This window comes from Elephas maximus, chromosome 11, assembly GCF_024166365.1.
Source record: "Elephas maximus indicus isolate mEleMax1 chromosome 11, mEleMax1 primary haplotype, whole genome shotgun sequence".
Classification (NCBI taxonomy): Eukaryota; Metazoa; Chordata; class Mammalia; order Proboscidea; family Elephantidae; genus Elephas; species Elephas maximus.
The window spans coordinates 69,274,840-69,346,928 of NC_064829.1; positions in this window are offsets into that span (position 1 = coordinate 69,274,840).

Here is a 72,089-nt window from a genome sequence, read left to right on the forward strand (position 1 = left end):
AAGCTCCTAGTCTGGGGGAAGATTGATGAGAAAGCCAACAGAAAGAGAAAGCCATCCCTTGGACCTGACACCCTGAATTTGTACTTATAACCTACTAGATTGTAAGAGAATAAATTTTTCTTTGTTAAAGCCATCTACTTGTGGTATTTCTGCTATAGCAGCACTAGATAGCTAAGACAACTACATAATTAAGAATAACATATTGCTAAATACAAAATGCACACTTTGAGATATGATAGGTGAACATTTTAGAATAATTAAAGTTTATAGTAATGTGCAAAATGTTTTAGAATGTCACATAATGTATTATTCCCTTATTGGTAGAGTGTTTTGTTTTTCTGTTGGGCTTTGTTACCCCCTTCAGCTATTCCACAATTTAAATATTTCCATGAAGTTTACTACCCCGCCAAAAGGAGAGAATGGAAACAACCAAAACAGTGAAGTTAGTCCAACCCTAACCAAGTTTTTTAGAAATCCATAATGACTTTTACTCCCAGTCTTTTAATACACAAACTCTTTATTTGCATATTAAGAACACATCTTGGAGGGTTACCTAATGAATCAATCCTGAAACAGAAAAAAAAAAAAAAGGACAGGATATTTTCTTTGTTATTTTAGAGAAGGTCTTAGCCCACAAGAAGGAAACCCTCTGGAGCTGGGGATAAAGGGTGAGGTAGTCAAAATGGAGTGGACAAAAAGTACAAGAACATTTCAGATGGAAGGATCATGACCATAACTAAGAATTGGATGGAATCTTTTTGCGGATGGAATAAAACCATCCAGATAAGTTTGGGTGAATCTGAGGACATCAGACTGTTGTCCCTTTCCACAGGCATACTCTAGGAAGGTTGTAAGCCTTTCAGGCCACTGTAGACACTCAGCTCTGCTTCGGGTGTCTTACGTCCTCTAGTATATTAACCCTCGCAGAAGCACAAGAGAGAGGGCAAGTCCAGTCTCTCAAGTGTCCATCACATTTGCTAACATCACATAGGCCAAAGCAACCACATAATCAATCCCAGAATCAAAACGTGGAAGTAGTACAAAGTTACATGGCAAAGGATGAGTGAAGCATTGGAGCCATTTTTACAATCTACTACAGGGTGATAATTAAAAAACTTCAAAGTGTTAAAATATATTACCTAAGAACAAATTCTGTTAGGAAAGTGAAGTGCAAATATGAGCTCAGGATAAAAAGGACCAAGATAGAATTTATGACTTTTAAATAAGAGCTTGTTCAATGATTTTAATATGGATGATGGTGGGTGTCAAATCCTGATGAATTCAGATTCCATTAGATACATTTTTAAAAGTGATACAGCAGTTCTATTTCGAAATGTCAATATTTACAACATGCTAAAATTATATCCTTTGCAACTATTTAAACTTATGATCAAACTAAGCTAAAAATGTAGTCAATGGCCAGGAACTACCAAGAATAGCATCTCGACCAAAGGAATGGCTTATCATAATTATTTTAGGAAGCATGCAAGCAAAATAATTTGAATTCTACTGATATTGAATCTCCAGAACACAAGAAGAAGTGGAATTTCTGAAAGAACCAGTGGACTAGACGTGGCCGAGTCAGGTCAAAACCCATCATGTGTGGGAACCTCACAACAAGAAACAATGATAACAGCATGATCAATATGACACTTGTGATAGGGCATAGCCAGATCTGTTTCTGGCAATGCTTCGGGTATAAAAAAATCTGTATCCTATGGAGAGTATATTTCACTTTATTAAGTGAAAAAGTCCTAGTCTTTTTGGCATAGTTAGAAATCTAACACCAGAAATCCTTATTTAGGCCATTCATCTGGGTTCTGAATTTATACAATTATTACAGGATTGTAGGGATTGAGAAAGGAGGTACTTGACATGACCTCATAGGTTAGTAGCAGAGAAAAAACTAAATATAAAGAAGGCTCACCAGGGAGTCACTCACTTCAGCAATAACGGGGCAGGACATGGATGGAGAAACAAGCCAAGCCACATGGCAGTAGATACAATGAGGACAGAGGCCAATGGCCAGAAACCTGTGGGAATAGAATCTCAACCAGTGGACTGCATCAGGACCAGATACACAGCCACCTCCTCCTGATGTCGTGAGGCTGATTGGCTTCTCCATGCACCCAGGCAGCATCTTGGGAAGGAGAAAGGTGGAGGGAGATTCCCTGCGAAGTAGATTACTTTGAATTATTACCCAAAAAAAGGCTATTAAAGGAGAAGAGACCAGCCTGAGACCAATCTTTAAATGAAAGATTAAATGGTTTCTGACTACCATGTAAATGTGCAGTTGAGAGCAAAATGTAATCCATTATAGGAATATTTGTGCTTTACATTTTGTACATCTAAGTTGTGGTGTCCTTACGTTGACTCTGCTACAAATAACCATAACGCTGATAAATAAAAAAAACCTGTATGAATTATAAAATGCTAAGCAAAATTTAAATAGTCCGCTTTAAATAATAGCTAACCAATTTTAAGGTTTCTATAGTTTTTTCTTTCTTATATTTTAAACATTTGAGTATTTCATACGAACAAAAGAATGTGTTATTAGCTCAAGGAAATAATATCAACATCAAGATAACATCAAGATAATTTAGGGAAAACATAAATAGGCAAAATTTATCCATCCAGATGAGAAATTTCTTATCAAGCCGTTATCTATAATGTCTAGATTGTGGAATTCTTTCATCTACTCATTTTATGAATGTCTAGCTTTAATGGGAAAACTAAATTACACAAGTATCAAGATTTAGTCCTGCCTGAAGCAAACAAATTAACTAAATGATTTCTCAATTTTCTAAGTCATATGATTTAATGAGGTTGCGCAAAAGATGACTAAACACAAAATGCTTGGAAATGCTGTCAACGTTGAGTGTTTTCCTTTAGAAATAGGGCTCCAGAGCCTAAATAGTAAGGGGAGTGTGACCTTTTCTACTGAGGGACTGAGACTCATTACATGTATTCACAAGGCTTTTTTTTTTTTTTTTTACCAAAACCCATTAGCACGGTTGCCCAGGCCTTTTTGTTTTGAGGTCAGAAAAACAGGATGGAAAAGAGTCTGGGATATTTTCTAGGGCTGGCTTGAAGAAAGGACCCAGGCTTGGATGTGCCAGGATAAATGAGTAATGGCTCTTTATCAGTCACTGTCCAGTCAGGAGGCAGAAACTGCAATAGTTACTTTGACAGGATTTAACATGCAGGATTAAGTCGGAATAAAGAATTGTTAACTACACTAACTGGGAACACAAAACAAAAACACTAAGACAGGTTGGAAGTAGCACCTGTAGGAAGATTTGAGGAGATATCTTGGAGGGAGTCCATGAAGCTAAAACACAGATCCTTCAAGAGAGGGCACTGGCTGGCTGGTGCTGGTGTCTCTCAGGGATTCAGTAAAGGCTGGTTCTCCAAGTGTCATATACATTCCAAACTGGAATTAATTGCTGCTTCTCGAAAGAACTGCTGCTGTTGGGTGAAGAAGTAAGACTGTGGTGGCACTGATGAGAACAAGAGGCAAACAGGAAGGAACGTGTCTCTTCTTCCTTTTTTAGCCTTGAAGTCTTTCTCCAGCACCCCCTATTGGCAGACCCTCACAGGAGGCCAACTGCAAAGAAGAAATGTGGTTTGCAGAGTCCCAGCCCCAGCAACAAAAAGCATAGTATAGAAGGTTAAGTTTGCAGCTAAAACACAACAACTTAATGATCAGAATAGGTCAAACAACTTAAGGAGAGCAGTTTGTCAGTCTATAGAAGGCATGAACTACTTATGGTGTGTATCCAAAAGACAAGTACAAAAATGATTAGAAAAGGCCATGATAAGTCCCTAACATTTCCACGAAATTATATTTGCAAAGAATACATAAGTCTAGCCTATAAAAAGGTAGAAACTGTAGCTGACCAATATAATATGTCTTCTATTCAATCAGAAAAAGATGCTGATATTGAGGGGTTAAACTTTAGCGGTTTGGGTTCAAAATACAGTTGGGACTCAGACTCGCTCTTTTGGTGGGGAAAAGTAGGAGTGATGATGAACACTGCACTTCAGCACTGGCTCCCTGGGACTGCCCAGCTCAGAAGACACGTGTTTGGCAATAAATGGCAACAGGAACCCAGAATCATTCCGATTCTTCCCCTAGGGCCTAATGAATGAAGCCACCACCACTGAGCCTTTCAGAAGTTGACCACCCAGCTCAAAAACCTAGTCCAAGTGTTACTCACGACTCCTGGAGAGGAGTACTGTGAGCACACCCGTGATTACTACCTTTAGAAATAATCCATTACCCATCTGGAAAGCAGGAGCAGACCTGCACAATGGATTTTGTGTGTGTGTGTTTTCTTTTTCCATTCAGCTGATAATTCTCTTTCAGTTTTCTCTATTATTTGTACCACAAGCCACAAGTCCAAATAAGGTTATAATAAGAAGAATTAATTATTATTAATTGTATAATATAAATATTTATATATACTAAAAAATGCAAAGACATTCTTTCCAGACTTCTGAGAACTGTGAGAGTGAAAAAGTCATTGTGGGACCTGAATATCTATACAACATAACTCCTATTTTTATGGTGCTCCATTAATCCCCAAGTCATATTAATCCCCAAATCAAAGACCTTAAGTATAACAATTGTAGGTACCCAATCCACTGACCATTCATCCATAGTACTTTTCACTACACAATGTTGCCTCCCTAATATCAATATAAACATTTTTAGTGGCACCATGTGGCATGAGAGATATAAATCAGAATTTTTCCTTAAGACACAAGCTACATTCGATATTACCATGACATGGACCATTTCCATTTGGTCCCATATCTGCGGGCCAAAGAAGACCTGTCAAGTAGGAGGCCACGTCAGATTTCGCCTTCTCCAGAATCACGTGCTTCACTCATATTCAATTAATAAAAGTGACTTAAAGAAGGCACATGATCAAGTACCATTTGTGTGGAATATTATGCATTATATAAAGGAATTGGGAGAGCTTATAATTTATTTAACAAAATGACCACCAGGTTCTAGAGTAACAAACACATGGTAGGTGCTTAATTAATAAGATGAAAAAGATATGGTGCTTATCACCAAGGAATTCACATTCTAATTGAGTCAGCATCACATTGGATAAAGATAACCTGAAAGGATCAAAATTTTACATTAAGGGGGACACAAAGGCCATGAAATGAAGAACACAACAGATTTGTGTCATTCTTATTCAGAGACCAACTTATCTTATCGTTTTTCCAGCTGTAATATGTATCAAAATGAATAACTATACCCATGTTGTTGTTGTTAGTGTCATCTAGTCAGTTCTGAACCATAGCGACCCTATAGGAGTGAGTAGAACTGCCCCGTAGGGTTTCCAAGGAGTGGCTGTTGGATAGGAGACTCATAAAACAACTCCCCAAATTATCAGGAACATTTTTCCTTTAGCTTGGTAACAGGGAATGTGACTTCCAAGACAAGCAACAACAGATTTCATAGATAGACTAAGGCTCACACACAAATCCTAGAATTGGTCTATGGTGAATTGTGTACAATTAAGGTGCCCACCCTCCACAAGCCCTTCCCCAATGTGCTTGGTGGCACAAAATATACTCCAGCCAGGTCAGTCCATGTTTTGTGAGAGGAGATTCAACGTGGGCTTCTAAAGCCCTGGCAAAATGCAGTGACATGTAAGGTTATAGGCGAAAGAGGCTCAGGCAAAGAAAATAAGGTAGAAAATGGGAACAAGCGACCTGTCAGGAAAGCCTATTTTATCTCATGTAATACTGTTTTCTTTGGTACTCCAGAGACCTAGGAGGCATGCCAAAAAGGAAATGTATGTTGGAAAAAAACATATGTATGTTATCACAGAAATTAATGATCGTTATGTATATTGGGTAAATCTCTAAGTGATATCAAATAGATATTGGCAGTATACCATCAAGATCAAAATAATCCTCATTGCTTCTAGCTCTCTCTTCTTTCTTTCTCTCTCTTTCTCAATAGTTCAGTGTTTTACTCAAAGTACACAGCAGCCTCGAGGCAAAAATTCTGCGTTTCAAGATGCCAGATCACATCAGAAATAAACTCATGTCCATTTCATGCCTGCAAATTTGACCCGAGCCTCTGTTTTCCAAGAAACAGAAACGGGGAGACAATTTCAGCAGGGTTACATCTGAGCCAGAAGGACATCAGCAGATTCTATCTAAAAAGAGACAAACCTGCCAACAACTTAAGATGTGGCAGCAAGTCGGCACACACAGACCCTTTATCACATGTCCATATCTGTCTCCAGCAAGAGGCCCTCGAGACCACTGCTAACCTAGGGGTATTCACAAACACACCAGGTTTAATCCATGGCAATTGCCTTCCTGCTTCCTGCTTTCAATAAGCTCTTAAATAATTTGTGTATCACTCGGCCCCCTAGGTGATAAATGGAGTTCATTCAGTGTGTCCTCTAACTAATTAGTTTGCTTTCTGTGCTGTTAATGGAGGCAGAGGTATACGCATTAGTCCTTTCAGAGTTCTGTTGCATGTAGCCTTTGAAAAGGGCTGTAAGGTGCTGGCTCCTGGTAATGCTGTTTGGGCTTCAATAGAAAGTGAAAGATTCTGCAAACGATAGGTTTTCCTCTAGGCCAAAAGGGAAAATAACTATCCACAGGATTGTGCTTCCTTTGAAGTGGCAATAGCTTCACTGCAATGTCCAACCAACGCACCACACATTTTGTCAGGCTGTGGTTCGGCCGCTAGGTTGCTAATTAAGTTAACAAGTGCCAGTGCAGCTTAATTTGGCAACAAGCTATCCTACAGACTGTTCGATAAGAAAAGCGCATTTCCGTAATGATTCTGTTTTTAAGCTTGGCATTAAGTTAAAAACCATAATGAACCCTACGAAGAGATGTCTGATGCATGCGTTTGAAAGAAGGAAGAGAATATGCCGTTCTGCAGGCTGGATCCTCACAGCTTTTTAGTTACAGATTTACTGCACAGCGTAGAAGAAATAGGGGTGATTACCTGTGTACATTTTTAATTCATCATAATTCAAATAAGTGTATTTCTCTGCCCAACTGTCTTCTTGCAGCTGTCATTCTGCCCAACTGAAGACTGACTTTTAGTAATGAATTCCCAGTGCAGTTGGCTAATTGTGGGTGTGACTGATTCTGTTATTATCCTCAGTTGATGTGCCTCTTCCCCAGCTTCTAGTGACTGAAAAGAAGTTCATTGGTTCATTTATTCACTAAATAGTTATTGAGCACCTACTGTGTGCCACACACTGCCCCAGACAGGAGGGACTCAAAGGAAATAATAATGCAGAGAGTGGACTCATGGTACTCAAACCAAACCCACTGCCGTGGAGTCAATTCTGACTGATAGTAACTCGGTAGGAGAGTAGAACTGCCCCATAGGGTTTCCAAGGCTATAATCTTCAGGAAAGCAGACTGCCACATCTTTCTACTGCAGAGCAGCTCATTTGAATAGCCTAACTTTTCATTAGCAGCCAGGCACTTTAATCCTGAGCCACCAGGACTCCTTGAGATCATGACAGAGATGTCAAAAAAAAAAAAATTGTGTGGAATATGCCTGGACTAAGATCCTGGAAAGGAGAGTTTAGCTGTATGATGTATAAATATACTTAAACTCTGTCATTAACCAAGGAAAGAAAATAAGAAATTTATCTAATCTCTCTGGGCCTCATTAGTTCATTGGTAAAGTGGAAGGCTTGGCCTATTTGTTAAAGTCTCTTTTAGCAGATTTCCTGAATAATCAAAATTCCCTCATCACCTATGCTCAGCCAAACGGTATTTCCTCAACCTGGAGTTCTTTTCTCCCTTTCTCTCCCATTTCTGCATATTAAAGACTACATAAAGTCTGTAGTCAAGTTAAAATTGTACCAATGTAAATTTCTTAACTTTTATAATATAGTCATGTAAGATGGTGCCATTGGAAGAATGTGGATGGTAAGTGCATGGGACTTCTCCAAAACTATTTTTGCAACTTTTTCTGAGTCTATGTTGTTGTTATAGGGTCACTATGAGTCAGAATTGACTCGGCGGCACTGGGTTTGGGTTTTTTTTTTTATGTTGTTAGGTGCCATTGAATTTTTTTCCACTCATAGCAACCCCATGTACAACACAATGAAACACTGCCCAGTCCTGTGCCATCCTCACAACTGTTGCTATGCTTGAACCCATTGTTGTAGCCACTGTGTCAACCCATCTTGTTGAGGGTCTTCTTCTCTTTTACTGACCCTCTACTTTACCAAGCACGATGTACTTCAGAGATTGGTCCCTCCTGATAACACATCCGCAGTACATGAAAGGAAGTCTCACCATCCTCACCTCTAAGGAGCATTCTGGCTGTAGTTCTTCCATGACAGATTTGTTCGTTCTTCTGGCAGTCCATGGTATATTCAATATTCTTCGCCAACACCTCTATGCAAAGGCATCAATTCTTCTCTGGTCTTCCTTATTCATTGTCCAGCTTTTTCTTGCATATGAAGTGGTCGCTAAGAGTCAGAATTGAGTCAATGGCAACAGGTTTGGTTTGGTTTTTGGTTGGGTCAAGTTTCATCTTAGTCCTTAAAGTGACATACTTGCTTTTTAACACTTTACAGAGGTCTTTTGCAGCAGATTTGCCCAAGGAATATGTCGTTTGATTTCCTGACTGTTGCTTCCACGGGTGTTGATTGTTGATCCAAGTAAAATGAAATCCTTGACAACTTCAACCTTTTCTTCATTTAACATGATGTTGCCTATTGGTCCAGTTGTGAGGAGTTTTGTCTTCTTTATGTAATCCATACTGAACACTGTAGTCTTTGATCTTCATCAGAAAGTGCTTCAAGTCCTCTTTACTTTCAGCAAGCAAGGTTGCGTCACCTGCATAACGCAGGTTGTTAATGAGTTTCCTCCAATCCTGATGACCCGCTTTTCTTCATATAGTCCAGCTTCTCAGATTATTTGCTCAGCATACAGACTCAATAAGTATGGTGAAAGGATACAACCCTGATGTACAACTTTCCTGACTTTAAACCATGCTATATCCCCTTATCCTGTTTGAATGACTGCCTCTTGGACCATATAAGTTCCACATGAGTACAAATGAAGTCTTCTGAAATTCCCTTTCTTGGCAATGTTATCCATAATTTGTTATGACCCACACAGTTGAATGCCTTTGCATAGTAAAAAAAAAAAAAAAAACACAGGTAAACATCTTTCTGGTATTCTCTGCTTTTAGCCAAGATCCATCAGACATCAGCAATGATATGCCTTGTCCCACATCCTCTTCTAAAACTGTCTTGAATTTCTGGCAGTTCCCCATCAAGGTACTGCTGCAATCATTTTTGAGTTATCTCCAGCAAAATTATAGTTATTTCAAAATGAAAAGTTAAAAAACTAGCTACGCAAAATTCACAACCAACATCAGAATGGACTCCGTGCTTAGGAGACACTGAGCTTCTGTTAAGCGTGATGGTATGATTTGTGAATGGATAAGAGTGTTAGTTGAACAACATGCTGAACATAATTAACATCACCAAATTGTACACAAAAACACTGAAGTGTTTTGTTACATATATATTTACCACAATAAAAAGAATAAATCTGAACTGAAATCAATCTCCTCTTCCCTTCCCTCTATTGTAACATCCTGACTGCATTATAAAAAAAAAAAAAAATTTTTTTTTTTTTTTTTTACAAACCCACCTATCTCTTTTGAATTTAAACTCAGAGACAAAACTGCCTCATATTTATCTCTATATCCTCCACAGACCTTAGACTATTTGCTTTGCTAACCTAGATTCCTTCAATTAAGTTCAACAAACTAGGTTCAAATCACTGGTTAAACATTTCCTTACATCCCTTATCTCTTCAGGGACGCTCTATCTTCCACCCCGTTTCCCTTCAGTAGCATTCAACAGAATCTGTATGCAGTGTGTGCGGAGGCATACAGTTCACATATTCATTTTCTCGAGATACCCACAAGTAAAATGTGACTGGTAGTAACACTCACCTGGTTACCAAGGACAAAGAAAGTTAATTAACCAGCGATGGCAGTATAGAGTACATAAATAATGGAGCATGATAGAAATAGGGGTTATGTGTTGTATAAATATTCAGGTCCTGCAATATCTTGTTCTGGATTTGGTTTTCAAATGGAAGACAATTAAAATAAAGTACACTTCTATTTGGTTCTGAAGATGCTTTCCCTAAAGCTTTTTGAGACCTTGAGCCTCCAACACAAAATCATACATACATAATGTAGACACATGGGGATTAACAAGACAAGGAGGGTCCCCAAAAGTCATTTCTACCCACTACGACTTATATTTGTAAAAGTTGGTAGCAGCTGGGATCAGCCATCTGCAGCTGCTAAGATTGCTATGTCTGTATATTTTACTACTTGTTAAATATAGGTCATTGCAAATGATTAAAATGTAATTTAATAAAGTCTACCAAAACACCAAACAAATTTTAAGTCAAGGGCTACTATTATATGAGAACGTAGGTAAGCTATTGAAAGATAATAATAATAATACCCAGGACAGAAAATTGCAAAGGCTAGTAAAAAAACATTTATATGATTTAAAATACTTGTACTTGAATTTTGTATTTAGGAATAATTAATATCTTGCAATATTCCAGTCATGTATAGATAGAAGGAATGCAATTTCTAATGGTTATTTCCCCCAAGGCCTTTATGAATATAAATATAAACTCTAACAAAAATTTAAATAAAAACTACAAAAAATATTTTACTATTTATCCACTTTTCTCAAATGCCAGTTGTATTTTATACTTGTTTTTGTATTAGCAATCTTTCCTCCATTTCCCTTTGATCTGAGCATGTTAGTGAAGCTTCAGCATGTATATAAAAGCTGCTTATCTGACCAATAGGATTGATGTGACAAATGTGGCCAAAAGAGTGAATATAGCTAAATCCACCAATTTCTTTAGTATTTTCGGCTATTTTTGGAGTCCTTGAAGAAGTTAAGGTGCTACCTGCCTGGATGTATTAAAACACAAATATGAATTTGGCTTTGTAAATTAAGATTGATGAACTCCTATCAGAAAGTTAGAGAATTAAAATGGAATGGTATCTTTATGTCAGTGCTAGTAGATAACAAAAGATATAGTGATCTCGGGCATTGAAGCAGCTGTTTATATAGGAGTCATTAGCTGTCTGAAAAGCTGTTTTAAATGTCACAAACTATGTGATTCTTGTGGTAGGCAGAATAATGGACCCCTCCAAAGATGTCCATGTCCTAATCCCCAAAACCTGTGAATAGGTTGTTAACGTGGCAAAGCGGAATTAAAGTTGCTGATGGAATTAAACTTGCTAATCAGTTGACCAGGAGTCTCAGTGGAGCAATGTTAAGGTCAAAGTTGCTAACCAAAAGGTAGGCACTTGGAACCCACCAGCAGTTTTGTGGAAGAAAGATGTCACAGTCTGCTTCTGTCAAGATTTACAGCCTTGGAAACTCTATGGGGCAGTCTTACTCTGTCCTATTGTGTTGCTATGACTCTGGATTGACTCAATGGCAATGGGTAATCAGTTGACCTTAAAATATGGAGATTGTTCTCGATTATCTGGGTGGGTCCAGTGTAATCACAAGGTCCTTAAAAGTGAAAGAGGGAGGCAGAAGAGTAAGTGTCATAATGATGTTATGTGAGAAAGACTCAAATGGGCATTTCAAATTTTAAAGATGAAGGAAGGAGCCACAAGCCAAAAATGTAGATAGCCTCTAGAAACTGGAAAAGACCAAAAAAAAAAAAACCCCTTAAATTCTCCCCTAGAGCCTTCAGAAGAAACACAGTTTTGCTGACACCTGGATCTTAGTTTCATTTGACTCTGACCTCCAGAGCTCTAAGATAATAAATTTGTGTTGTTTTAAGCCGCTAAGTTTGTGGCAATTTATTACAGCGACAATAGGAAACTACATAGGGTTATGAAAAATAAACTTGTTACTATAGCCAGGAAAATCACGAAAACAAACAGTAACGAAGAGAAGGTCGTTTTAATAATAAAATGTATTATGAACCTACAATAACTGAAATAGTTTTGTACTGGAGAAAATAAGGTCAATAAAACAGGGTGAAGGGTCCAAAACCCGTCCAAAATGCAGGTAGAAATTTAGCATATGCGAGAGGCAGCATTTGAAACAAGTAGGGGAAGGAAGTATGATTCTGTGAATGATATTTGGTCAATTGACTAAATATCCAGGGGCAAGGGAACTGTTAGTGTCAGCTCCCTCCTTATACTAACAATACTAAAAGTCAAATTTAAACATATAAGTGAAAACTTATAAATGCTAAACAACAACAAGAACAAAAAACAGGTTTATTTATTATACTTTCAAGGTTTTATGGTCTTTAAAGAATAAGACCAATAAAATTGTCTATATAAAAAAATTTCAATTACTTTTTAACTTAAAGTAAACATACTATAAAAACATAGTCAAAACAAATTCCAAACTTGGAAAATATATTTAAAACATTCACAGAAGACAAAAGGATATTTATTTTGATATAAAATTAGCTCAATCAAGGTCTTAAATAAAACCAAAAAACCCTTTGCCTTCGAGATGATTCTGACTCATAGTAACCATATAGGACAAGAGTAGAACTGCCCCAGAGGGTTAATCACACTGATAATCACACTGATAGATGATATAAATAGGTAGTTCACAGGTAAAGAAGCATTGGGAAGATTTAACCTCACACATATTTAAGAAATGTAAATCAAAAAAAATTTTTTTGTTTTCCTTTTATTTTTTTAATTGATAAGTAGCAGTGAAGGTAAAGTAACATAGGCACAACTTATGCCTTCTCACCTCATTAGATACAGAGACAGGCAGACAGATAGATACAGACGGACGGATGGATGGACGGATGGATGGGTGGACGGGTGGACGGGTGGACGGGTGGACGGGTGGGTGGGTGGACGGGTGGGTGGATGGGTGGATGGGTGGGTGGGTGGATGGGTGGTTGGATGGATGGGTGGGTGGTTGGGTGGGTGGGTGGGTGGATGGATGGGTGGGTAGGTAGATGGATAGATGTAGTGATGTTTGATAATGCATTTTCTGCAATGTTAAAAAGTAAAGACAATATACTAATCATTTACTCAAAAATAACAAAAGTGTGGGGCTGCAAGTGATACACAGCGCAACTTGTAAAATTTCTTTCTTAAATTAGATCTCAAGTAGGTACAGATAATTACACCCATAAATTATTGGTTCATGAAACATTCATCATCTGGACCATACATGGTCCAACTTTATTCAGTTAATTAGCTATATAATTGATTACTTTTGTAATAACTAATAAACACCCTTGTAAATATCACCCAAAACAAAGACAGGACTTCGACAATAACCTACATGTAACCACAGAGTTCCCCTTTCCATTCCTGTCCCTGACAACTCCAAACTGAACATAACTGACATCCAGAGTTCTATTTTCACTATTCCCTTGACTTTTTAAATAGTTTTTACCCTAAAAATTATATATATAAATACAAATTATTTTCTAAATATTGTATGCATATGTTAATTTTAGATTTTTTAATCTTTTAGGGAGGGTATTATACTCTAAGGATTCTATTTTTTTCATTCTCTTGCCCTTTTAACAGTTTTCTCATATTTTTTCTAAATATATTTTGTATCTACATGTATTGTTTTTTAAAAATATATAAAGTACATTACGTTGTAAGATACCTTTCAGGACTTACTTTTTCTCTTAACGTTAGATTGCATAGGTCCATCCATACTATTGTGTGTCCTGACCCCTAATTCATTAGTTTTGATTGCTGTATAATGTTTTGTTATGTGACTAGACTACACTATATCTAAAAGAGTCACGTGGAGCTTCTACTAAGACTTTTAATGTTTTGTTTTTGACATTTAAGCCTTTAATCCTTCTGAAGTTTCTTGAATATGGCATATGGTAGAGATCCAATTTCACATTTTTCCATATGGATAAGCTTTATTTCCCAGCTCCATTTATTGGAAAATCCTTCATGTCTTCGTTGATCTGAAAAGCTTCCTCTATAATATTCCAAAATTCCATACATGTGGATGTCTGTTCCTGGGTTCCCTGTACCACTGGTCAATAGGTCTATCCCTGCTTCCATAATATACTGATTGACTTATATAGCCTTTTAATAAATCCTGGTATTTGATAGGTTAAGCTCCTACTCCCTCTCCTTCAGCAACAGTCTAGCTAGCTTTGGCCCTTCACTCTTTCATGTAAATTTTAACATAATCTTATCAATTGTATAAATTATTTAGGTTTTTATTAGAAATGCATTGTCTCTATAGATCAATTTGGTGAGAACATCTTTACCTATTAAGTGTTCCTATGCATGATCATGATATCTCTGTATTTATTTAAAAATACTTTTGTATAATAAAGTTTTTTTTACGATTTCCCTATACACGTTTGTTATATTTGTTCCTAATGCCTGTCTTAGTCTCTTAGTGCTGCTATAACACAAGTGGGTGGCTTTAACAAACAAACTTACTTTCTTACAGTTAAGGAGGCTAGAAGCTTTCTCTGTCCTCTCTGGGGGAAAATCCTTGCCTTTCTTGGTTCCTTGGTGATCTCCATAAGGCATCAATCTTTCTCCATTTGTCTTTCCTTTTTTCTGTGCCTAATCATCTCCTTTTATATCTCAAAAGTGATTGGTTTAAGATACTCTCTACACTGATAGGGTCTCCTTAACATAACAGGGAAAACCCTATTCCCAGATGGAATTACAACCACAAGTATAAGGGTTAGAATTTATAACACATATTTTGGGGGAACATAATTCAATTCATGACAGTACTTGATATTCTGTGATACCATATTAAATGTTATCTTCTCTCTAACTGGGTTTTCTAAGTTCTTTGTTGCTGGTGTATAGAAATTCAAATGACTTTTCAATTTATTTGTATATATAATCCTCTTGGTAAAAATCTTTCTATAAATTCTAATGATTTGTTTGTAGAATCTTTTAGATCTTCATGGAAACAATTATAACATCTGTAAATAATGATATTTTAATTGCCTCTATTTCAGTCTTTATTCCTCTAAATCCTTTTTCTTGTTTCATTGCACTGTCTAGGATTGCCAGTAAAAGTGGTGATGGAGTGCCTTTTTCATTTTTCTGACTTTAAAGGAAATGCTTCTAACATTTCTCCACTTAGAATGATGCTTCCTCTTGTTTATTATACATCGTATTTATCAGGCTAGGGCAATTCTCTTCTATTTCTAATTTACAAAAAGTTTTGTGTAGGATAGGTGTTTAGTTTTATCAGCTGCCTTTTCCATCTAATGAAATTATAATTTTATCTTTCTCTTTTAATTTGTTAATGTGATAGTAACAGTCACGAATTTTCTGATTTCCTAATAGAAATGACTCTTGCATGCCTGGGATGAACCCGATTATTCATAGTATATTATCTTTTTTTATACATATTTGCATTCAATTTATAATTTTGTTTAAGATTTTTGGCGCTGATATATTAATAACTGAAATGAGCCCGAGCTTTTCCTTTTCTGTAGTCTCTTTTATCTGTTTTGGCATGAGGATTATACTAGCCTGCTGGAATGAATTGGGAGGTTCTTTCATCTTTTACTATTATGGAAATTTAAAAATAAAAAGACAGATGCCAGTGTATTGGCGTATGCATTTTTTATTTTTGAAATGACACAGAAAAAAATTATTATAATTTTTACCTTGGGGAAGAGGGATAAAAATTTTGGAGACAGGAAGTGATGATGAGGGAGAGGGAGATCTTGACTTTTCATTATAATCTCCTGGGGCTCTTTGATTATTCATCATTTCACATATTATATTTTTCTTAAGGAAAAAATGTTAAACAATGGAACTCCTCTTCTATTTACTACAAATAAAAAGTGAACTCATTCCACTAATACCTTTAAGAACATTAAAGGTAGCCTCCAGGGTATACACACAGAATGTAAGTGAAACCACTGGTGTTAACTTTGTAGTTCAGGTTCTCACTACGCAGCCCCTGTGTCTTATTCCTCTACGAGGAAGTTCAATGTTTTGCTGCCCAGCATCGGATGCTCACCATTGTAGTAACTAACTGTAATTCCCATCCAGGGGACCCCATAGTCTTGCACTCCCAGTGCTCATGGCCACATAGAGCTGCACTGCATTGTCCAATCCTAGGCCACCAGCAAGCCAAATCTGCTGTCCACAGGGGTGTGCTCAAGGTGAGGCATATGACCTTCACAATGAGTCTGAATACTCTTGTTGCTAATGATTGGTCAAAGGAACTCTAGCTTCCTCTGGGTATAGAGGATGTGAGAATCGGAAATGCTCTATTTTGCAACCATAAAAGTAATACATCCTTCGGCACACACAGAAAGGAAGACAGTTGGGAGACTTGAAGAGGGGAAAAGATGAGGCTTTTGTGACATCATTAAATTCTGTGAACCAAACAGTTTCTGAAGCTCCAGACCTACCCAGCGGCTATTCTGTTACCTAAACAAACTAGTCTATTTTCTGTTTAAGTCAATGTGAGTTAGGTCTTATTTAATTTTTTTTTTTTATTAACTTTTATTGAGCTTCAAGTGAACGTTTACAAATCAAGTCAGTCTGTCACATATAAGTTAATACACATCTTACTCCTTACTCCCACTTGCTCTCCCCCTACTGAGTCAGCCCTTCCAGTCTCTCCTTTGGTGAAAACTTTGGCAGCCTCCAACTCTCTCTATCCTCCCATCCCCCCTCCAGACAGGAGATGCCAACACAGTCTCAAGTGTCCACCTGATATAATTAGCTCACTCTTCATCAGCATCCCTCTCCCACCCACCGTCCAGTCCCTCTCATGTCTGATGAATTGTCTTCGGGGATGGTTCCCGTCCTGTGCCAACACAAGGTTTGGGGACCATGACCGCCGGGATTCCTCTAGTCACATCCAGACCATTAAGTATGGTCTTTTTATGAGAATTTGGGGTCTGCATCCCACTGATCTCCTGCTCCCTCAGGGGTTCTCTATTGTGCTCCCTGTGAGGGCAGTCATCGATTGTGGCTGGGCACCAACTAGATCTTCTGGTCTCAGGATAATGTAGGTCTCTGGTTCATGTGGCCCTCTCTGTCTCTTGGGTTCTTAGTTGTCGTGTGACCTTGGTGTTCTTCATTCTCCTTTGCTCCAGGTGGGTTGAAACCAATTGATGCATCTTAGATGGCCACTTGTTAGCTTTTAAAACCCCAGATGCCACATTTGAAAGTGGGATGCAGAATGTTTTCATACTAGAATTATTTTGCCAATTGACTTAGAAGTCCCCTTAAACCATGGTTCCCAAACCCCCGCCCTTGCTCCACTGATCTTTGAAGTATTCAGTTTATCCCGGAAACTTCTTTGCTTTTGGTCCAGTCCAGTCCAGATGAGCTGACCTTCCATGTATTGAGTGTTGTCCTTCCCTTCACCTAAACCAGTTCTTTTCAGCTAATTAATCAATAAAAAACCCTCTCCCTCCCTCCCTCCCTCCCCGCCTTGTAACGGCAAAAGTATGTGTTCTTCTCAGTTTATACTATTTCTCAAGATCTTATCATAGTGGTCTTATACAATATTTGTCCTTTTGCCTCTGACTGATTTCGCTCAGCATAATGCCTTCCAGGTTCCTCCATGTTATGAAATGTTTCACAGATTCGTCACTGTTCTTTATCGATGCATAGTATTCCATTGTGTGAATATACCACAATTTTTTTACCCATTCATCCGTTAGATGGACACCTTGGTTGCTTCCAGCTTTTTGCTATTGTAAACAGAGCTGCAATAAACATGGGTGTGCATATATCTGTTTGTGTGAAGGCTCTTGTTTCTCTAGGGTATATTCCGAGGAGTGGGATTTCTGGGTTGTATGGTAGTTCTATTTCTAACTGTTTAAGATAACGCCAGATAAATTTCCAAAGTGGTTGTACCATTTTACATTCCCACCAGCAGTGCATAAGAGTTCCAATCTCTCCGCAGCCTCTCCAACATTTATTATTTTGTGTTTTTTGGATTAATGCCAGCCTTGTTGGAGTGAGATGGAATCTCATCGTAGTTTTAATCTGCATTTCTCTAGTGGCTAATGATCGAGAGCACTTTCTCATGTATCTGTTAGCTGCCTGAATATCTTCTTTAGTGAAATGTGTGTTCATATCCTTTGCCCACTTCTTGATTGGGTTGTTTGTCTTTTTGTGGTAGAGTTTTGACAGGATCATGTAGATTTTAGAGATCAGGCGCTAGTCTGAGATGTCATAGCTGAAAATTCTTTCCCAGTCTGTAGGTGGTCTTTTTACTCTTTTGGTGAAGTCTTTAAATGAGCATAGGTGTTTGATTTTTAGGAGCTCCCAGTTATCTGGTTTCTCTTCATCATTTTTGGTAATGTTTTGTGTTCTGTTTATGCCTTGTATTAGGGCTCCTAGGGTTGTCCCAATTTTTTCTTCCATGATCTTTATTGTTTTAGTCTTTATGTTTAGGTCTTTGATCCACTTGGAGTTAGTTTTTGTGCATGGTGTGAGGTATGGGTCCTGTTTCATTCTTTTGCAAATGGATATCCAGTTATGCCAACACCATTTGTTAAAAAGACTGTCTTTTCCCCAATTAACTGACATTGGGCCTTTGTCAAATATCAGCTGCTCATACGTGAATGGATTTATATCTGGGTTCTCAATTCTGTTCCATTGGTCTATGTGCCTGTTGTTGTACCAGTACCAGGCTGTTTTGACTACTGTGGCTGTATAATAGGTTCTGAAATCAGGTAGAATGAGGCCTCCCACTTTCTTCTTCTTTTTCAGTAATGCTTTGCTTATCCGGGGCTTCTTTCCCTTCCATATGAAATTGGTGATTGGTTTCTCTATCTCCTTAAAAAATGACATTGGAATTTGGATCGGAAGTGCATTGTATGTATAGATGGCTTTTGGTAGAATAGACATTTTTACTATGTTAAGTCTTCCTATCCATGAGCAAGGTATGTTTTTCCACTTAAGTATGTCCTTTTGAATTTCTTGTAGTAGAGCTTTGTAGTTTTCTTTTTATAGGTCTTTTACATCCTTGGTAAGATTTATTCCTAAGTATTTTATCTTCTTGGGGGCTACTGTGAATGGTATTGATTTGGTTATTTCCTCTTTGATGTTCTTTTTGTTGATGTAGAGGAATCCAGGTGATTTTTGTATGTTTATTTTATAACCTGAGACTCTGCCAAACTCTTCTATTAGTTTCAGTAGTTTTCTGGAGGATTCCTTATGGTTTTCTGTGTATAAGATCACATCATCTGCAAATAGAGATAATTTTACTTCCTCCTTGCCAATCTGGATGAGTTTTATTTCTTTGTCTAGCCTAATTGCCCTGGCTAGGACTTCTAGTACGATGTTCAATAAGAGCGGTGATAAAGGGCATCCTTGTCTGGTTCCCGTTCTCAAGGGAAATGCTTTCAGGTTCTCTCCATTTAGAATGATGTTGGCTGTTGGCTTTGCATAGATGCCCTTTATTATGTTGAGGAATTTTCCTTCAATTCCTATTTTGCTGAGAGTTTTTATCATAAATGGGTGTTGAACTTTGTCAAATGCCTTTTCTGCATCAATTGATAAGATCATGTGGTTTTTGTCTTTTGTTTTATTTATGTGGTGGATTACATTAATGGTTTTTCTGATATTAAACCAGCCTTGCATACCTGGTATAAATCCCACTTGATCGTGGTGAATTATTTTTTTGATATGTTGTTGAATTCTATTGGCTAGAATTTTGTTGAGGATTTTTGCATCTATGTTCATGAGGGATATAGGTCTGTAGTTTTCTCTTTTTGGAATGTCTTTACCTGGTTTTGGTATCAGGGAGATGGTGGCTTCATAGAATGAGTTGGGTAGTATTCCGTCATTTTCTATGCTTTGAAATACCTTCAGTAGTAGTGGTGTTAACTCTTCTCTGAAAGTTTGGTAGAACTCTGCAGTGAAGCCGTTCGGGCCAGGGCTTTTTTTTGTTGGGAGTTTTTTGATTACCATTTCAATCTCTTTTTTTGTTATGGGTCTATTTAGTTGTTCTATTTCTGAATGTGTTAGTTTAGGTAGGTAGTGTTTTTCCAGGAATTCATCCATTTCTTCTAGGTTTCCAAATTTGTTAGAGTACAATTTTTCGTAATAATCTGATATGATTCTTTTAATTTCAGTTGGTTCTGTTCTGATGTGGTCCTTCTCGTTTCTTATCCGGGTTATTTGTTTCCTTTCCTGTCTTTCTTTAGTCAGTCTAGCCAATGGTTTATCAATTTTGTGAATTTTTTCAAAGAACCAGCTTTTGGCTTTGTTAATTCTTTCAATTGTTTTTCTGTTCTCTAATTCATTTAGTTCAGCTCTAATTTTTATTATTTGTTTTCTTCTGGTGCCTGATGGATTCTTTTGTTGCTCGCTTTCTATTTGTTCAAGTTGTAGGGACAGTACTCTGATTTTGGCTCTTTCTTCTTTTTGTATGTGTGCATTTATCAATATAAATTGGCCTCTGAGCACTGCTTTTGCTGTGTCCCAGAGGTTTTGATAGGAAGTATTTTCATTCTCGTTGCATTCTATGAATTTCCTTATTCCCTCCTTGATGTCTTCTATAACCCAGTCTTTTTTCAGGAGGGTATTGTTCATTTTCCAAGTATTTGATTTCTTTTTCCTAGTTTTTCTGTTATTGATCTCTAGTTTTATTGCCTTGTGGTCTGATAAGATGTTTTGTAATATTTCGATGTTTTGGATTCTGCAAAGGTTTGTTTTATGACCTAATATGTGGTCTATTCTAGAGAACGTTCCATGTGCACTAGAAAAAAAGGTATATTTTGCAGCAGTTGGGTGGAGAGTTCTGTATAAGTCAATGAGGTCAAGTTGGTTGATTGTTGTAATTAGGTCTTCCGTGTCTCTATTGAGCTTCTTACTGGATGTCCTGTCCTTCTCCGAAAGTGGTTGAAGTCTCCTACTATAATTGTGGAGGTGTCTATCTCACTTTTCTGTTCTGTTAAAATTTGATTTATGTATCTTGCAGCCCTGTCATTGGGTGGGTAAATATTTCATATGGTTATGTCTTCCTGATCAATTGTCCCTTTTATCATTATGTAGTGTCCTTCTTTATCCTTTGTGGTGGATTTAAGTCTAAAGTCTATTTTGTCAGAAATTAATATTGCTACTCCTCTTCTTTTTTGCTTATTGTTTGCTCGATATATTTTTTTTCTATCCTTTGAGTTTTAGTTTGTTTGTGTCTCTAAGTCTAAGGAGTGTCTCTTGTAGGCAGCATATAGACGGATCATGTTTCTTTATCCAGTCCGAGACTCTCTGTCTTTTTATTGGTGCATTTAGTGCATTTACATTCAGCGTAATTATAGATACATAAATGTTTAGTGTTGTCATTTTGATGCCTTTTTATGTGTGTTGTTGACCATTTCATTTTTCCACATACTTTTTTGTGCTGAGACGTTTTTCTTAGTAAATTGTGAGATCCTCATTTTCGGAGTGTTTGACTTTATGTTTGTTGAGTCGTTACGTTTTTCTTGGCTTTTTTCTTGAGTTATGGAGTTGTTATACCTCTTTGTGGTTACCTTATTATTTACCCCTATTTTTCTAAGTAAAAACCTAACTTGTATTATTCTATATCGCCTTGTATCACTCTCCACATGGCAGTTCTATGCCTCCTGTATTTAGTCCCTCTTTTTGATTATTGTGATCTTTTACATATTGACTTCCGTGATTCCCTGTTATGAGCATTTTTTTTTTTTAATTAATCTTAATTTGTTTTTGTGATTTCCCTATTTGAGTTGATATCAGGATGTTCTGTTTTGTGACCTTGTATTGTGCTGGTATCTGATATTATTGGTTTTCTGACCAAACAATATCCTTTAGTATTTCTTGTAGCTTTGGTTTGGTTTTTGCAAATTCTCTAAACTTGTGTTTGTCTGTAAATATCTTAATTTCGCCTTCATATTTCAGAGAGAGTTTTGCTGGATATATGATCCTTGGCTGGCAGTTTTTCTCCTTCAGTGCTCTGTATATGTCGTCCCATTCCCTTCTTGCCTGCATGGTTTCTGCTGAGTAGTCTGAACTTATTCTTATTGATTCTCCCTTGAAGGAAACCTTTCTTTTCTCCCTGGCTGCTTTTAAAATTTTCTCTTTATCTTTGGTTTTGGTGAGTTTGATAATAATATGTCTTGGTGTTTTTCTTTTTGGATCAATCTTAAATGGGGTTCAATGAGCATCTTGGATAGATATCCTTTCGTCTTTCATGATGTCAGGGAAGTTTTGTGTCAGGAGTTCTTCAACTATTTTCTCTGTGTTTTCTGTCCCCCTCCCTGTTCTGGGACTCCAATCACCCGCAGGTTATCCTTCTTGATAGAGTCCCACATGATTCTTAGGGTTTCCTCATTTTTTTTAATTCTTTTATCTGATTTTTTTTCAGCTATGTTGGTGTTAATTCCCTGGTCCTCCAGATGTCCCAGTCTGCATTCTAATTGCTCGAGTCTGCTCCTCTGACTTCCTATTGCATTGTCTAATTCTGTGATTTTATTGTTAATCTTTTGGATTTCTACATGCTGTCTCTATATGGATTCTTGCAACTTATTAATTTTTCCACTATGTTCTTGAATAATCTTTTTGAGTTCTTCAACTGTTTTATCAGTCTGTTCCTTTGCTTTTTCTGCAGTTTGCCTTATTTCGTTTGTGATGTCTTGAAGCATTCTGTAAATTAGTTTTTTATATTCTGTATCTGATAATTCCAGGGTTGTATCTTCATTCGGGAAAGATTTTGATTCTTTTGTTTGGGAGGTTGTAGAAGCTGTCATGGTCTGCTTCTTTATGTGGTTTGATATGGACTGCTGTCTCCGAGCCATCACTGGGAAACTAGTTTTTCCAGAAAATCTGCTAAAAAAAAATGCAGTCAGATCCTTATCCGAACTGCCTTTGGATTATAACCGCCACCTTATTCCCTGTAAGGATGAAGGTCTGAGATTTGGATCGTATATGCTTGGCTGTAGCTGCTTCTGTGTTTTTAGTCCAATTAGGGGTGGATTTTTGGTCCCTGGGTTTTTTTTTTTTGTTGTTGTTGTTGTTCCTTCTCTCAGGCCGAAAGAGTGGGTTAGGAAAAGACCAAAAGAAAAAAAAAGGGAGGGGGAAGCAAAGCCTCGGTGGAGCCGGAGCCGTTCTCCCTCTGGCTCAGGAAATTCCAATGTTAATGAAGCCGCCTGGGGAGGGTGGGGGAGGGATCAGAGAGATAGGAGAGTAGCACCTCAGAATATAGCCAGAGTTGCTTGTCTTGCTTGGAATGACTATTTTATCTGCCATTCCCTAGGGGCGTGTCGCCTATGTGTGCTGGCTGTGTGGAGATTGCCCCCGGGGATCTGGCCCGCTGAATCCGCGGTCAGATCCTCCGCTGACAGTCCCACGCCCAGCGTCATGGTTCCCCTGCTTGGACGGTGTGCTCCCGACTGCAAAATCAGTCATTGCCTCCCAGGGACTTCTCGTCCCGCCAGCGGCGTCGCCACGCCGCCCCCGCGAACCGACTGGGCCCCCTCCAGGGGTTAGTTCAGGGGAGTGGAGCAGCTCTCCGTGCTTGCGCTGTGACAGCGCCCAGCCAAATGCCCGGCGGCAAGATTCCCCAGCTGGGACGCTGCCCTCCCGGCTCCAAAATCAGTTGCTGCCTCCCAGGGACTTCTCGTCCTGCCAGCCGCGTTGCTGCGCCACTCCTGCGGACCAGCTGGGCCCCCTCCCAGGGTGAGTTCAGGGGAGTGGAGCAGCTCCCCGTGCTTGTGCCGTGACAGCGCTCAGTCAAAAGCCCGGCGGCAAGATTCCCCGGCTGGGACGCTGCTCTCCAGCTCCAAGACCAGTCACTTCCTCCCAGGGACTTCTCCCACCGGCTGCGTCACCACGCCGCCCGCGTGGACCGGCTCGGCCCCCTCCCGGGGTGAGTTCAGGGGGGTAGGGCTGCGCCCCTTGTTTGCACCATCAGCTCCCCTGGGCCCTGCCCTAAATCGGGCGCCAAGATTACCTGACTGGGACGCTGGCTCCAGGCTCCAAAAACAATCGCTGCTTCCCCGTATTTGTTCATTTTCCGTCTCTAAATCTGTGTTTGTTGTTCAGGGTTCCTAGATTGTTATGTATGTGATTGATTCACTTGTTTTTCTGAGTCTTTGTTGCAAGAGGGATCCGAGGTAGCATCCACCTAGTTCGCCATCTTGGCCCCCCACCGGTCTTATTTAATTTGCTGTACAAAGTTTCTTACCTGACAGCACCCTCCTATGCTGTAGAAGGCATTTACCAAGCAATTGCCAGCTTTTGGAGAAAGAAAAGTACATGCAAAGCCGTGCTTACTTTCTCAGTAAAAACAAATATGCCCACTCATCACTTATCAACATGGTTAGGTTCCAAAGGCCAGGTCGTTATGCAAAGATTGGCATTATGTGAAAATGGAGGATGGCCACATCAAATCACAAAATAGAGGATGACTACATCATTACATAATTATCAGATTACATCATTATATAACTGCCAAACCACTGAGAATCATGGCCTAGCCAAGTTGACACATAACCTTAATCATCACAGCCAGTATTACTCTTGCCTTGCACCTCAGAGCTCATTACTGCCAGCATACATTGTTAATGCACAAAATAGATGGACAGTAGATTTTCTACTATTGTCATAAATGCAGAACGTCGGATAACAAGAGAGTTGATAAGTAAGGAGTTGGTGTACTTAAGGCAAATTAGAACTGTATCCCAGAAAAATGCTGTCTTTTCAAATTTGTATCTTGCTGTAATGACTGCATCCAGATTGAAAGCTCCCAAGGCAAGTTGTCTCCTGGGTGACAGAGACAGTACAGTAAGGTGGAAAGTTCTTGGGCCCTGCCTGGAATCTTGACACTTCCACTGGGTGACTTCGGGGGATTAACTTAATATTCTTTCTGGAATTCAGTTTCTTCATCTCTAAAATGGGCATGTTTCCCAACAAGGTTTTCGGAAATGTTGCATGAGATAATAAGGTAAAGTTCTTGATACAGTGCTTGACCTAAAATAGGTATTCAGTTAATCACAGAATACTGTGGTGCTCTCCTTGTTAACAGAGATATGAGTCCCTTGGTGGCATAAATAGCTAGGCTTCTGACTACTAACCAAAAGGCTGGAGGTTTAAATTCACCCAGAGGCATCTCAGAAAAAAGACCTGGTGATCTGCCTCCGAAACATCACAAACTGAAAACCCCACGGAGCACAGTTCTACTCTGAAACATGCAGGGTCACCATTAGTGAGAATAGGCTTGATGGCAGCCACTGGTGTGGTTTGATTTTATTACACATGTTATCTCAAACAATCATTATGTGAACTGAAATGGCCTGAGGCTTTATTGGCTCCTCGTGTTATCTTTCAAGTTGGACCTGCCTTTTTTTTTTTTTTTTCAGTTTGGCATTTTTCCCTTTAAATATTTCCTTCCTCCTGCAGAATTGAGAGAGATCCAAAGATTATGCCTCATGTCTACTTACCAGTTCTTGTGACTGCTGGCTGTGCTCTCCTGCTCCATCTACTGGGCCCCAGCTCCAGTGCTTATCTACTCTGGTTCCTGCTTATACAACTGCCCCCAGGTAGCTCTGAGCTGCCCCTGTGGCTTTCTCAGAGCTGGTGCTGGCACTCATGCTGTCCTTTTCCTCTCGGTCAACATTCTCACCCCATTATTCACTTAGCTGTCTGTGGGTCCTCACTGCTGTTTGTGACGCTGGGATCATTCCCTTCCTGCTGCTGTTGGAAATCGCCCTTGCCATCTCACCCATCTGCTTCACTGCAACCAGGGAGTCACCAATCAACTCGGCGGCAAGGGATTTGGTTTTTTGGTTTAATACTGGACAAAACCTATGATGCCGTTTTCTCTGAGCCTCGACTCTAAGCTTCAATTCATGAAAGACCAATATGTAATTTTAACAAAAGAAGCTTACCTTAGTCTTCATTGCTAAAACACCTCTAGGAAATATTTCTCTATTTGTGTGTTTCCATTATGTATTACAGTTTTAGCCTCTAATATAGTACGTGGCTATAAAGTGGGGGGTACAAATGTGGTCCAATTTATTTTTTCATGCAATAAATATGGATTTAATGTTTTCTTATAAATTGCTGCTAGTATAAAAACTTACCTGTTATAATAGCATACTTTATTATTTTTGAAGGTGCCAAGGTGATCTTTTTTTTCTTTTATTGAGTTGATAACTTTATTTTGCAATTGACAGAAATAATTTCAACTAGGATATGCCTTCTCCACAAAGCAAATAAATAGTATTTTCATGTGAGTAAAGAGAAAGAACAGGTCTCAAATAAAAGCGGAATAACATAAGGGTCGTGTTTCAATTTTATAGTCTTTCTGTCCATGATACAACATTTGACTTGTAACCTTCCTTTTATGTGCACCATCTGCATACTGCCATGAGAGAGGAAATGTGAGATGAGTCCAGGCCATTTGGATCTATAATATTAAGTATGAACATAACATCCAAATAGAATGAACCTGGTCTGGAGCAGTGGACTAGAAGTCATATAATTTCTATTTCCCAGTCACCACTCATTTGTTATGTCCTTGAGCAAATCATTTAACCTTTCTGAGCCTCCAACTTTTCTATGAAATAGGATAATACCTGCTCCCATCACAGACATTTTTAGAAGGAATCAGAATTAAAACTGCATGGCATTTTCCACTAAAGGATTTTAGAAAAAAAAATAATTCCTGGGCAGTAATTTGCAAACAAGCCGTATCTATCCCTGCTGCCGCCTTTATATATGCAGATTCCTCCCTAACCTCAAAGGAGGGAGACAGACATATAACTCCAGCTACAGCCCAGACTAATATAATAATAACAACATCTATCAAGCACTTACTATGTGTCAGGCACTGCTCTAAGTGCTTTACATATATTACCTCTATTAATCCTCATACTAACTATATGAGGCAGGCAAGATGGTTAGCCCATTTAACAGTTGAGGAAAAGGAGGCATCAGGAGGTTAAACAGATTTGCCAAGGTTATGCAGCTGGCATGGGGGGAGCCACGTTTAACTCAAGTGGTCTGATCCAGAGCCATCCCTGGGAGGCATAGCCATCCCCTCTGCCACAATGCCTCCCAGGACTAGAATAGTCCTGTGCTCACCTGGGGCTAATACCTGATTGGACTCTGCTTGCCTGAAAAACTGAGAACCATCTTGAGGAAAAGTCATTAAAATGGAAGAGATAATCAAGGAGCCCAGATTTGGATTCAAAACTGCCAATGTTGGAGGAGACAGGCGTTTTATTTATTTATTTTTAAACAAACAACATGATGCCTATAACTTGGAATGTTCTCCAGACAGAACAAGTCAATCAGTAAGTGGATGGTTATTGAGCACCTACTATGTTCCAGGTACTGCTGTCACCAGGAAGATTCATCAGTGAATAAGAAATATAGTCCCTTGGAAACATTATGGTGAATGAAATAAGTCAGCCACAAAGGGACAAATATCATATGATTTCACTTACATAAATATCTAGGACAGGCAAGTGTAGAGAGACCAAAGTTCACTAGTGGTTAGCAGGAGTAGGTAGCAGGGAAGGGGAAATGGGGAACTCATCCTTTAGAGGACTCTGAGCTTCGGTTAAGGGTGATGGGAATATCTAGAAACAGATAATGGTAACAGCTGAATAACACGATAAACTAATGTCAGTGAATTGTACACGTGAAGAATGGGGAAAAGGCAAACAATTTGTTACATATATATTTATCCCAATTAAAAAAAAAAAAAAAAGAGAGAGAGAGAGAGAAAGAAAGACAGAGTCCCTGTCTTCAACATTCTTTATTCTTATCAGAGTACTTGGAAGAGGGTATAAGGAGGGGAATATCCAAATAACAAACAAGAAAACAAATCAATAGCTACTGTAATTTCACATATTGAAAATTGTTATGGGGAGGATTTGTTCCTGAGTCCTGGGGAGAGGACGAGAGAGTAAAATCAAAGGAGCTGTTTCTTGGAAAGCCACCAAGTATGTGTAATTTTTGCGAATGGCGGGGAGAGTTGCTATGGGAAGCAGCAGAGACACAACAGCCTAAGTTACAAGCTAGACCAATCTTCACATTTCCATGTTGAAAAAAAAAAAATGTTAGACAACAGAAATAAGGATAAAGAACAAGGAGAAAGAATTCACCAAAAAAATTAATATAACCAATAAACATGAAAATTAGTTGATTTTTTAACTTTAAGGAAGTGAAAATCAAAAAGCAATTAAATCATTTTTAAAAAATAGATTAGTATGATTTTTTAAAAACATAGTATTTAGTATAGCAAAAATTTATGGAAAAACATTCATTATTACACCCAATAATGATTTATTGAGTGCTTACTATGTCCTATGTATTCTGCCAGGCCAATAATAGATACATGTTTTCAACTAATATTTATGGCACATCTACTGTGTACGGGGCTCGCTGAGAACTGGATTTGGCTAGTTGACAGGACATATAAGGTTTCTACTCTCACGTAGCTTAAATTCTAGCAGAGAAGGCAGACATTCAAAAAAAAAAATCACGCAACTAGTTATATATTTAAAATAATAAAAACTTCTATGAAGGTAATATTATAGCTCCTATGAAGCTCTGGTGGTATACTGATTAAGTGCTATGGCTGCTAACCAAGAAGTCAGCAGTTCAAATCCACCAAGTGCTCCTTGGAAACTCTATGGGGCAGTTCTACTCTGTCCTGTAGGGTTGCTGTGAGTTGGAATTGACTCGATGGCAATGGGTTTGATTTTTTTTTTTTTTTTTTTTGGATAGGAGTTAATAGTATTGGACCTAATCTAGTCAGGGCAAGAGAAGTTTCCCTTGAAATATTAACATCGGGTCTGAATTCTAAAGGATAAACAGAAATTAGGGAGGCAAAGAGAAAGGGAAAGTACTTTCCAAGTAAAAGCCACAACATGAACAAAAGCCTGAGGTGAGAAGGAGCAAGTGTTTGAGAAGATGAAAGAAAAGCCCGTGTGGCTGGACTAGAAGCTCCAGGGGAGAACAACTCAGGTAAGAGATGGAGAGATGAGAGGGAACAGGGTGTATAGGGCAATGAGAAGCCCCTAACAGGGTTTAAGTAGACAAGTAGCATGACGAAAAATATTGGTGAGAAATGTGGATGAGGGTCTGTCCTCGAAGAGCTGACATTCTTGCAGGAGAAACAGGTATTTTCAAAGGTAACTGGGGAAAGTACAAGCTGCCATAAAAATTTTGCAGGGCAATTAATTAGGCTGCTAACCCAAAGGTCAGAGGTTTGAACCCATCCGCCACTTCTCAGGAGAAAGATGTGGCAGTCTGCTTTCACAAGATTTACAGCCTTGGAAAGCCTATGAGGCAGTTCTACTCTGTCCTACAGGGTCACTACAAAACCTGTCCAAATCTAAAATACATTTGCATCCAGCAATCAATCTGTATTCCATAGAAGTCCTTGCATAGGAACAATGACATTAATATTACTGAAAAGTTAGAATGAGTCTAAATGTCCATCAAAAGGAAATGCAATTAATGTTGTTGTTGTCAGGTGCTATCCAGTCACTTCCAACTCATAGTGACCCTACTTACAACAGAACCCAAACACTGCCCGGTCCTGCGCCATTCTCACAATCATTATGCTTGAGCCCATTGTTGCAGCCACTGTGTCAATCCATCTCCTTGAGGGTCTTCCTCTTTTTTGCTGACCCTCTACTTTACCAAGCAAGATGTCCTTCTCCAGAGACTGGTCCCTCCTGATAAAAGGTCCAAAATACGTGAAACGAATTCTCATCATCCTTGTTTCTAAGGAGCATTCTGGCTGTACTTCTCCCAAGACAGATTCGTTCATTCTTTTCGCAGTTTGTAGTATATTCAGTATTCTTTGTCACTACCATAATTCAAAGGCCTCATTTCTTCTTTGGTCTTCCTTATACATTGTCCAGCTTTCGCATGCATAACAGGCAACTGAAAACACCATGGCTGGGGTCAGGCACACTCTAAGTTTTAAAAGTGACATCTTTGCTTTTTAACACTTTACAGGGGTCTTTTGCAGCAGATTTGCAGATGCAATGCATCCTTTGATTTCTTAACTGCTGCTTCCATGGGTATTGATTATGGATCCAAGTGAAATGAAATCCTTGGCAACTTCAGTCTTTTCTCTGTTTAGCACAATGTTGCTTATTGGTCCAGTTGTGAGAATTTTTTGTTTTCTTTATGTTGAGGTGTAATCCATATTGAAGACTGTGGTCTTTGATCTTCATCAGTGAGTGCTCCAAGTCCTCTTCACTTTCAGCAAGCAAGGTTGTGTCATCTGCATAACGCAGGTTGTTAATGAGTCTTCCTCCAATCCTGATGCAGCATTCTTCTTCATATAGTGCAGCTTCTCAGATTATTTTCTTGGCATACAGATCGAGTAAGAATGGTGAAAGGATAAAGAAATACAATGCTGATGCACACCTTTCCTGACTTTAAACCTTGTTCTGTTTGAATGACTGCCTCTTGATCTATGTGCAGGTTCCTCAGAAGCACAATGAAGTGTTCTGGAATTCCCATTCTTCACAATGTTATCCATAATTTGTTACGATCCACACAGTTGAATGCCTTTGCCTAGTGAATAAAACACAGGTAAATATCTTCCTGGTATTATCTGCTTTCAGCCAAGATCCATGAGACATCAGCAATGACATCCCTGGTTCCACATCCTTTTTTGAATCCAGCTTGAATTTCTGGCAGTTTCCTGTTGGTGTACTGCTGCAGCCACTTTTGAATGATCTTCAGCAAAATTTTACTTGCATGTGATATTAATGATGTTGTTCGATAATTTCCTCATTCAGTACAATGAAATTCTATGTGGCAATTAAGAAAAAATGAGATGAATCTGCATATACAACCCTGGAAAGATGCTTTTAAAAAGCCAACTTTAGAGTTGTAGGTATAGTTCTATTCTAATGTTATTAAAATAACCCAATCAACAAATACACACACACACATAAATGATATATTTAAATAAATATTACATACATAAAGAAGAGGGTTTTATACTTTAGGCATTCCTGTTTTACTGAATTTTATTATAATGATTATTCATTTAAATGTAATAAATATCAGCAAATGTAGTCAAACACATAATAAATGTATAGGAGATAATTTTCAAGGGTAGCCTACGTTTTTCTAATAAAAGAAAAGGGAAAGGTATTTTTCAAAGCATAGACAAGACATATAGACAGACATTTTGGTCACCACACTCCTCCACTAAGAATTGATGAACTGATGACAACCAGTAGACAACATAACCAATTCCAGTTCACGCAGGTAGAGAACATATTCCATTTCCAACTTTTTACGTATTTGTTATTGATTATTTTATTGTATTAGCAATATAGTCTGAACTATTTGGGGGTAGTCATGTTTCTATTTGTTTTAGACCCCCAGGCTCTTGAACAAGAATGGCTCAAGGTAACATTCACTAAATGAATGTTGGATCCTAGGACTCTCAGAATAGCTAACTTCTGATCCCTTAAACTCAGAAATCAGCCTAGAAAATCAAAAAATACCTGAGCCCATGTGTGAGACCAAAGCACTTCCATGCCTGAGAACAAACACCAGATTTGCCATCTAAGGAGAACATTCAAAGTGACTCCTAACAAAAATGGTCATAGTTGCAACTCTATCTGATCTCTGAAATGGTATTTCTCGAGACATCACAGAAGACTTTTTTAAGGATAATGTCACGGCTGACTAAGATCTCATCAAGGACCTTTAATGTCCATTAAAATCATTTTAAATGCTCTTAGCTGAAGCCAGCAAAGCATCATTTAATTATGCAAGATTTCTGATTGCTCATCATCAGCCCTCTTCTCTCTGCTCTTCGCCCCTCGTGCTTCTCCTCTACGGAGAAAAAAAAAAAAATTTTTTTTTTTTTTTCCCCTCTATGGAGAGCTCCTGTTAACTATGAATAGCAGCTTTTGTCAAGGAAATTGTGAGCAGGCACGAAGAGGGGAAAGAGGATGAGTAAGAGTATGAAAAATTTAGACAGGGAGAAGGTCTTTCCTCTGAAATTCCTATAACCTAGCCTCATTCACCAACTTATTGTTTATCTAATAGTCAACCATTCTACAAATGTTAAATCTCAATTCTTTTCTTAACTAATAACCAATGTCAATCTATTTCAGGCAAATAAGACTTATAAAATGGTTATATGTTAATGGCATTAGGAGACAGTAGCCCATTGACCGTTGATTAAATGGGATTTAAAGAAACATTTGAAAGAGCAATTTAATAATCCTTCTTGCATAGAATAAAGTGAGAAGTTATTTTATCAAGTTTCCATAGGAAATAAAGTCTTATGGCTTGACATGAAAGACAGTAACTTCATTATAAAACAATAAACTAACTTATTCTTTGGGGATAACCTTGAATATGTGATTTAAGAATTCTCTAACAATGCCAAATGAAAGCTAAATCAATTCTCATCCACTTCCAGTATTTTAGGTTCTATGAACCTAATAATTCCCACTGTCTCACCATATTGAGTTTAAATAATTCAGGAACACAGAAAAATATATCCATGTTACTCTTTTGAAAAGTCCTCCTCCAATAAGGATAATTATTTTGTAGACTTGAAAACAGTTGGATCCACAATCAATCAACACCCATGGAAGCAGCTGTCAAGAAATCAAACAACTTGTTGCATAGGCAAATCTGCTGCAAAAGACCTCTTTAAAGTGCTGAAATGCAAAGATGTCACTTTGAGGACTAAGGTGTGCCTGACCCAAGCCATGGTATTTTCAGTCCCCTCATATGCATGCAAAAGCTGGACAATGAATAAGGAAGACCAAAGAAAAACTGACGCCTTTGAATTACGGTACTGGCAAAGAATATTGAATATGGACTGCCAGAAGAATGAACAAATCTGACTTGGAAGAAGTACAGCCAGAATGTTCCTTAGAAGCAAGTATGTTGAGATGTCATCTCATTTACTTTAGACATGTTATCAAGAGGGACCATTCCCAGGAGAAGGATATCATTCTGGGTAGATGGTCAGTGAAAAAGAGGAAGACCCTCAATTAGATGGATCAACACTGTGGCTGCAACAATAGGCTCAAACGTAGCAACGATTGTGAGGATGGCGCAGGACCGGGCGGTGTTCTGTTCTGTTGTACATAGGGTCGCTATGAGTTGGAACCGATCTGACAGCACCTAACAACAGACTGCAAAAGGAGTAAAACTGGCACATATATCCTCATTTTCATTTTGTTGTTGTTGTTTCTGCAACGTAGTGTATGTTTTCCTCCCCATGAAACAATTTAGGATAACTATGGATAAGCACTGGGTTTTTTTTTTTTTTATGGATAAGCCAATTCAGATAACTTCTCAAGGAAACCACATTACTCTGCTTTCAGAACAGTTCCATTGGAAGTCACTGACAATTGATATTTGACAACCTGAAAGGAGTTCCAGATTTGGAACAGGTGCAGGTTCCAATGGGCACACTTCACAGAGGGGACATCAAAGCCCTTCTTGATGTGATTACACTTATTATTCTGGGATTACTACTTCCTGATCGGGGATACATTCAGTCATAAGAAAAAGTACTGTGGAATCACCCTTAGATTATGCATGAACTTGTGGGGGAGGGGCTGAGCACAAGAGAAGACTCTCAAATATTCGCAGTGGATGCCGGGTGAGTGACAGCTCCAGGTGGAATTCTGCACAACAGAGGACCATGATTAATACACTGTGTTTGCTTAAAAGAAAATGGGGACACAGAGTGTAGCAGAGTATTTTTGAAGATGTTGTTTGAGGGAAGGATAAATTGGTATAAAATATGACGGCCTCATTAGTTGAATTTGCATTGTTTAAAAAATGAGGTGCTGGTAGAGAGGGTAGCAGTAGGTGTTGAATAAGCAGTAGGTGTTGGGCATCAGATTTTGCGCCTGAGTATGCATGAAGTTCCCGTCTTGAAAACAAAGTGTTTTTACCCACATACTGTGCATACTACCTCAGCCAAGGAGAAAAGTAGGTTCAGCTTGATCTTCAGTGCCAGATTGAGTTGAAATGTCAGGGAGTGGTGAGAACTTAAAAATCATTAGAGCATTAGTGAGATAGAGAAAACAAACATGTACCTGAGAAGTAAGTTTGAGGGACTTGCCTAGGGTTGATCCCTGGATAACAGAATTAAAAACACAAAATTTGAATGGGTCACTCTAGAATGAAAAGCTACCAGAGAGCTAGGAAACCAAAAAAAAAAAAAAAAATCCATTGCCGTTGAGTCGATTCTAACTCATAGAACCCTGGTGGTGCAGTGATTAAGAACTTGGCTGCTAAGCAAAATGTTAGCAGTGTGAATCCACCAGCCGCTCCTTGAAAACCCTATCAGGCAGTTCTACCCTGTCGCATAGGGTTACTATGAGGACGCTAGGAGAGTATACAAAAGCTGAGGTGAGGGAATTTTAAATCCAGAATAATTCTCATGGTCTTCTTTTCTAGGACTCCTGGCTCTACACCTATGGGTAACCTTCATTTTAATGAAAGAAATAGCTGTCTGAGCCCAACATTTATATCAGTAGTCCTCAAGCTTGGCTGCACATTAGAATCATATTGTTGCCCAGATCTCACCCCTAGATTTCAGATTCAACTGGCCAGGGTAGGACCTGAGCATCAAATAGAGACTTTCTAAAAATCTGTATGTGACTAAGACTAAAAAAAAGACTCATTTATATTCTGGTACTCCTAGGTACTCTGGATAAATTTTAGATATATATATATATTTTCAATCTATGGCATTAGATGTATTATGTATATTTATATATATATATTATATGTATATGTATATTTATATATGTATATAAACTTCTATATCAATGGCATTTAAAAAATCTTTTTCTGAGGACATACACATAAAAATGAATATATATCAAAGTGTACAAAACAAACCAAAACCAAATGCTCTCCTTATTTAAAGAGAGTTGAAAACAAGAAACACAAGGTTAGAAAATGTATTGGGAAATATAATGTATAGTGATAACTACAGAAATTAAGTTTCTCATACATAGCTGACTGGATTACAATAACACTGAAAGATTTAGAAAAGGAGACAAAAAATCTAGACAGAAATAATATACATTAAAGAGCTTCCCACTTCTGGAATTAACTCATAACATCGTCTTTATGTCATTCAGGATCTGTGTGTATTCAAGTGCCTGATTTGCATAGTAGATAGAACACAATTTTTCTTTTTAAATAACTGTATCAAATATGTTTTTCTGGCATTTAAACTTTTAAAAATAAAGGTGATACAAGAAAAGTCAACTTACAAAACAGTATGTACCATATGACCCTACTGTAAACATACACACATGTATACAAGAAAACACAATTAAAGACATTAATGTAAAGATGTCAGAATTAGGTATAAATTTTTTGTTTCTCAATTTTCTACAATGCTTTCATAAAGTTTTTTTGTTAGACATTTTCTTATTGTACTTTAGATGAAAGTTTACAGAACTAACTAGTTTCTCATTAAACAGTTAGCAGGCATATTGTTTTATAATATCGATTAACAACCCCATGACATGGGTTTCCTATTACCAGCTTTCCTGTCCCCTCCTGCCTTCTAGTCCTTACCCCTGGGTTGGTGTGCCCCTTTAGTCTCATTTTGGTTTATAGGCCTGTCTAATCTTTGGCTGAGGGGTGAACCTCGGGAGCGACTTCATTACCGAACTGAAAGGATGTCCCGGGGCCATACTCTTGGGGTTTCTTGAGTCTCTGTCAGGCCAGTAAATCTGGCCTTTTTTTGTGAGTGAGAATTTTGTTCTACATTTTTCTCCAGCTCTGTCTAGGACCCTCTATTGTGATCCCTGTCAGAGCGGTCAGTGGTGGTAGCCGAGCAACATCTAGTTGTACTGAACTCAGTCTGGTGAAGGTCATGGTAGATATGGTCCATTAGCCCTTTGGACTAATCTTTCTGTCGTGTCTTTAGCTTTTCTTCATTCTTCCTTGCTCCCGAAGGGGTGAGATCAGTGGAGTATCTTAGATGGCCAATCACAGGCTTTTAAGACCCCAGATGCTACTCACCAAAGTAGAATGAAGACTGTTTTCTTTATAAACTATGTTATACTGATTGAGCTAGATGTCCCCCAAGACCATGGTCCCCATAGCCCTCAGCCTAGAACTTCAGTCCCTCAGGGAGTTTGGATGTGTCTACGGAGCTTCCATGACCTTGCCTTGCACGAGCTGTGCTGGCTTCCCCAGTATTGTGTACTGTCTTATCCTTCACCAAAGTTACCACTTATCCATTGTCTATTTAGTGTTAAAGAAAACTTCTCTAATAAAGTGCATCATTGCCCCCAGAGCTCTATAATTAATGCTCGTATCTTTATTGATTACTTACAGCTATGCTATGTGGAATATATATTTTTTCCTCTTTTCTCTGGTTTTTCTTGCTTGCTCCCCACTGCTTCTTTGGTATGACTCAGAACCTATATATGTATGTATATATATATATATATATATATATATATATAGGCATTTGAAAATTTATAGAGCCACTTAATCATTTCCTGTTTCCAGAGCTCAAAAGAACCAGAGAATCTTCTACAATGACAGGGGAGGGGATAAGAAGTGACAAGTCACTGAGAAAGGGGCAGTTACTTTCCTCCATTCTATTCACATAGCATTACCTGAAGCAGCAGTTCACTTTTTCATGGGTCCATTAGGTGCATGTCATCAATTTACCAGGTGATGTCACACAGTGATTTGGAGAACTATGTTGTTAGCCACAGGCGGGTAACAAACAGTTGGTCTACATTATTCTCCTCCTCTTCAACCAGTGGCATATTTATAACATCTTATTTTTTCAAATGGCTTCTCTCTTTCTCATTTATGAGCGTAACACAAGCCAATATATATAGATTCTTTGAAGGCAACACATTAGGTATTTGTCCTTGAAGTTCCTCTATCTCTTGGCCAAATACAGAGAGATTTGAAAGCAGCTAGTTTGTTTTCCAATTAGTATATTAAGGATTTTTTTGTTTTGTTTTTAATTTTATTTCATATCAAATAACTTGAATCTATTTATGCATTTTTCACATAGAATATCTTTCACTAATATTGAGAGCATTTCAATTGCCTGCCACAGAGATGATAAATCAGTAAATCTGGACCAAAGTTGCCAATAGAATTGACAAATTTTGAAGTCAGTACCTATGAAGATTCTCAACCTCTACTCTTCCGCCCTTTCAAAGTGTAAAATGCATATGTGTGTGTGTGTATATATATAGCTATATATATATCATCAAAGACTATCTTATGGGCAATATATGCAAAATACTTTTGTGAATACAAGGGATCTATTTCTTCAAAGTCTTAAAATATCTGTCAAAACCTATATCCACTACTGCCAAGGGAAGTCCACATTCACCATCTTGGTATTCAAATATTTCCTCCCTCCACAGAGTTCCTTTCAAGCCAAATACCCCATTTCTCCACAACTAGGAATTGCTGCTCTTGATGGCCAGACAATCTACTCCTTGTCAACATACCTTCCACATTCCATCCTATGTCTTGACTCACAACAGTTCTCTTTGCTTAGTCAAATCCTCCCCAGTGTAGCTGAAATCATCCTATAGAGATGGCAACTAAGCTAACCCTTGATCTTAATGCCTAAATAATATGTCTCACTTCACTTCCAAAACCTAACACGTTGTCACCCCCATGTGACTGTCAGTTTGTTGTACTGGGGGGGGGCTTAGGTATTGCTGTGATGCTGGAAGCTATACTACTGACATTCAAATACCAGCAGGGTCACCCATGGTAGACAGGTTTAAGCTGAGCTTCCAGACTAAGACAGACTAGGAAGGACCCGGTGGTCCACTTCTGAAAAGAATTAGCCAGTGAAATCCTTATGAATAGCAGTGAAACATTGTCTGATATAGTGCCAGAAGATGAGCCCCTCAGGTTGGAAGGCACTCAAAAGACGACTAGGGAAGAGCTGCCTCCTCAAAATAGAGTCATCCTTAATGATGCAAATGGAGCCCAGCTTTTGGGACCTTCATTTGCTGATGTGGCACGACTCAAAATGAAAAGAAACAGCTGCAAACATCCATTAATAATCGGAAGCTGAAATGTATCATGTATGAATCCAGGAAAATTGGAGATCATCAAAAATGAAATGGAACACATAAAGATCAATATCCTAGGTATTAATGAGCTGAAATGGACTCTCATTTGTCATTTTGAATCAGACAATCATATGGTCTACTATGCCAGGAATGACAACTTGAAGAGGAATGGTGTTGCATTCATCATCAAAAAAAAAACCATTTTGAGATCTATCCTGAAGAACAACGCTGTCAGTGATAGGATGATATCCATATGCCTACAAGGAAGATCACTTAATATGGCTATTATTCAAATTTACACACCAACAACTAAAGCCAAAGATGAAGAAATTGAAGATTTTTACCAACTTCTGCAGTCTGAAATTGAAGGAACATGCAATCAGGATGCATTGATAATTACTGGTGATTGGAATGCAAAAGTTGGAAACGAAGAAGGACTGGAAGTTGGAAAATATGGCCTTGGTGATAGAAACAATGTTGGAGATCACATGACTGAATTTTGCAAGACCAACGACTTCTTCGTCTCAAATACCTTTTTTCACCAACATAAATGGCGACTATACACATGTACCTCACCAGATGGAATACACAGGAATCAAACTGACTACATCTGTGGAAAGAGATGATGGAAAAGCTCAATATCATCAGTCAGAACAAGGCCAGGGGCCAATTGCAGATCAGACCATCAATTACCACACGCAAGTTCAAGCTGAAGAAAATTAGAACAAGTCCACGAGAGGCAAAGTACAACTTGATTATATCCCACCTGAATTTAGAAACCATCTCATGAACAGATTTGATGCATTGAGTTGTGGAATGACATCAAGGACATCATACATGAAGAAAGCAAGATGTCATTAAAAACACAGGAGACAAAGAAAAGACACAAATGGATGTAAGAAGAGACTCTGAAACCTGTTCTTGAAGGTTGAGTAGCTAAAGCAAAAAGAAAAAATGATAACGTAAAAGAGCTGAACAGAAGATTTCAAAGGGTAGCTCGAGAAGACAAAAAGTATTATGATGACACGTGCAAAGACCTGGAGACAGAAAGCCAAAAGGGAAGAGTCCCCTTTAAGAGTCAATTAAATAAAGTCCATTCAGGTTCCCTTTTGTGCTTTCCGCTAGAGTAACACTTGGGTAAGTTTTTGTGATGGGGTCTTCACAAGCAGGGAACCCAAATGAACTAAAGGCTGTGATATTACAAGAGTAGACCAATTTCAAGTACATTTACTTAAATATAATTAAGTGGGTTCCATAACTAAGGGATTTCTATAAAAAGTATTAGCTAAGAACTAAATTCACTCTGAAATAAACGGTGGGTGTTCACACATATACATATACCTCAAAATACACATGGATTTATAGTGAATATGCAGGTTTAGTGTCAACTTACAATCTTTCTTACCTATGTATTTACAATGCCCAAAGCCATGTATGGCTAGGGTAGATTTTGGTCCATTCCTTCCCAATTCTACATTTATAACTGCTCTTCTCTGAATTGTATTGTGTTCTTAGCCATTTCACATGGGTTCACCCTCACTGATCTCAAAAGGATTTAAGCATGGAAAAGGATACATTACAGGCTGTATGCTGCCTAAAAGACTTTCCAGAATAAACATAAATGCTCTCGTCTGTGTGTTTACCTTCTGTATTTTACTATCTTGCCCTAATTACAAAATCAGGAATTTAAGCCATACACTGGTGACAAATATGTTTCATTGGCTCAAGGTTAAACATGTCCTGTTGAGTTGATTAAGAGTTGTAGTATCAATGTCGAATATTTCTAAGAAGTAACCACTGATTTTATTAGTCCAGCTCAACATTCTGGAAATTTATATGCACATCTTGGTCCATTAAGAATGTGGGATATAAAAGGAACCCCAGTGGCTCAATGGTTAAGCACTCAGCTACTAACCCACAGATCGATGATTGGAACACACCAGTGACTCCAGGGGGAAAGACCTGGCAATCTGCTCTTGTAAAGACTATAGCCTAGGAAACCCTATGGGGTAGTTCTACTCATTCCTATAGGGTTGCTGTAAGTCAGAATTGACTTGACAGTACACAACAACAGCATCCGGCAGAAGGAGTGCCTAAGTTAAACAAAAAAATGGGACATGAAATATGCATATCCAGACTTTTAACCTCTAATACAATATAGTTTATGCAGCAAAAATTGCATTAATCTAAGATGCATAATTAAATAATCCTATTTTAGAAACAGGTAATGTTTTGATGACATAACTCTTTGCCCCAAACTCCATAACCGAAGAGAGAAATAACATATGAAATATATAAATAATAATAAATACGTGTTAACCACTTAGAATATGCCAGGCCCTGTTCTAAGCATTCAGCATCTTTCAAGTCATTTAACTCTCACATCAGTTCTTCATTTTACAGGTCAGAAAACTGAGCCACTCACTCTAAATTATTCTCAATGAGCCGGGACCTCTTGGATGCTCTTTGGTGTCCATACAAAATTCACAGGGTCCCTTTCAGACCTATTGATGCCTAAACAAGACCTTGTTGTCTTTACTTTCAGCTGTATCACCATGCTGGTGGGCAGGAATCCAGACCAAGATTGGCTACAATTTCTGGCTTCATCCAGGGAAAATTCAAACAAATCTGTCTACTTTTGCATTCCTGACCCCTCTCCCTCACTTACCATCAGGGTTCCACCTTAGAGAAATGAGGGATGCCAGTCTTGAGGAAACCCCGGTGACTGAGCCCTAGGTACTATTTTTTTCCATGAATAAGGTCATCCCAACTCATATAGAAATATTGAAATAGAAGAAAGTCAATTAAATGAAAATAAGTACACCTTGAGAACGTACAGATGATTATATTATTCTGATGGATATAGATCCTTTTTTTATCTGATCTTGTCACCTTTTCTTCTAAATGATTGCATTGTTCGCAGCTCATTAATCAATATCAATGTATTACCATTTAATAATAATGGAAACAAACCTCACCATTATAATTTTTAGGAATAAGACTAACCCAACATTTATAGTGACTATAATTGCTGTAATTGCTATCACTGAAACTAAGAAGACTAATCTTAATATTTTATGATTACAATCTACTTTAAATTAATTGACTCTTTTCAACTAATTATGTGACAGCATTTATTATTATTCACTATGACGTTATGGTGTTTTACCATAAGTAAATACAAACAATATAAGCAAAAAAAAATCCTTCAAATGTCACTTTTTAATAAAAGATATGACTAAAGCAATCTCTTATTTAGAGTACTACAAACATTGGAACCAGCCTTGATTATACCTAGAAAAAAAGAGAAGTTATATAAGTCAATATATTGTTAAGTAGCAAAACTTGTTGTTAGGTGCTGTCGAGTCAGTTCCGACTCGTAGAGACTCCATATACAACAGAACGAAACACTGCCCGGTCCTGTGCCATCCTCACAGTTGTTGCTATGTTTGAGCCCACTGTTGCAGCCACTGTGTCAGTCTATCTCATTGAGGGTCTTCCTTTTTTCCACTGACCCTCTACTTTACCAAGCATGATGTCCTTCTCCGGGGACAAAACTTACTATTATCAAATATTAATATTAAATGTGCAAACTGGTAACAGTGCAATCCTTAAAATCTGGAAAGGCCAAAAGAAAAGGTTGTGAATATCCTAGGCAAAAGTATCCTTCTGTCTTTAAAATAAAAAGATAGAACACCTCATTTTCTATATCAAAAATATAAGTGAATTTATCCAACTTCTCTACCCAAATGGTATTTTTTGGGGGGACTATAAAGTAAACATGAGTTCTGGTATATTTCATTAAACATCTGTGCATGCAAGTGGCATAGCAAAATGATAAAATATGTTAGAAAACAATATGGAAGTTCATCTCAAGAGCTATAATTTAACATAGCTCCTGTTTTAAGGTAATGATCTCACTTCTGGGAATTTTGTATTAAGAAAGTAATTATACAATAATAAAAAAGAGCTGCATAAAGATTCCAGTTGTAATGTTATCTACAATCAGGAAATTTTCAAAGAAATTGAAATTTTCTACAGTAGATGAATGGTTCAATCAATTCTGGCATAGTAGCTCCATTTGATGTAACATTATATACCTATTATAATTATAATTACAAAATCTATGTGAAAACATAGAAAACTTTAATAATCTAATGTTAAGTGAAAAACAAAACACAAAATGCACCATAGAATTGTACTGATTTAAAAAATAAATAAATACATTAGGAGAAATGGTGAAGAGAATTCCATATACATAGTGCATTCAATTAAGGCAATGAGAGCAATATTGGAAATAAATAATGGTGATGGTTGCACAACATGATGAAAACAATTGCCACTAAATTGTACATAGAAAGAATCTTGAAATGGCAAATGTTTTGTTACATACAGATAGTCTCCCACAAATGGGACAAACTGCACTTAGAACTGCTGTTTTGTTTGTTATACATCTTATCATTAGTAATATGCACTACATACAATGTTGCAATGTGTAATCTGCTGATGTGATCATTCTCAGATGTTCACTCACAGATGTTCAGTGTTATGATTTACTGTTCAAAACACTGCTGTATAGCAGACTATGAAAACGTATTCGACATTCGTCAGAACCAACTTACAGTGGAGTTGTCGGAACCAAAACCTGTTGTAAGTTGGGGACTACCTGCATATATTTACCACAATAAAAAACAAAAGTAAATAAATGTAGTTGTTGAAAATAGTTGTGGGCATAATTCCAGAGAAAGGTAAATTAATTCAAAACTAGAATTCCATAATTTAGAGTAAAAAAGAGACACAGCAAATATCAGTGATGTTCTTTAAGGCTCAGTTCAATTTGATAATTTAGAATTACCTATTAGCTATTTTTGTTGTTGTTAGGTGCCATTGAGTCGGTTCCAACTCATAGTGACCCAATGTACAACGGAACAAAACTCTTCTCAGTCCAACCCCATCCTCATTATCGTTTCTATGCTTGAGGCCATTGTTGCAGCTACTGCGTCAATCCATACCATTGAGGGTCTTCTTCTTTTTCACCGACCCTCTGTTTCACCAAGTATAACATCTTTCTCCAGGAACTGGACCCTCCTGATAACATGTCCAAAGTATGTGTAACGAAGTCTCGCCATCCTTCATTCTAATGAGCACTCTGGTTATACTTCTTCCAAGACAGGTTTGTTTGTTCTTCTAGCAACCCATGGTATATTCAATACTCTTCACCAACACCAAAATTCAAAGGCATCAATTCTTCTTAGGTCTTCCTTATTCATTGACCAGCTTTCACATGTATATGAGGCGACTGAAAACACCATGGCTTGGGTCAGGCACACCTTAGTCCTTAAAGTGACATCTTTGCCTTTTAAGGCTTTAACACTTTTCTGTGTACAAATAGAAAAATGGAAAAATAGCCTTCTGCATATTCTCACCTCTTAAGACTGCTCAGGGGTGTCATTATGCATTTTGAAAAATCAATCATAGGTAGTAATATTTAGCTAGGAACATCATATTTTGCCATAAAACATGTTAAATTGCCAGCATTTTATTGAAGTGTGGCACCAGAGATTCAATGTCCCATTCTCTTTCACACAATTTATCCTAAACTCATGCCTTAATTTCCTTACACCAGCAGTATCAAATGTGAGTATAAGGCATCCTAACATTTCTTAGCAGATGCCAAGTGTGAATCATTACTAACATTGTAGCAAATGCCTAAAGGCCACTGCGAGTTTATGGTTACAATAAAATGTTGTATCTAATGTAGAATTTTAGCACTTTCTGGTGTCCCTCTTATACTAAAGTCATAATTGCACCATTGGGCTGTTTTTATGAGGCATTTGTTCACCTCCAGAGTAGATAAACTGGAGGAATAAAGGTTAGAAAATTTATCCTGACTGTAGAACTAAGTTATTGCTTAGGAAAAGGGCACCAAAGAGTACCTGGCAGAATGATTTGCATATTCTTTTCTGTATGTATTTTCATTGGCTACTGAACTAACAGTTACATTAAGATTACTGTAAAATTCATATTGCTTAAAAGCACAAGGAGCCCTGGTGCCATAGTGGTTAAGCGCTTGGCTGCTAATCAAAGGGTGGGCAGTTCAAATCCACTAGCCGACCCTTGGAAACCCTATGAGGCAATTCTACTCTGTCCTGTAGGGTCGCTATGAGTCAGAATCAACTCAGTGCCAATGGGTTTATGGGTTTAAAAGCAAAAGAAAGTAAATACAAGACATTTCCAGTTGAAAAATGAACCCCAAGCAAATTGTAAAGTAGCAAATACGTAGCTTATTTGTAATTGACAACGTATGTCAAATTTATCAACGTTAACTGATAGATTTCCTTTCCTTTGTAGGTTTAAACTGTGTCCTTTTGTAGTCCTTACTGAACCAATTACAGAAAATCTTCAAAAGATCCTGAGGTTTTACTAGAATAAACAGCAACTAGATTAACAGTTGTGCAAGCAATGTGCCAACATTTTGAGTCTGTAGTGCTGTTGGAGACTCTGGATTATGCGAATGGTTAATGTGCTCAGTTACTAACCTAAAGGTTGGAGGTTTGAGTCCTCCCAGAGCTCCCAAGAAAGGCCTAGCAATCTACTTCCAAAAAACCAACCATTCAAAACTCTGTGGTGCACAGTTCTACTCTGACACACGCGGAGTTCCCACGCATCGGAATCGACTCTGTGGTAACTAATAACATTGCTGTTAGTATTTTGCAAGAGTTGGCTCGCCACTGAAACTTAGTAATTCTCATCTAGGAATTTTAGGGAAGAGCAGCATGCTGGAAGTAAAACATGAACCCTAACTTCTTTAATAAACTTTTTATTTTGGAATAACGTTAGACTTACAGAAAAATTGCAAAGAGAGTACAGCAAGTCCCTATACACCTTTTACCCAATCTGTCTTATTGCTACCATCTTACCAAGGTGCGTTTGTCAAAGCCAACAAATCAGAATCAGCATGTCTTTATTAACTAAACTCCAAACTTCATTTGGATTTCACCAATTCTCCTGATAATGGTCTTTTTCTGTTTCAGGATCTGATCCAGGACACCAGATTGCATTTAACATAATTACTCTTTGTAAGGACAAAAAAAAAAAAAGAAGTTTTTAAATTATTTAATGATAAAATACCATCCTCACATCACCAGTTTTCCTGCTTTTTTCACCTTTTCCAAACTAAACTCATAGTAAACTCATGGTATAAAACATCAATAGGAAAATGAAAAATATAAAGTATCATTCAAAATATGCACAGGCCGTGTTTATGTTATGTTTCATACACCATGAAATGATGGAGAGATAGATAGCACAAGATAGTTACAATGCTGTAAATAAGCATATTATTCTGAAAGCATGGCTTCTCATCTGAAGAAGGTGAAGGAGCAGAAGGAAGTCGTCTCACAGAGCACTCAAGGATCATTTGTTCTTCCTCAGTTTTGTGGGTTATGAAACTGCATGGCCTTTCCTGGGGTTATTATTATATCCTTTAGAAGAACATGTAGGAATGACACAATTTACTTCTAAGTGTGTATCCTAAATCCAGGGTTCCATCTTATTGCTATGAGTAAATTAAAAAAAAAAAAAAAATCACTTGAACCAGAGTCTTCATTGACCAAATCTCCAAGAGAGTAGTTTTCTCTTCAAGCCAGACAGAGGTGTGCCACCGGGGGGAGAGGGGAGGGTAACCTGTAAATTGATGAAGTGTTCTTGATGTGAATGGGGGAGGCTTGAGGTTATCTTTTTTTGTTCCTCTAAGAAGCAAAATGATGGTCATTTTTGCTTCATATATCTCAAAATGAAAACAATGAAATTGAAGGAATTGTTTAAGTTTATATAATGAATATTGGGTGAAAAATCTGAAATAAAATTGGTGGCTTTAAAACTAGGCAGAATAGCATAGAGCTTAGTACCTATGCACATAGTATCCAACTTCCTGGGTTAGTATTCTGCTTCTATGCCGTATTCACTGTGTGTTACAGCAAAATACTTAACCCTCCTATGATTCTGTTTCCTTACCTATAAAATAGGGATGCTAATTGGGTTGTTGTAAAAATTAAAGAACTAGGTCTTTATAAATGTCTTTGAACAATTCTAGGAATATGGTAACTACTCAGCAAATCATAGTTGCCAACATCATCATCATTATCACTACCTTATTTCATCAACCTCCACTAAAATCCTCTTTAGTTAATTAATTAATCTAATTTTAAAAAATAAAAGGTTTAAAACCTGGGAAAACATATCAGACTTAAATTAAGGCAGAGTTATCATTGTATCTGTTTGGGATGCCCTTGAAGCAATCATCTTGGAATCCATAACTCAGGTTAAACTCAGGTTAAACACCTAGGCTCAAAAAAAAAAAAGGCACATTTGACCTTCCTCAGAGGGTGTATGCGTAGTCCTCATTTCTTGGCTGTGTTTTTTTCTCTTTAGTCATAATATACAATAGTAACTGAGGTCTTAAGAATATATAAAACAGTATTAACAAACTACACTCTAGAGTTGCCTATGGAAAGGTAAACAAGCAAACAAATGCAGAAAAGCCACATAGGATTAAGTCCTCCTGTCTTTGAAAGGAGGGATTATACCCTCCACATGATTTTTGTCTTTCCACCAATGCTTATTTTGTCTTGTTATACACTGTCCTTTACCACTCTCCAGTCCATTTAGAGAAAACAGCAACATATTGAAAGCGAGTCCTCCATCATGTAAATACTGTATGTCCTGGGATACCTAGAGAACTCTATGACTCAGTATTTTTGTCCTGGCATTTTTCATTCTTGGCCTTCTGAGGGTTCAATGGGAAGACCAATTAGATGTTATTAAATACTTCTCAAAGTCTTCAGAGTCCAAAGAGGCTAAATTGGAACTCAGCTTCAACAGGGCTCCCTGCAGCTAGGTCTGACAGAGACAGTGTCCTGAGCTAAGCTGATTCTGCTGGGCTCTTTAGGATATGCAGCTACACAGTTCTGCAGAACCTTTCCTTCGCCTTATCTCATCATTGCCACTCTCTAGACTAGATTTGCTATGACCTGTATAACTGATTGTGAAAATTGAAGCTAGAATTGAGACACTAAGATATAACAGATGTGAAATTCCAAGGCCATGTTACCAAAATAGTAGTTAAAGAAATGTTTTGAAAACTGGTTCCTTGTTTTTCAAACCCTTTACTCAGATCCAGGATATAAAGGGGATCAGCGTGTAGAGTGTCAGAAGTTTTGTAATGAGGTATTTTTGGAGATAGTTGTTGCTTGATTTAGAGGTCCTTTTTTTATCAACCGCTTAGGGGAAAGTTTTGGTAGAGGTCTACATCCTTACCTTGGGCTTAGTAAGGGAGACTTCAAAGGGACTACTTAGTTTGCCACATGTTCCCTGAAGTTGGGATAATGGAGTACAGCCAGAGTCCCGTGGAGGAATCTAGCACATGAGAGAGGCGTGGAGTTAGAATGTTCCACTGTCTTGGAGTCACCATACAACTGCAGAGGGTGAGCAAGGAGGGCATGTAGGAGAGAAAAAGCCAGCATGAGGTGTCCCGGAGTCCTGGTCAGAAAGATTACTGAAAAAACCAGAGACCTGGCTGTAAGAAGCTGGAAATGGGGCACATGGCTGGGGAAGAAGTTGCAGGTGGACTGCCTGGAATGCAGATACATCTTTGGGGGTTAAGAACATTACAGTTGGAGGAGTCCAGTAAGGAACTTCTTAAGATCTCATGAAAGTGCTCCACCAGAGAAGGAAGCCAATCCTAATGGCTTACTACCAGAGAGAGTGAGAGGCCAACTTGCCAAGGAATCACTTCACTTTCCCACTTTTCCCCTCTTTTTCCCTTCCACTTCCCAGTTAGAGGGTATGAAACCTCAAGGCACCATTTTGGGGAGGCAATGATGAGCAGCTAACTACCACTCTCTTTCCCACTAGAAGTGCCCAACTTGAGACAGACAATAGCTGAGGAAAGAAAGAAGATTTTGATACTAAATAAAGTTTGGAATTTTTATAAAATCAAGGAATGTGAACATTATAAATTACCTAATTGAGGCTACAGTTATTACTTAGGATTAACCAAGAACTTTCTGTTACCTTCTCCAAAGGATAAAATTCATGTGCCTGTAGGTGTATTCCATAAAGGACTTATGTATCACTTCCTTTTTGTAAGACACCACTCAGAAGGAATTAGGACTAGGACTCTACTCCGATGTGATATTATTTGACCCAACTGATAACAAAGGAAAAACTCTATTTCCCCAAACAAGTTCACATTCACAGTTACAGGGGTTAAAGCTTCCAACTATCTGTTTGTGGAATAAAACTTAATCCATGATAGTGTCGCTCAGTTTCCTGTGAGTCATCCCTAGAATGTAGACTACTCTCTGCCCTCTTCCTACCCCATCCAAACTAACAGGAAATCTCATCAATTTTATTTTCTAGATGTCTCCGAAATCTATTCTCTCTCTTCCAAATCCATTTCCACAGAGTTATAATAATATTATTAATTACTATTATTAATATTAATTCTTTCATAAACTTAAAATACCTCCAATGTATCTTCTGTCATCTGCATATTGCAAGTTGTTAATGAGCCCTCCTCCAGTTCTGACGCCCTGTTCTTCTTCATTATATAGTCCAGCTTCTTGGATTATATGCTCAGCATACAGATTGAATAAGTATGGTGAAAGGATACAACTCTCATGCACACCTTTCCTGATTTTAAAACATGCATCATCCCCTTGTCCTTTTCGAAAGACTGCCTCTTGGTCTATGTACAGGTTCCACATAAGCACAATTAATGCCTTTACCGAATCCATCATTTAAGACTCAAAAGTCATCCACCTCCTCCAGAAGATTTTACTAATCCTTCCTGAATCTGCCCTAAGCTGATTTATTACCAGAAGATCTTGAGCATCTTTTCACTATGGCATTTATTCTTTGTGTTATGTTACCTATATGCCGGGCTCCCAACTAGACTTCTACTTTTTTAGAGGCAGAAACTCTAGTGTATTATCTAAGTATCTCTAGGACTAAACATTGTGAGTGGCTGGCATACAAGATGCTAATAACTCTTTATTCAGTAAACAAGTTAGTAAAAGCCTTGACCCTTTGAGGTTTCTGAGAGTCAGGACAAGAAAAATTTATATTCAGTACTGCTTCTCCAACTGAATATTCCCTTACGACACTTTTCCCATTTGCTAATTCTCTTTATCACCACATCAAAATAACATATGAAGGTGAGAACATTGCCTCTGGGTCAGGAGACCTTGGTAAACTATTGAGATCTGAGGAGCCCCTAAAGGATCAATCATAGTGTGAAGAAGTAAAAATAAATTGAGAATGCATTTGTGATATGTAGAAATAAACTCTGATAAGGCAACAGGCATTCCATGATGCAGGTGTGCTTAACTTTTTTGTCTGCTCTGCCTACACACACCTTGAGCACAATAATCCATTCATAACTACATCTGTATTCATCCTCAAAATTTTATATGGAATACAGAAGAATGAGTTGAGAATGGCTGAAATATGAACTACAGACAAACTGTAAATGTGCTATATATAAGAATGACAACTGTATACAGTGCTAATATCTGTTTACAATTCTTCTCATTGAAGAGCAGGTTAATAATAGGAAGTGGACATCCCCAGGAAATTGTCATTTCTGTTTTCATCTGTTCAGAATCTAAGACCCTTTAATCCTTCTTGGGCTGCACACACTTTCTTATTTCACATGGTTTTGTTCAGGGATAATTGCATCCTTAAAAAAAAAAAAAATTAGTTTTTTTTATGTCAAGCTCCTTACTCAGAAAGTTCTTATTCTTTTAGTAACTGCCCAAACATCAGATTTTTGGTACATGTTTTCATTAATTATATTTTAAAGAGCCTGTCCTGCTTGCTAAGTACCTCCACCATGCACCTTTTAGCTCAGTCATAGCATCTTTTTCCTTTTGCTTTGCCCTGGAACTCAGCTCTTTATCGATGTGTTTCTTAGAGCCTCTTCATTCTTCCCATGTTCTATGTTCTACCAACTCAAGAACCCTATTTCCCACCTTCTTATTTCCACCCCAGATTTAATAAAAACATGAACATCACAGTAGTTCCTGTAAAAATCTCTTAAATGATAATATCATTCCCACTAAATATGCAAACTACACCAGGCCAGGCAGATCTACTAATTTGCTGTTTTCCTTTCTGACATCAACTGTTTGGCTTAATTGCTCTGACACAACAATTTGACAACATTTAAATCACCAGTAAAAGGAGTTTATATACAATTCACTGTAAAACAAGGCACCAACAACAGAATTCTGGGGACACTGTATGACCATAGCTGCCCCTTTTAGAAGACAAATCTGGAAGTAAAGTATAAAACCTGACACCAAATCCATTACCATCAAGTCAATCTCGATTCATAGCAACCCTATAGGACAGACTAGAGCTGTCCCATAAGGTTTCCAAGGAGCAACTGGTAGATTCAAACTGCCAGCCTTTTGGTTGACAGCTGTAGCTCTTAACCACTGTGCCACCAGAACTCCAAGTAACTCAAAGCACCATTTTAAATTATGTCATCCAAGAAGTTTCAAAAGGCAGAGGTTGGTGTGTCTGGTGAACTGCCCTCCACTGATGCCATAGCCATCATCATCCTTCCTGGAGGAAAGACCTCAACCTCGAGGTTAGAAGACCCCTCTAGGGTTTTCTTGTTTTGAGCTTGCCTATATTTTACCTAAAATGAGAAGGCCCAAAAGGGATCTTCTAACCTTGAGGTTGGCAACTTCTCTCTAGGAAGGATGGTGACGACTGTGGTATCAGTGGAGGGCAATTCACCAGACATGCCAAGCTCTGCCTTTTGAAACTTCTTGGATGACACAATTTAAAATGGTGCGTTGAGTTCTTATACTCATCATGTCAGTTATGCCTTAAAGAACTCAGCCTCCCCAAGCACAGCCTCCATTTTAACTCTTGCCAGGCTTCTATGATCTCATTTTTGGCTTTTCTTTAGAAGAGCACACTTAGAAAAATTTCAAATCAGCAGGTAATCCACATGTAAAATAAAACATCTAAATATGAGATCTATGAAGATTTCTTTACTCAAAGGGCAAAAAGGAAAACTCCACGGTCCTGTCAGTCCTCTATTAATGAGCACTGAACGCATGGCTCCAGGTTCCGTAAACCTCATTTAGATGTGTCAGCTAGAGCTAGAGCTATATTAAAGGTCTGAAACAGGAAAGGTAATTAAGACGGCTCAATGCCAACTCCTTTTCATCCTTAACTGCTGCTTACAGCTCACGTACAACAAATAGTAAAAGGTCATTAGAACTCATTTTATAATGATTGCATATTTATATTATCAAAATTTTCGCTTCAACAAAGGTAGTGATAACAGGCTGAAGAAGAACTGGATTTGACCATGTGTAACAGGAATAGGATGGGATAGAGCCAACACCCTGAAAATCCCTTTAGAATTACATTTTACAAGGGGCAGTCCTCACATTCTTTAGAGAAAACACTTTCAATAGCCGGAATCAGGAGATGTAGTGAGTTCGAGGGATTCGGGGCTGACCAAGGAATAAGATATGACCACAAGATAGTGGCATTGCACAACGAGCTGTTTATTGGGGCTGACACTTTGGCAGCCACATGCAAGTGGTGGTCCACAGCAGGAGGTCTTCCTGAGGCAGAGAGCCACCAGGAGGGGAAGGGGGCACGAAAAGCCCCACAAAAGTGGAGAAGGATGATGGGGGAAGCTAACTTGTTCCTACATGATGTCCTCTGCAGCAAGGTGAAGAGTCCAGGGGTCAGAGATTTCTGAAGAACAGCAGCACCTTAGAGTCCTAATAACTATGTGCCGGGTTTTATCTAGGGGCTTGCAGATGTTGGGTGCAGTTTCATGGGATATATAAAGCAGGCAGTAAAAATCTGCTTGTTTAACCTATTTTTAAAACAATTGGATGTGTACAAATTTGAGTTGGGTGCTGGTGAAATTTGGTGGCTAACAGGTCTCAGCTTTCTATGAAGAAATAAACAACTAGGGGCCAATACTCATTTTATATAACAGGAGACAATGTTCAATGTCCCACTTTAGTCACTTGATAGAGAAAATTGAAAAGGCACTTACTCTCTTATAGCCTTGGTTTTCTGATCTATAAAGTAGAAGAAAAAACAGTAGTACTTGCCTCAATTTATCTCTTAGGATTATTGTGTTGATCAAATGAATTAACTCAGATGAACATGTTTTAAAAGGGTTATGCACTGCATGAATAGCTAACGTGTTGTTTTTATTATTTAACCCTTCTCAAGCTTTCATTTTCTTTCTCATTTAAACAAAAAAATCTGTCTTTAATCTATAGTAGAAGATATGTTTTTGTTGTTGTTGTTTTTCAGTAGAGGTGAGGATTTAGGGCTATTCATCCATAGCCCTCTTGTGATTAATGGAGAACATCTGTGAAATCATCTATGCAGACGAAGTCACCAGGAATTACTCGCTAAGATCTATGGTTACTACTACTGAGTTACTAGTACAGTTACGTACTACAAAACCCAGGGAAGCTAGCACTTCCATCGCTACATCACACAAATCAATAAAAAGTCAGAGACCAAAACCCTTTCCCTTTGAGTTGATTCTGACTCATAGAGACCCTAAAGGACAGAGTAGAGCTGCCCCATAGGGTTTCCAAGGAGCACGTGGTAGATTTGAACTGCCGACCTTTTGGTTAGCAGCCATAGCTCTTAACCACTATGCCACCAGGGTTTCCGAAAAGGCAGATAGTCCTTGTCTATTTTATAAAAATGTATATTGCTTTTAAAATTAAAATAGTCTCATCTGAACTGAGTCCATCCTTTTCCAACTCTTTACCATCTCTCACCTGGGCTACTGCTTTACCCTCCTCCCTACAAGGCGTTCCATGCCCAGCACCCAGAGACGTGTGTTCCCTCTGCTGCTCACAACCCTCAGTGACCCTCCATGGCCTAGAAACCCCTCAGTTATCATCCCTTTGTGCTCTGCAACCTCTCTTCCCTCATCCCCTACGGCCCTTCTCTTTCACTTGACATCACACACATGACCTGCTTGCTTTTCCACTGAGCTGCTAAGCAAGCCCTAGCTAAGGGGTTTTTTTCTTACAGCTGCTTCTTCCCAGAATTCTCTTTTCCAATCTCAATGCAAAGTTGGCCCTTCAGAGAGGCCTGTCCTAACTGTAAGCGTGTAAACTAGTACCTTGTGCCCCATTGCTTCCCATTGCTCCATTCTGTGTGTTTCCTTCATAGAAATGATCAAAATCTGCAATCATTTTATTTACTTATATATTTCCTTACATTGAAATGTAAGAAACATTCATCAGGGTAGGGATCTTGCTCAACTTATTCACTGTTGCCTAGAATTATAACAGGCATATAGTAAGCATTTCAAAAATGTTAAGAAAATTGGTTTTAAAACGTGAAGTAAATAGGGAATACTTTTTAAAGGGTCATATATAACAGTGATAATGACCCTCTACTTTACCAAGCATGACGTCCTTCTCCAGAGACAGCTCCCTCCTGAAAACTTGTCCAAAGTATGTGAGATGAAGTGTCGCCATCCTGATTTCTAAGGAGCATTTTGGCCTACTTCTTTCAAGACAGATTTGTTCATTCTTCCTGCAGTCCATGGTATATTCAATATTCTTCACCAACACCACAATTGAAAGGCATCAATTCTTCTTCAGTCTTCCTTATTCATTGTCCAGCTTTCGCGTCCATGTGAGGGGACTGAAAATAACTATGGCTTAGTTCTCAAGGTGACACCTTTGCTTTTTAACACTTTAAGGAGGTCTTTTGCTGTAAATTTGCCCAATGCAATACATCCACCTGGGGACCTTAAATTTTGGCTACGTCTTCTAAATTATCATTATCATTGTCATCATTGGTAGTAGTACCACTGCTCCTTCAGGTGAATATTTACCAAATGCTTAATATGTGGAGGACATCTGTTACAAGTATTACAGACATTACCTCAATGAAACAACAGAAAAGCCCTAGCACATAGGTATTTTACAGAAAGAACACAAGTGACTTTCTTCTTTCCCTGTCAGTAAATGGCAGCACCTGGAGTCAGGTGTGACTGCTATGAAAGACAGTCACCTTCACCGTGCTGAGAAATCCCCTCATATGTAGGAAAAGCATCAGCATTATGCCTTGAAACTGGATTTGATTCTCCCATAGTGTAAAATGGGGATCTGGTTTTGGCTTTCTGGACATATATATAACACTGTGAATTACACATAGTATAAGTTTCTCAGCATCTGTGAATAATGATGACAGGAAAATGGTCCCTTTTGGTAAAGAAATGGGCAGACTACAAATAAAATCATGCCCCACAATTCCAAAGGACAGTTCAGCTCCCTGAATATAATGTTTCTAGGTTAGAAATAAGTTTCCATTACATTTTGACACCAAAAATAGTATTGAATGAAAAACTACCTTCCAACAACGTTCTTACTATAATTGCATTACTTTAGGAAGGAATTAGATGTTTCCCCTGATACAGATGTGTATTTTCTCACTTTGTAGTGAAGATCTTAACAAAGATATTATAAAATATTGGGTTTAGAAAAAGTGGCTCAATTTCCCAAATGTCCCATAACCTTGCCATGTGGCTGTTTTATTTGGTCCTGGATTCTTTAGGAGTTTCTGCTTCCTGTTGCTCCGTTAACATGGTCGTTTGACTCACACCTACTAAAGAAGATGCAGAGCCTTTGAAATGCAAGCATCTTTGGTATAATAAGGACTCGTAGTGCCATCAGTCACAGTGCCATACCACCACTGATAAATTTTTGTAACCATAGGACTCACCATTGAAGTGGATGCTGGTATCAAGTGAGTTTTATAGCACCTAGATTTTTAACAACATTTTCACTGAAGTATAACAAACATACAAGAAGGTGTACACATCTTCAGTGTAGAGCTTGATGAATTTTCATCAAGTGAGCATACCTATGTAACTAGCATCTAGATCAAGAGACCTTTATGTACACCCCAGGAATCCCTTTGTACACCCTTCCAGTCTTCTCTACCCTTCTAGGGTTAATCACTAGCCTGGCTTCTAACATCATACTCATTTTTGCCTGTTTTTGAACTTTGTACATAATATACATTCTTCTGTGTAGGACCTCACTGTGATGTTTGTGAGGTTAATCTACACATTGCATATAGTTGTATTTCAGAATGTCAGGTTTTTAAAAGCTTAAAAGCTAACACAAGGAAAAATGAGGACTGGATAGATGACACGTTTCGCTGTTGTAAACTCATTTGGTTACTTTTGGTCAAGGAAAATCTATAACATCCCCCCTCCCATTTTAGATTAGTAATTTCTCCTGCCCTTGCTGACTTGAAAACACAGATAGTATTGTGGGGGGGTTTTCAATGTACGCTTAAGATTTTTGACATTTTGCTAGATGGTGAAAGATATACGTGGGCCTATATTCTTATCTTTTCCTCTTCTAGTTAACAGCAGACAAGAAAAAAATATGGATCAAATATTTCTCCGATGGCCTCTGTGAAAGATGCTGCTTGGGTTTTTCTCTTTCTAAGGGTTGCTAAAAGTGGAAACACATGCAGTTTCCCCTGAAATGTCAATGGTCTTCATGCTACAGATGGAAAGATTGCATTTTCTCTGGGCCTCATTGTAAGTCATCTGCTGAGGTGTAATTCTAAAGCCCTTTGAGGGTATCAGAAATGCACATTATGTCCCTGAGTGACCCATTTCTACATGTGGATCTCTGTTTGAATGGAATCATACCAGAGATCAGGGTGGGAGGAATTACATTCGACTAGAGCACGGTGTAGTGATTTCACGGCTACAGCTGTTCAAGAGCACAAATCATTCCAGCTAAGGCTGGCATTAATCTAATCTCAAAGTCCTTGCTTCGGTTCAGTCTATTTACAAAGGCATCGCAACTCCAAGGTTTGATTTTAGTCAATTTGCCCCACTTAGTAGAAAACCACGTCCCTTTTGGGGGATCTGTTCCACCTGAAATTCAGAAGTCGTGCTCATCTAAAGACCCTAATTTTGAAAAGTTCTAAGCCCATCAGCTTTTTTGCAAATATACGCTGAGGATTTGGGCAGCTCTTTCAGCTAGGCATGAGCTGTATTTTTGGAAATAAACGTAGAAGACTTCACAAATGTTCACTGTCCCATGATACAAACAAGTGAAAAATGGCTGTTCTTTTTAAGTCAAGCGATATTTAGATGTAGATTTTCACTCTGACTTGTAAGAAACAGACAGACCTTGGCAATACAAAAGAAGTTACATTTACATACTGTTTCCAGCAAATTCTTAAGGATGAAAAATCGCCACAAGAATATAAAACATGCAGACCACAGACGTATCATAAGCAGTACAATCAAATTGACTGTTCAACAATCCACACAGAACTAAAATATGCATGATGCATTTCAGAGCAAGGTCTTTGGTCATGCCTCCATACAGCCAAATGAACCAAATGGTTGGACACTTTCCATGACCATTTCACTTTGGCACCTTCTTCGTGCTTCTTTCTCTACTTAGAATTTTTATATAACTCTCTCTAGGAGTCTATGTCCTTCTCATAATTTAAGGACTACCTCATATTCCACATACTACCTCTGAGGCCTTACTAAATGATCACATTACTAAATAATCTCTCTTCTGAATAATTATAACAATACTGAAAACAACAATACTAACAATAGAAGTTTCCATTTTTTTTTTTTTAACTTCTTGTATGGTCTCAACTGTTTATATGTAACCTAAAGTAACCCTCATAAAACCCCAAGACAGAAAGATTATAATCCTCATGTTACAGGAAAGGAAACTGAAGCCATAAAAGGTTAAGTAAGTCTTCTAAGGTCACACAGCAAATACACGGCAGAATGTAGGTCGGCCTGACTCCAGAGCCCACTCTTCTTCTAGGGTGATGCGCTGACTCAAAATAGGTATGTCTGAATAAAGAGGAAAGATCTCAAATCTGTGCCTGGGTAGGGCCCTTCTTAACTTGAAAACATTAAGCAGACATGCCCCTTTTAATCTTATTCTTAAAATTATTTCTGTTTTTTCTAAGGAAATATTGCAAATATGCACACATTGTTAACCATATGTTGCTATGATACTGGAAACCATGCCACCAGTATTTCAAATATCAGCAGGGTCACCCATGTTGGATAGGTTTCAGTAGAACTTCCAGACTAAGAAGACCAGGAAGAAAGGCCTAGTGATCTGCTTCCAAAAGTTAGCCAGTGAAAACTCTATGGATCACTACAGAATACTATTCAATATAGTGCTGGAAGATGAGACCCCTAGGTTGGAAGACACACAAAATACACAGTGGCTGCAACAATGGACTTGAGCATACCAATGATCACGAAGATAAGACAGGACTGAGCAACATTTTGGACAATGTTCATTCATGGGGTTGCCATGAGTTGGAGCCAACTCAATGGCAGATAACAACATTAACTGCCATTGGCCAAATAGTTTAATATATTATTACAAGCATATTATACAAGAAAATGTTTCATATTGTCCAGCTATTCTTAATCATGCAGGAAGTTACTTGCTCAGTGTCTCAGTCCTGCTATATTGATTGTCCTCTGCCATTCGTCTCTTGTCCCTTCTTGTCATATATTTGTATGTGTGACAGTATGTTTGTGATCCTTTTCTATCATCATAGCTCAACATTCAATAATTTTAATTTTTATTTGAGTTTCCCTTCCCTTTGTGAAATATTCTATAGTGATCTGTTATTCCTTTCCATTAATCTCTCTTTACTGCGTTTTTTTTTTTGTTTGTTTTCCCCTTCCGCATTTCCCTCCCTTCTCCTGCCCATTTTTCTACTCCTTTTTCCGTAGGAGAAAGAGGCACTTCCACTGCTCTTGATGCCTCCAAGGTATCTCCACATCGCCCTTTGTCTTAAGTGGTCTCTGCTTGGCACTGATTCAGCTGCAGTGGCTGATGGTTAGGTTTCCTCTGGTGACCACTTTTTCCAGTCCTTTTTCAATCCATTAGTTGACTTCAGGGAGCAACACTAAAAACATTCCCTTGGAGCGTGGAGTGGTTCTGAGACTCACCTTTTAACCAACTCTCTGAACAATAGGATTATCTATTCATTTTCCCTCCAGAAAGACTTTTTTTTTTTTTAAATGAAGAAAGAACTTGTTTCTTGGCAGAGGGCTTCCTTGCCATTCTCTCCAAAAACAAAATAAACCTAGATTCTGATCTGTGTCCTGGTTTTCTCAAGTTAAAGATTCTCATGCCCTCAGTGGTTCTCAAACTGTCCTTCTTGAAATGTGTTGATAAGTCATTTCTGAGGGTGTAGCATCTGTCTTTAACTCTTTGCTACCAAATCGTGAGTCACAAAAAGTCATAGCAACTGATTAAATTGATCAAGTTAGCCAAACTTCAGGTGTCAAAATAATTTGGCTGAATTCTTCGAAAACTGCAAAGATGTTGATCTATATACAATGAGTTCCAAACCTCTGAAATGGTTTACCCATAACCCTCAGTAGGAAGACCCTGGTTTTTATGACATAGGCAATATTTTGAAGGGAAAACTAGCCTGTACGTTGAGGGGCTTGAAAAACAAAACTGTGATATGACACTAAACAGAATTGAAGAGCAGCCCCAATGAAATGAAAGAATAATTTTGAGCTCTACTTCATGCATCAGACTTTTCAAGTATTTGCTATTAAAATGAGCCACAGAAAACAACACTAAAGCAGATAATATTAGACCTTATCCGTTGGATCCTGGTTAAGTGCAGAGATGTGATTATTACAGAAAGGTAGGCCTGCCGTGCTTCAGGTGATTGAGAACAATTTTGAGGCTCAATGAACAATGTGAGTAACTCCACAAAAGAGAATATTATTTTGAATACAGTGAAGGACTCAATGAATTGTTCAATGGTTTTTGACAAAACATCATTTTTGATGACTAGTGGAGCATGAGCTATTCATGGAAGAGAAAAAAAGACTATTTAATTCATGGAAAAATTCTAGTTCCTTAGGCATTTATTGCTTCAAATTGCCTTAAAGAAAAGAAACTATTGTTTGGCAAAATCTTGTGCTTGAAAACTGTCATTTCACTTGTTAGGATGACCAATGTTATTACCAAGAAAACAATTTTCCTCAAAACAGGCTCACACTGAGAAGAAAATGATGCAGATTTTTTTAAATCTGTTGCTTCAACCTCCAGATGTGTTAGTTGAGCAACGGTCTACAGTAGAGGAACTTTTTTTTTCCTCCACTTGGAAATTGTAAATTTTCTTAATGATAATTTCTTAATGACTTAATAACACATTACTTGTGAGTAGCAACTGTTTAACACTGGGCTGTTTAGATTGACTTTTCTGAACTGCACAGTATTACACCTGAGCCATTTGAGTTGCAGCTGGCAAAGAAGAGATCGGTTGGTTTCCTCAATTAATTTTGCATGTGCATGGCTTCCCAAGGCAAACTAATGCTTTCCCAGCTTATCTAAATAAAGGCCAGTCAACACTGCACATCGTACTCAGCTCTGCATGCTGAGAAAAATAGAACTTGTGAGTCTTAACAAATAAGAAAACCTTATCAAACAGTTGTCTGATCATTTCAAAGGAATGTTTTTGAGATATTCAAAAGCTCCATGACATCTTCTAAGAAATTTGATGGACCCATTCACTGTGACAGCTGAACAGTGGCTATCACCTCTGCTGTTACAATTACGCAGCCTAGAAATTGCCACACTTTCTTCGTTAAAAAATGCACTTTACTTTTAAAAAAACCAGAGGTCTAGAATTTGGGAAAAAATTCTCAGAGCAAGAAAGCTTCCTTTTTTAACACAATCATTGGGAGAATAAGGCAACCTTTTAAATACCTGGGAGGATGTAATTAAAATTTTTAAATGTGATTAACAAAAATCTCCTACACTTGTAAACATCAGATGCTACTGTGGAAGTTAGCAGGAAACTGTCACTATAGCCATATAAAAAAGAAAAGCTTTAAACAAGTTTTTTTTTTTTTTTTTTGGTGAAATTACTTGAATCTCAACTACATTGTCCTTTTTTTTTTTCCTATGCATTACAAAACTGGCATACTTTCAATGCTTAGAATCCTTTCGCAATAAAAAATTATTTTACAGTAATACAATTTGTTGAAAGAAATGTTTATCTCCTTTTAAAATGAATAAATTCTGTACAAACTATTTTCCTTATTAAAACTACAAAGTAAGCAAGCAAGCCTGGAATTGGTTGGAGAGATAAATTTTTAAAAATTAAAAAAAAAACTTTATCGAAAATATCCTTCTCCATGAATAGACAGCCATTTTTTATGTCTTAAAAAATTCATCAAATGTAGTAAGTTTGTATGGAATGCTCTGCTGAGTTGGCATTTCAGGGACCTTAGGTTTTTATCTTTATCATTATTTAGTATATTGAATGGTACTGGAGGTCCTTTCTAATTTGTTCTTATCTTCGAAAAACTCTAAAAGATTTCCAAATGCAGCCATGTATCTTGTTGCAAATACAATAGTAATATGCAGCTTGGCATAAACAAAATATAGATTCTACCACCTCCTCTTTTGAAATCACAAATGAGAGAAATAGAAAACAACTGTTCTTTTTAAGTGTCGAAATCTCATAAAGTTGTTGTCTGAATTAAATGAGATGGTGGACATGAAAACACTTAGAATCGTTCCAGAAATACAGTAAATCCTCAAGAAACGATAGCTCCCTGCATTCCTCATCTCTATCTGCAGAAATCATGTCCCTTTCAATGCCCCCCCCCCCATTCTGGATGTTTGACACAGTGCATGGCATGTAGAAGGCACTGAATAAGTATTTTTTGAGTCCTCACTAAGCATCAGGCAATATTTAAATTCTAGGAATACAGGGGAATGGAAAAAAAAATGTCTGCCTTCCATAAGCCTTGCTTCTTGCTATATTTTGGGTGTGGAGACCATTCAGTGATGACACAAATCTAAGAGGCAAAGTATTAACGAATCACATCAGGGTTGGAGTCCAACTACTATAATTTGTCAAGTTTAAAAAAATTGGACTAAATGTTGAACTAAGTTGAACTCAGCCTGATTAATCAATAAGATTGATTGGGGTGACACTGGGAGGAAACAAAGCTATCTAAGAAAACAGTAAAATAGCAGGTGGGACTGACAAAACGCTTGTGACCTAATTACAGCTAGTTAAAGTTATTGGTTAATATTGTTTTGGAAGTCATCCTTGATTCTTTAATATTTTTCATACAACTCTCCAAATACTTTAGTCAGTTTAGACACACCACTTTAAGATGTTTGTCCTTGAATTCATCAAGTCTTCAAATTCAAGCAGTATTTCCTTCTATTTCTCAAGCTCTCCCCCTACACTCTCACTTCTAGTTAACAATCAGGTCATCGAATTTCAAAGATGGGCGTTCTATGAATCCTTTCTGTCTCTATTTTGGGTCTGAATCAAGGAGGGTTTCCACTGCCTACTTAGACGAATGAAGGAGATTTGGGATGGTTTTCAACCTTCCATTTCTAGTCTTTCAAATAATTTAAGATGACATGTGTTAAAACAATTGTCCTCAGATACCAAACACTGGAGTAAAACATGCTGGTGGTCTACTTATAAAGGCCTACATGTCACAAATGTAGTCTATTTGATTCGTATGTATTCCATCTGATAAGGTTCACATGTATAGTAGTCCTTTAATTTGTTGAAAAAAGGGTTGTTGCCAATGAATAAGTTGTTGGTCAATGCAGAATTCTATCATGTGATCTCCAGCATTGTTTCTAGTCCCAAGGACATATTTTCCAACTACTGATCCTTCTTCTTGTTTCCAACTTTCACATTCTAATCACAAGTAATTATCAATGCATCTTGATTGCATGTTTGGTCACTTTCAGACCGTAGCAGTTCATAAAAATCTTTAACTTCTTTATCTTTGGCATTAGTGGTTGGTGTGTAAATTTTAATAGTAGTTGTATTAATTGGTCTTCCTTGTAGGTGTATGGATATAATCCTACCACAGACCACATTGTACTTTAGAATAGATCTTGAAAATTTCTTTTTGATGATGAATGCATGCCATTTCTCTTCAAGTTGTCATTCCTGACATAGTAGACCATACATATGATTGCCCAATTCAAAATGACCAATACCAGTCCACCAATGCCTGGGACATTGATTTTCAAGTGTTCAGTATGAACTACACCTTAATGTTAAAAAAAAAAAAAAGAACCTCATAACTGGATCAATAACAAACATCATAATAAATATCAGGATAAACATCCTGGAAGTTGCCAAGGGATTTCATTTTTCTTGGATCAACAATCAATGCCCATGGAAGCAGCAGTCGAAAAATCAAAAGACACTTTACACTGGGCAAATCTGCTGGAAAGGACAATCTTTAAAGTGTTGAAAAGCAAAGATGTCACTTTGATGACTAAGGTACGCCTGACCCAAGCCATAGTCTTTTCAATCGCCTCAGAGGCATAAGAAAGCTGAACAATAAATAAGGAAGGTTGAAAAAGAATTGCATTATGGTGTTGGCAGAAAATATTGAATATATCATGACTTCCAGAAAAATGAACAAATCTGTCTAGGGAGAGGTACAGCCAGAATGCTCCTTAGAAGTGAGGATGACAAGACTTTGTCTAACATACTTTGGACATGTTATCAGGAGGGACCAGTTCCTGGAGAAAGACATCATGCTTAGTAAAGTAGAGGGTCAGCCAAAAAGAGGAGACCATCAATAAGGTGGACTGATACGGTGGCTACAAATATGGGCTCAAACATAGCAACAATTGTGAGGATGGTACAGGACTAGGCAGCGTTTCATTCTGTTGTACATGGGTCTCTATGCGTCAGAACCAACTTGACGCAACCTAACAATACATGTCACAAAGGAAGAGTTTCATCAATGAATGCCAAAAAATTGGACAAGTTCTAAGCAAGGTCTGGTAGCTATATGTAATAATGCCCACCTAGCCCTAACTCATTCTCTTTGACCTGGTCTTCACACACACCACTGCTGAAGAGGTGGGCTTGGGCAGCCATTTATACTCCACGTGAATAACTGTTATCCATCCTTTCCTCTGAATTCAAACGATCAGAGCTGATTGAACCCGAGACATTTTATCCATTGGTTTGTCAGTAATCAACCATACTCTTTCTTGAGAAATTAAACTAAGACTAAGAGAATACAGAAATCTGTGGGTTCTTGAAATGAAAGATCTTGAAGACTAGGAACTGGGTAGTTTTTCATGATCAATAACAAAGGAATAGCAATGTGGCCTTGGGAAGAAGCTAACCTCCTTAGCTTGGCTTACAGAATTCGCTAAGGTAAACTCTCTGTCCACCTCCTCAGGTTCATCACTCTACAGTGTCCCTGTCACATTCTCCCATAGTGAACCTCTAAAGTCTCCTGTGTGTTCTCTGCTTTTTCTTGCCTCTGGGCTTTTGGATGATCTGTTTTTTCTGCTTGGGATGCTCCTTCTCCTGCTTCACCCATATCCTTGCCCATGACTGCTTTAACTCCTTCCAGTTTCAGCTTAAACATCACTTTGTCAGGGGGGCATTCCTGACTTGCAGCCTGGGTTGTGTCTATTAGTAGACACAGGATCTTTATCTACCTTATATTTCCCTTCGGAGACCCATTAATGAGGTTCTGACAAAGCTGTCACACATGCAACACATGATCCAAGCTGGCCAAGCATGTTCATCAGTCTCTGCCACCTCCATAGTGAATGGTCCAGGCATTGTCAAGACATTCAAGGAGGGTACATGAGAGTCTTACCTGAGATTCATGTATGGATGTTGGGAAACTGAGATTTCCTTTCTGCTGGGGCTGTTGAACTAGGACGGTTTGAGTCTGGGGCTGCTGGAGCCATCTTATAAGCCTTTTGGTAAAAGCCCTTCTGTAACGTGAAGCTAAGAGGCTAAAAGCAATGTCAAGAGATAGAGAAAGACAGAGAGCCCTGGTGACATTTTTTTGTTCCCATGAATCCATCAGTGCTAGAAGTGAAATTCCCTCCATAACCTCCCAGATAAATGAGCTAATACATTCCCTTTTTACTTAAGATCTTTGAATCACGTTTCTTTCCCTTGCAACCAAGAGAGTTCAGGCTATTACAGGTACCCCTGCTATGTGCTCATCTCACATACTTCCCCTACAAGTTTATTCATAGTCTCTTTAGTAACTGACTTAATGTTTTTATTCCTTCTTGTTCACAAGTGAATCCCCACCTAGCACCCAACCTAGAACAACAGCAATGGTCTATAAATAGTTGGTAAATAAGTGAGTCAGTGAACGAATAACCAGTGATTTTATCTGTTATTCATTAGGCTGTTAGGCTGATGGAACAATATGAAAAAAGCAGAGATGAGAGGTAATGTGGACCCACAAGCATCAGCCTTGAGCCCTGGCCTTCCTAGTTCCTTGGGCACCAGTTTCCAAAAAGCCTTGAGTATTTCATCTGTTAAGGTGTTTCCTGTATCCATTAAATGACAAGGTTCCTCCACTAGTTTCTGAGTTTGTTTCTATACCTTAAACCAATATCCCATGGCCAAGACAGTAGGTTATCCAGGAGGCAATGTTTACAGGGAGTGGCCAATTTTTAAAGATTCTCATTTTCCTTCTGTAAGAAAAAAAGCGGTTGGGAAGGACCAAGGACCAGCAGGCAAATAGTTATTTTTTCTCTAGGAAATCTGACTTGGGCCAAAGATAACTGGAAGTTCTTTGTCTATTTTTTTTCTCCCTCCCTGAAATAAGACAGTTCATTTAAAAAAAAAAAAAAAAAAAACTAGTTATTTCTTTATATAAATAAAAAAGCAAAAAAAAGTGAGCCTTTGTGAATTTACTTGTTATATTCTAGTTAGATGGTTGCAAGGCAGCCATGAAACACTTTCCAAATGAGAAGTCACTAGAATCTGGGTACGGAAAAGGCTTATTTTAGAAAACTTTATTCCAGAAATAATCTTTCTTGCATGTGGATTCACCAGGAGTGGTCATTTATACAAAAAAGACTTTCTTCCTTTACTATGCAGTATGTCTTATGGAGTCAGAACCCACAAATACAAAAGGAAAAGCTTTGCTCTGAGACTGGAACAACTGAAGATCTTCATAAAAAATATGGGAAAATGGGGCTTTTTTTTTTTTTTTTGTATATTGGAGTAATGGAAAGAGGCAGCAAGGAAAAAGAAAACCCTTTCATGTCCTGATTCTGCATATACCACTCCTGTCCAGTGGATTCCGATTGATAGCGACCTTTTAGGACAGAGTAGAACTGCCCCATAGGGTTTCCAAGGCTGTAATCTTTATGGAAGCAGACTGCCACATCTTTCTCCTGTGGAGCTGCTGGTGGGTTCAGCCAAGCACTTTTAACTACTGCACCAGCAGGGCTCCTTGCTTCTGCATGTAGACCTTTAAGATGTGACGTAATGAGGATGAAAATATCTGACAATTGCTTCCTAGAAGTGAATTAAAAATTCTCAACCACCAGACTAATTCTACAGAATATAAATAGTAATCCGCTGAGAAAAGTAGGTTCAGTCCAATCTTTAGCTAGTGTGGCTTTCTTTTTTACTTTCCAAAGAAGAATGGATATATTTTCTGCTAACATATGTATACTTTTTTTTTTTTTTTACAGTAAATAAACTAATTTATACTTAGAGATCTCTGGAAGAAATAAACTATAAAAAGCATATTTAAAGAATTATCTACTCTGACATAGAATCAAAGGTAACAACAATATTGGCAAAGATAAGCTAAATTTCCCTAGAGTACAATACTAAATGTGTTACACAAATGTTTCATTTGTAGATGTTTATTGCTCCTTATTAGTCTGCATTATGTTGCCTTAAATACTTAAAAATCAAACCCGCTGCCATCACGTCGATTCCAACTCAGTAACCCTACATGGCAGAATAGAACTGCCCCACAGGGTTTCCAAGGCTGTAAATCTTCACAGAAGCAGACTGCCACATCCTTCTCCCCGCCAGTGGCTGGTGGGTTCAAACCACTATCCAACTTTTGGTTAGCTGCCGAGCGCTTTAACCACGGTGCCACCAGAACTCCTTCTTCATCTTAAAATCCTATTATAGAAGTGTTTAATACAATATCCAAAGGTATCAAGCCCATTATTAGTTATTTTCATACTGGACCGACAATAAATAGGCATATCGTTTTGTAAAATATTTATGTTATCATCTCAAATGAGTTCATTAAAATTAATCCCTAATAAAACATAGTATATTGAACTTTGAAAAGGTATTAGGAAAATATTCTTAGGCACTAGAGGCATTAGATAATTTCTTTCCCTTACCAGTGTGCTACCTGCAGTTAAGATGAAGAGATATTAGAATTGCTGCTCCAGCATGGTGTATTATGTTTACATATTACAGAGAGTGATCTGAGGTCTAGTGCGTTTTGGGAAATCCATAAATTTCACTGTAACATTAAGGTAGTACATCAGGGAACTATAAATACATGATCTTACACCATGAGGAGTATTCAAATAAGAAATTTATTAAGCTTGTATAGGGCCATCCTTATGAGAAGCTCAGCAGACATATGAATGTTCCGAGCCATGTTCTGCCAGTGTGTAAGATATTCACTAAAGACCCATAAAGACTTTTTAAATTGCATTATTTATATATGCATATATAATGGTGCCTAATTTTTTAATAGGGATTCCTAATGGGATCATCAGCATGGTATTTAGGGCACCGCAGCCATATAATCTGAGGAGTACCCTGATGTAATGATGTGGTTAATGCAACTCCCAAATGTATGTTTTGTGTTGTTTTTTGTTTGTTTTTGTTTTGCTTTAGACAAAGCATTGTATACACCAGCAGAATCAACTTCTTAACCAAATAACTTTTAGATTTTCAAAAGTCTTTCTAGAATGGTATTAACAGTATTAGTTTCCTTCTTTCATCTTCTGTATTTGATTTAATTAAAATTCGTTAATTTATTTCAATTGTACTTTAATTTTATAATTATTTTCAGCCTACCACAGTATATTTTCATTAATTCAAATACAAAGTCTCAACTTTCTTTATCCCTGTTTTAAAAGCAGTGTCACTAAATATCCTGTTACCAGGTATTCAACTATGCGGATCATAATAAATTATGGATAACATTGCTATGAATGGGAATTCCAGAATACTTAATTGTGCTCATGAGAAACCTGTACATAGACCAAGAGGCAGTCATTCGAACAGAATAAGGGGATACTGCATGGTTTAAAGTCAGGAAAGGTGCGCATCTGCATTGTATCCTTTCACCATACTTATTTAATCTGTATGCTGAGCAAAAGTCTGAGAAGCTGGACTATATGAAGAAAAATGGGGCATCAGGATTGGAGGAAGACTCATTAACAATCTGCCATATACAGATGACACAACCTTGCTTGCTGAAAGTGAAGAGGACTTGAAGAACTTAATGATGAAGATCAACGACCACAGCCTTCAGCATAGATTACACCTCAACATAAAGAAAACAAAAATCCTCACAACTGGACTAATAAGCAACATTATGATAAATGGAGAAAAGATTGAAGTTGTTAACTATTTCCTTTTACTTGGATCCACAACCAACACCCATGGAAGCAGCAGTCAAGAAATCAAAAGATGCATTGCATTGGCAAATCTGCTGCAAAAAGACCTCTTTAAAGTGTTGAAAAACAAAGACATCACCTTGAAAACTGAGGTGCACCTAACCCAAACCATGGTGTTTTCAATTGCTTCATATGCATGTGAAAGCTGGGCAATGAATAAGGAAGACTGAAAAAGAATTGACACCTTTGAACTGTGGTGCTGGCAAAAGACATTGAATATACCAAAGGAACGAACAAATCTGTCTTGGAAGAAGTACAGGCAGAATGCTCCTCATAAGCAAGGATGGCAAGATTACATCTCACATAATTTGGACACGTTATCAGGAGTAATCAGTCCCTGGAGAAGGAAATCATGCCTGGTAAAGTAGAGGGTCATCGAAAAAGAGGAAGACCCTCAACGAGATGGATTGACACAGTGGCTGCAATAATGGGCTCGAGCATAACAATGATTGTGAGGATGGTGCAGGATGGAGCAGTGTTTCCTTCTGTTGTACATAGGGTTGGTAAGAGTCAGAACCAACTTGAAGGCACCTAACAACAACAACAACAACAGTACAGGAGTATACATATTTCTTATTTCAGAAGCCATACTGAAAAGAGAGTCATTTCTCTAGAACGTGTATTTTCTTTAACTTATAGGTAGTGTGGATTTTATTTGCCTACAAAGACGTTGGCTAAAGTACTAAACTAGGCCTGGCCTACAGTATGACTCTAGGTGAAAAGGACAAGGCTGACAAACTAACTAATCTACCAAGCATGACTGAGCTACATAGAGAATAGTTCTCAGCAACATCATTCTTGACATTAATGTGGTATTCATTTTTCCCTTGAGAATGTGACTGGGAATTTTTCTTTACTCAAAGTCAATAGCAACTGTATGGACATGACTTCAGAGCTTTAAGCATATTCAAAAAAGAATACCTAGCAAAAGAACAGCCTTTCAAGTGTAATGACTCAATGCGTGTGTGTACTCACAATACTCCTAAACTTAGAAAGTTGCCAAAGAGGATAATGGGTCAACTGAAATTTGTAATGCCTCTCTTTTTACCAAGCTCAGGTTCTTGGAGGTGAAGCAACTATGATTCAAAAAAGATACATTTTTGTGGGAATTCTATAATGAGATAAAAATTTCTGGAAAGAATGTGGCAACACACACAGGTAAATTTTATAAAGTACCTCAAAATTCATGAAGATTTTTTTTTTCTTTGCCCTTGGGCATTTCGGAAGCATGCACCACTATAATATTAAATTTGATATATGAGATAAATTTATCTCAGTTCATTATTGTTTATTGCTGAAATTCTAATAGAAGATACTGCAAATTTGCTCCATAACACCTAAAAATGTATTTTAAATTATTTTAAAATTGCATTTTATGAAGTAGATTTTGTTTTCTGCCAAGCAGCCTAGAACCTTTATCCAAAGCTTATTTTGCAGCAGTTAAAGAGGTAGTTTCATTTCTCAGTTACACACCAAAAATAATATAGTTCGCTTTTATTCCATCCACTAAAGTACAGGTTTCTACAGCAAATATAATGTTCAGAAATATATTCTTTCACTAGCTTTCGTGATTTTGGGAAATGCAGAAAACTTTGACCAAGCATGGTCTTAGGAAATAATAATGATAAAGTTTCAGAGCTGTAAGTCCCCTTGTAGTCTCAGTTTACATATTCTCTGCTGGTTTTAAAAGATGTTGGAGCTCAGAAAGACTCCACACTTGATGAAGGCCACACGGATTGTGGCAGACCTAGGGTTAGATGTCAGATTACCAACTCATTTACTTCTCCAATGTGACCATTAATGAATCAGACGCTGTGTTCTAGGTGCTCAGGATGTACCCATTAGCAAAACAGACAAGGGTCTTGATCTCATGGAACATACATTCTAAGAGGGGAGACAGATAATAAAGAAGAGATAAAATAAATATGCAAATGATATACTATGTTAAAAGGTGATAAGTACTATGGAAAAAGAAAAAGACGAAACACATAAAAGAAGTCCACGAGTATTAAAGATGGGGGAAGTGTAAGATCATAAATACAAAGGTCAGGATAGATATCATTGAAAAGGTGACATTTAATCAAAGGGTACAAGGAGGTGAGGGAGCTAGCCTTGATGATATTTGAAGAACAAATTCTGCAGGGAGAAGAAACATTATTTCAAGAGATTCCAGGCTGCAGTAGGCCTGGGGTGTTTATAAGACCACAAAGGGACCAAAGGTGAACCAGAGAAAGGGAAGAGAGTAATAAAAGATGAGGTTTGAGGGGCTAGTTGAGTCCAGATCCTGTGAGGTCTACAAGTAATACATGATTTTATGCTGAGCGATGTGGAAAACCTTTTGGGGGGATTGAGAAGGGAAGTGACATGATATGAATTTCCTTTTACAGAAGCCTTTTGGCTTTTCTATTGAGAAGAGACTAAAGAAAGGCAAGATAAGAGACTTGAAGACTAGCCAGGAGGTCATTTCTACAGTCCAAGTCAAAGATGATGACAACCTGAACCAAGGTGGCAGCCTTGGAGGTAGTAAGAAGTGATTGTATTCTGCCTAAAAAAAGTGAAGCCAGTGAAGGCAGAAAGATTAGAAGTTCTGTTTGGAACATGTTAAGGTTGATAAGCCTTCACAACTTAATAACAAAAAGACAAACAACCCAATTAAAAAATGAACAAAGAATATGAATAGACATTTTCCAAGGGGGATATACAAATGGCTAATAGGCACATGAAAAGATACTTGACATCATTCCAAAACCAAACTCTTTGCTGTCGAGTCAATTCCAACTCATAGCGACCCTAAAGGACAAAGCAGAATTGCCCCATAGGGTTTCCAAGGAACAGCTGGTAGATTTGAACTGCCAACCTTTTGATTAGCAGCCGAACACTTAGCCGCTGCACCACCAGGGCTCCATTAGTTATCAGGAAAGTGAAAATCAAACCCATAATAAGATACCACTTTACACCAAATGTCCCTCAACTGACAAATGGATAAACCAAATATGGTCTATCATACAATGGGATATTATTCGGCCATAAAAAGGAATAAAGTACTGATACCTGCTACAACAGGGAGGAACTTTGAAAACAGGATGCTAAGTGAACAAAGCCAGTAACAAAGATCATGTATTTTATGATTCCATTCACATGAAATATCTAGAACAGGGACATCTATAGAGGCAGAAGGTATACTAGTGGTTGCTTAGAGCTTGGGGGTAGGTTGTGGGGAATAGGGAGGTGACAGCTAAAGCACATGGGGTTTCTTTTTGAAGTGATTAATATGTTCTAAAATAGACTGTGGTGATAGTTGTACCTGTAAATAAATATATTTTGAATTACATTGAATTGTATACTTTAGATGGGTAAAATGTATGGTATGTGAATTATATTTCAATGAATCTGCCTAAAAAAAAAGATTGATATGCCTGTCGAATGCATGGATGTCCCATAAGTAGCTGAATATATATAAGATCTGGGTTGGAGATGTAAATTAAGAAGTTGTAAGCATGGGCATGGTATTTAAAGCTGATATGGAATGAGTTTCACCAAGAGTATGAGAGTACATAGAAAAGAGAAGAAAACCAAGGAATAGGTTCTGTTTATTTGTGCTGAATGTTTTCTTGCCCTGAATCACATCCTGTCAGCTTACCTTTTGCTCCAGTCGTTGCTGTGGCAACCAGCTGCTGCACAGGTGCAGCCTGACAGCACCTGGCCTCAACTGCATTGTGTATCTTCTGGTTTTTGCCCCGAAATTTCTATGTGGCCTCTGCCTGGGAGCCTGTGGTAGCCTGATCAGTCATTCCAGTTCATGCTCACACCAGGAAGCTTTGAAGTAGAGTTAACAGCAGCAAAGGGGGTGGGCAACCTTTGACCAATGGGATACATATTGCTCATAAGCACCTGGGGTGGACCACTGCTACGCATTTTACATAGTTTCTCAGAAATCTCCCAGAGATACTGAGCCCCAGTTACCTACAAAAGTTATAATCATTGCACAAATTGCCTTTCGTTTGGTTTCTGTCCTTCCCTGGTTTGTACTTCTCAGTCCACTTCCCCTTCTCTTTGGAACCACTTGATAAAAACAACTATATGCAGGCAGGTCTTGTCTCAGGTTTTGGCTTTAGGGCAAACTCAAGCTAAGGCAGCCCTGTAATGTTAAGGGCTTGGGAAAGAGATGGAAAAGGTAACAAAGGTAACTGAGAATTTGAGCAATAAGTGAAGACAAAGAAGATTTAAAATAAATATTTTTGAGTGAGATACTGGTTAAATGTCTTCCAATTATAAGCAGAAATTTCTTTGCATTATACCATGTGTCCCCCAGGTAGAAAGACCTCTTGTTTTCATGATGAATCAAGTCCTCTCCAATATCTTTACTAACTCTGTGCATTAATAATACAATGGTGATTGTCATAAAGGCATCTT